Raw genomic sequence first — 72,089 nt, 5'->3', positions numbered from 1 at the left:
ATGGTCGAGTTTCATTCTTCTGCATATAGCTGTTCCATGCTCTTGGATCGGAAGAATAAACATTGTTAAAATGTCTATACTGCCTAGAGCAATCTATACTTTTAATGCCATTCTGATAAAAATTCCACCGGTATTTTTCAGAGCTGGAGCAAATAATCCTAAAATTTGTATGGAATCAGAAGAGACCCCGAATCACTAAGGAAATGTTGAAAAAGAAAAATAATACTGGGGGCATCACGTTACCTGATTTCAAGCTTTACTACAAAGCCGTGATCACCAAGACAGCATGGTACTGGCATAAAAACAGACACATAGACCAGTGGAACAGAGTAGAGAGTAGAGAGCCCAGATATGGACCCTCAACTCTATGGGCAAATAATCTTCGACAAAACAGGAAAAAATATCCAGTGGAAAAAAAAACAGTCTCTTCAATAAATGGTGCTGGGAAAACTGGACAGCTATATGCAGAAGAATGAAACTCGACCGTTCTCTTACACCGTACACAAAGATAAACACTTCTGCCCATTTCTTGACTGGATTATTTGTCCTTTGGGGTGTTTAGTTTGAGAAGTTCTTTATAGACTTTGCATACTAGCCCTTTATCTGATATGTCATTTGAAAATACGTTCTCCCACTCCATAGGTAGCCTTGTTGACTGCTTCTTTTGCTGTCCAGAAGCTTTTTATCTTGATGAAGTACCAATGGTTCATTTTTGCTTCCTCTGCCTTTGGAGATGTGTCTTGCAAGCAGGCACTGTGGCTGAGGCCAAAGAGGTTGCTTCGTGGGTTCTCCTCTAAGATTTTGATGGATTCCTGTCTCACATTCAGGTCTTTCATCCATTTTGAGTCTATTTTTGTGTGTGGTGTAAGGAAATGGTCCAGTTTTATTCCTCCGCATGAGGCTGCCCAATTTTCCCAGGACCATTTATCCAAGAGGCTGTTCTTTTCCATTGGATATTCTTTCTGCTTTGTCAAAGCTCAGTTGACCATAGAGTTGAGGGTCCATTTCTGGATTCTCTCTCTTTCTCTCTCTCTCTATGTGTCTGTTTTTGTGCCAGTACTATGCTGTCTTGATGTTCACAGTTTTGTAATGTAGCTTTAAGTCAGGAATGGTGATGCTGCCAACATTAGCTTTCTTTTTCCACATCCCTCTGACTATGTGGGGTCTTTTCTGGTTCCATATAACTTCTAGGATTGTTTGTTCATCTCTCTGAAAAATGTCGATGGTAATTTGATAGGGTTTACAATGAATGTGTAGATTGCTCTGGGTAGCATAGACATTTTTGAAATATTTATTCCTCCAATCCAAGGGCATGGGATATTTTTCCATCTCTTTGTATCTTCGTCAATTTCTTTCATAAGTGTTCTGTAGCTTTTAGAGTACAGATGTTTTACCTCTCTGGTTAGGTTTATTCCTAGGTAACTTGTGGCTCTTGGTACAATTGTAAATGACATTGATTCCTTACGTTCTCTTTCTTCAGTCACATCGTTAGTGTGTAGAAATGCAAATGATTCCTGTGCATTGATTTTGAATCCTGCCATGTTGCTGAATTGCTGTATAAGTTCTCGCAAATTTGGGGAGGAGTCTTTTGGGTTTTCCACATAAAGTACTGTATCATCTGCAAAGAGTGAGAGTTTGACTTCTTCTTTGCCAGTTTGAATGCCTTTTATTGACTTTTGTTGTCTGATTGCTGAGGCCAGGACTTCTAGTACTATGTTGAACAATCGTGGTGAGAGTGGGTATCTCTGTCATTTTCCTGACCTTAAGCAAAAAGCTCTCGGGTTTTTCACCATTGAGAATGATATTCACTGTAGGCTCTTTGTAAATGGCTTTTATGTTATTGAGGTATGTTCCCTCTATCCTATACTTTGAAGAGTTTTAATCAAGAAATAATGCTGAATTTTGTCAAATGCTTTTTCTGCATCAGTTGAGAAGATCATATGTTTCTTTTTCTTTTGTTGATTAATGAGATGTTTCACATGGATTGATTTCTGAATGTTGAACCACCCTTACATCTCAGGAATAAATCCCACCCGGTCTTGGTGAGTAATCTTTTTAATGTACTGTTGGAACCTATTGGCTAGTATCTTGGTGAGTGTTTTGGCATCCATATTCATCAGTGATGTTGGTCTGTAATTCCGCTTTGGATGGGGTCTTTGGTTTTGGGATCAAGATAATGCTGGCCTCATAGAACAAGTCTGGATGTTTTCCTTCTGTTTCTATTTTTTGAAACAGCTTCAGTAGAATAGGTATTATTTCTTCTTTAAATGTATGATAGAATTTCCTTGGGAAGCCATCCGGCCCTGGACTCCGCTTTTTGGGAGGTTTTTGATTACTGCTTCAATTTCCTTCTAGTTATTGGACTGTTCAGATTTCTGACCTCTTCTTCTTTCAGTTTTGGTAGTTTATAAGTTACCAGGAAGGCATCCATTTTGTCCAGATTGCCTAATTTGTTGGCATATAGTTACTTATAATACATTCTAATAATTGTATTTCCTTGATATTTGTCTTCATCTGTCCCCTTTCATTTATGATTTTATAAATTTGGCTTGTTTTTCTTTTCTTTTTGATAAGTCCGGGCTTATTGGTCTTATTAATTCCGGTTTACTGGTCTTATTAATTCTTTCAAAGATCCAGCTTCTAGTTTCCTTGATATGCTCTATTGTTATTCTGGTTTCTAATTTTTTTAAAGTTTATGCTCTAATCTTCTCTCTTCTCTTGGTTAGTTCAGGCTTTATTTGTTGTTCTTACTCTGCTCCTTTAGGTATATGGTTATCTTGTGTATTTGGGATTTTTCTAATTTTTTTTCATTTATTTAGATCTTTAATTTCTCTTTTTTAAAATTTCCTCTCAGCATAACAGTATTCGTTGTTTTTGTACCACACCCAGTGTTCCATGGAATACATGTCTTCCCTAATACCCACCACCTGGCTCCCCCAACCTTTCACCCCCCGCCCCTTCATGAAACTCAGATTGTTTTTCAGAGTCTGGAGTCTCTCATGGGCCACCTCCCCTTCCAATTTCCCTCAACTCCCTTCTCCTCTCCATCTCTCCATGTCCTCCATGCTATTGGTTATGCTCCACAAATAAGTGAAACCATATGATAATTGACTTTCTCTGCTTGACTTATTTCACTCAGCATAATCTCTTCCAGTCCCGTCCATGTTGCTACAAAAGTTGGGTATTCGTCCTTTCTGATGGAGACATGCTACTCCATAATGTATATGGACCACATCTTCCTTATCCATTCGTCCATTGAACAGCATCTTGGTTCCTTCCATAGTTTGGCGACCGTGGCCATTGCTGCTAAGCCTGGGTGGCTCAGTGGGTTAAGCCGCTGCCTTCAGCTCAGGTCATGATCTCAGGGTCCTGGGATTGAGTCCTGCATCGGGCTCTCTGCTCAGCAGGGAGCCTGCTTCCTCCTCTCTCTCTCTTGCTGCCTCTCTGCGTACTTGAGATCTCCCTCTGTCAAATAAATAAATAAAATCTTAAAAAAAAAAAAAAAGACTGCTTACAAAGCAGTTGCTGGATTAAAAAAAACATTGGTGTACAGATGGCCCGTCTTTTCACGACATCTGTATCTTTGGGGTAAATACCCAGGAGTGCCATTGCAGGGTCATAGGGAAGTTCTATTTTTAATTTCTTGAGGAATCTCCACACTGTTCTCCAAAGTGGCTGCACCAACTTGCATTCCCACCAACAGTGGACGAGGGTTCCCCTTTCTCCACATCCTTTAAAACACACATTGTTTCTTGTCTTGCAAATTTTTGCCATTCTAACAGGTGTAAGGTGGTATCTCAATGTGGTTTTAATTTGAATCTACCTGATGTCTACTGATGATGAGCACTTTTTCATGTGTCTGATAGCCATTTGTACGTCTTCATTGGAGAATTGTCTGTTCATGTCTTCTGCCCATTTGTTGATATGATTATCTGTTTTGTGTGTGTTGAGTTTGAGATGTTCTTTATAGATCCTGGATATCAACCTTTTGTCTGTACTGTCATTTGCAAATATCTTCTCCCATTCTGTGTGTTGCCTCTTTGTTTTTTTTTGTTGTTGTTGTTGTTTTGTTTTGTTTTGTTGTTTTGTTATTTTTTGACTATTTCCTTTGCTGTGCAGAAGCTTTTGATCTTGATGAAGTCCCGAAGGTTCATTTTTGCTTTTGTTTCCTTTGCCTTTGGAGACTTATCTTGAAAGAAGTTGCTGTGGCTGATATCGAAGAGGTTACTGCCTATGTTCTCCTCTAGGATCCTGATGGATTCCTGTCTCACGTTCAGGTATTTTATCCATTTCAAGCTTATCTTTGTGTATGGTGTAAGAGATTGTCGAGTTTCATTCTTCTACATATATCTGTCCATTTCTTGAAGAGAATGCCTTTTTTCCACTAGTTATTTTTTCCTGTTTTTTCAAAGATTATTTGCCCATAGAGTTGAGGGTCCATATCTCGGCTCTCTACTCTGTTCCACTGGTCTATGTGTCTGTTTTTATGTCAGTACCATGCTGTCTTAGTGATCACGGCTTTGTAGTAAAGCTGTAACGTGATGCCGCCAGTTTTGTTTTTGTTTTTCAACATTTCCTTAGCGATTTGGGGTCTCTTCTGATTCCATACAAATTTTTTGATTAATTGCTCCAGCTCTCTGAAAAATACCGGTGGAATTTTGATTGGAATGGTATTAAAAGTGTAGATTGCTCTAGGCAGTATAGACACTTTAACAATGTTTATTCTTCTGATGCAAGAGCATGGAATTGTCTTCCATCTTTTTGTGTCTTCTTCACTTTCTTTCATGAGTGTTCTGTAGTTCCTCAAGTACAGTTCCTTTGCCCTTTTAGTTAGGTGTATTCCCAGGTACCTTATGGTTCTTGGTGCTAGAGTAAATGGAATCAATTCACTAATTTCTCTTTCTGTCTTTTCATTGTTAGTGTATAAGAAAGCCACTGATTTCTGTACATTGACTTTGTATCCTGCCACGTTGCTGAATTGTTGTGTGAGTTTTAGAAGTTTGGGGGTGGAGTCTTTTGGGTTTTCCATAGAAAGAATCATGTCATCTGCAAAGAGAGAGAGTTTGAATTCTTCATTACCAATTTGGATACGTTTTATTTCTCTTTGTTTTCTTATTGCTGTTGCTAGGACTTCTAATACTATGTTGAACAAGAGTGGTGAGAGTGAGCATCCTTGTCGTGTTCCTGATCTCAATAGGAAGATTGCAAACGTTTTCCCATTGAGGATGATATTTGCTGTGGGTCTTTCATAGATAGATTTGATGAAGTTCAGGAATTTTCCCTCTATTTCTATACTTTGAAGCGTTTTAATCAGGAACGGATGCTGGATTTTGTCAAATGCTTTTTCTGCATCAATTGAGAGGACCACCTGGTTCTTCTCTCTTTTCTTATTAATTTGTTCTATCGCATTGATTGATTTGTGAATGTTGATCCATCCTTGTAGCCCAGGAGTGAATCCCACCTGGTTATGGTGGATAATCTTTTCAATGTGCTCTTGGATCCTGTTTGCTAGGTTCTTGGTGAGAATATTAGCAATCATATTCATCAGTGATATTGGTCTGAAATTCTCCTTTTTGGTTGGGTCTTTGCCTGGTTTGGAGATCAGGGTAATATTGGCTTCATAGAAAGAGTCTGGAAGTTTTCCTTCTGCTTCAATTTTTTGAAACAGCTTCACAAGAATAGGTATTATTTCTTCTTTGAAAGTTTGGTAGAATTCCCCAGGGAATCCATCAGGTCTTGGGCTCTTGTTTTTTGGAATGGGAGAAGATATTTGCAAGTGACAATACAGACAAAAGGTTGATATCCAGGATCTACAAAGAACTTCTCAAACTCAACACACAAATCAGACAATCATATAAAAAACTTGGCAGAAGATATGAACAGACACTTCTCCAATGAAGGCATACAGATGGCTATCAGACACATGAAAGAATGTTCATCATCACTAGACATCAATGAGATTCAAATTGAAACCACATTGAGGTACCACCTTACACCAGTTAGAATGGCCAAAATTAGCAAGACAGGAAACAACATGTGTTGGAGAGGATGTGGAGAAAGGGGAACCCTCTTCCACTGTTGGTGGGAATGCAAGTTGGTGTAGCCATTTTGGAGAACAGTGTGGAGATTCCTCAAGAAATTAAAAATAGAGCTTCCCTATGTCCCTTCCATTGCACTACTAGGTATTTATTCCAAAGATACAGATGTTGTGAAAAGAAGGGCCATCTGTACCCCAATATTTATAGCAGCAATGGCCAGGGTCACCAAACTGTGGAGAGAACCAGGATGCCCTTCAATGGATGAATGGATAAGGAAGATGTGGTCCATATACATTTTGGAGTAGTATTCCTCCATCAGAAAGGATGAATACCCAACTTTTGTAACAACATGGATGGGACTGGAAGAGATTATGCTGAGTGAAATAAGTCAAGCAGAGAGAGTCAATTATCATATGGTTTCACTTTTCTTTGGAGCATAACAAATAGCATGGAGGACATGGGGAGATGGAGAGGAGAAGGGAGTTGAGGGAAATTAGAAGGGGAGGTGAACCATGAGGGACTATGGACTCTGAAAAACTATCTGACGGTTTTGAAGGGGCGGGGGCTGGGAGGTTGCAGGAACCATGTGGTGCGTATTAGAGAGGCCATGTATTGCATGTAGCACTGGGTGTGGTATAAAAACAATGAATACTGTTATGCTGAAAAGAAAAAAAAAATTTAAAAAAAGGATGAAATCTGTAACTGTGAGACAGGAAAGCATCAAAATTCTAGAGAAAAACAGTCAGTAACCTCTTTGACATCAGCCTTAGCAACTGCTTATGAGATGTATCCTGAGGCAAAGGAAACAAAAGCAAAGGTAAACTATTGGGACTATATCAGAATAAAAAGCTTCTTCACGGTGAAGAAAACAATCAACAAAACCAAAAGGCAACCTACACAATGGAAGAATATATTTGCAAACATTGTATCTGATGCCCTTCAACAGAAGAATGGATAAGGAAGATGTGGTCCATATACACTGTGGAGTATTATGCCTCTATCAGAAAGGATGAATACCCAACTTTTGTAGCAACATTGATGGGACTGGAAGAGATTATTCTGAGTGAAATAAGTCAAGCAGAGAGAGTCAATTATCATATAGTTTCACTTATTTGTGGAGCAAATCAAATAACATGGAGGACATGGGGAGATGGAGAGGAGAAAGGAGTTGAGGGAAATTGGAAGGGGAGTTGAACCATGAAAGACTATGGACTCTGAAAAACTACCTGAGTCTCTTGAAGGGGCGGGGGATGGGAGTTTGGGGGAGCCAGGTGGTGGGTATTAGGGAGGGCACATATTCCATGGAGCACTGGGTGTGGTGCAAAAGCCATAAATACTGTTAAGCTGAAAAGCAATAAAAAATTAATTAATTAATTTAAAAAAGTATATGGCAAGAGGAAAAAAATATATATATAGGTATAAAAAGAAAGAACTTCGTCAAAACGAACCCCAATTATAAGATATATATACAACCAGGACAAACACAAATACACTGAAACACTGGTGGAAAAAAAAGATGGGAGAGTGGTTATAAATTCTCAGTGTGGGTGATGCAGGTTATTTTGTTTCTTCCTGGATGTATCTTGATATCTTTGTTAAAGGACTCAACTTTCCTGAGATAATGGGGGATTAAAAATTGGTTTACCTATAGGGGTAGCATTGATTGGGGAACGGGGGTTACTTTGAAGTTTAACTCTACATGAATATTAGAAAATAAAAATAAAAAAATAAACTAGACTAAACTAAACTAAAATTTCAAAAAATTAAAAAATCAGGAAAGCTAAAAATCCCACGGGTGTATGTATCAAAAAGTTCAGGTTAGAAGGTTATTATGGAATTTGATGTACTAGATATCTCACTGTGATGGTAAATAGGTTAAAAATTATCTATATAAAAAAATTAACCAGAATAGTGGGAAAAAGTTAAAAATAAAATTTATATCTATGAAGTAGTGGTGGTTCTCTTGTTGTCTTTTTTTTTTTTTTTTCTTTCCTGGTTTGTTTTCTGGCTGAGGGGCCTGCCACGTGGGTTTTCAGGCAATGATGTTCCCTGAGTTAGTCCTCCTGTCCCTCTCAAGGGGCGGGCTCTGAGGAAACCGGTTTTTCAAGCTTTTGTTCTCTGGAGGATTTTATGGGTTTTTGTTGTTGTTGTTGTTGTTGTTGTTTTTAATTCTCTTGCCTTGACAGCTTTTGATGGTTTTTGGAGGTTTAGAGGAAAGCAAACTGCACCCCGACCTCCCTCTCAGAGAGAAGCCTCAGTCTGCTCCCTTGTGGGTGCTGCAGGGCTGCCGGCAGAGCAGGTTCTGAGTGGTCCCTGGGGATGCCGGATCTCCTGCTTGTACCCAAAACCAAGGCAGCGGTGTCTGTCTGGGCAGCTCCAGACCGCCAGAGAGGTTCCAAGCATCGATCACACTCTGAGGTTTTCCTGCTGGCCCAGGCTGGGAATGCCTGGTATTTCCGGGTCTGAGAGCACCGGGCTGACACCTGCATGCAACTCTCTCAGGGGAGGGTGTGGGGCGAGTTTGTCTCAGGCTCTGATCGCAGGGCGGGGCATTCTGCCATCTGGCGAGGCTCCCAGCCCCTCACAGGAGCCGGACCCCATGCATTCTCAGGCGCGCTGGACACTCAGGGACCAAGACCTGGTTTCTCTGCCACACTCTCTCTGGCTCAGTGCCAGGGGAGGCTGTCCTGGATCTGGGGACTTAAGTCCCTGTTCCTATCCACCCCGGTTCCCACAATATCCCCCCCCCCCCGCGATTCTTTGCTCTTTTTGAGTGCTTTCAACCAGACTCCAAGTTAATGCTGGTACCCACATGCAGGGCACTCTCATATTGGGTTATTACTTTCCAATCTGTCGCCTCTGGTGGCTCCCTCCCCCTTTTGTTTATCTTCCGATATCAGTCCGACATTCCCACTCTGCTTTACCTGCCCACTGGCATCTTCTGCCCCTGTAGAGATCCAGATGTGTATAATTCTGATCTCAGGCTGATTTGATGGGTGATCGCGGAGTTCTTTGGTAGGTAATCAGCTCACTTTAAGGTACAGGTTGAAAGGGCGCCTCCTACTTCCCTGCCATCTTGTCTGATTTTTCTAATTTTTTGAGAGAGGCTTGAATGGCTATGTACTTCCTTCTTAGGGCCACCTTTGCTGTATCCCATAGGTTTTGGACCGATGTGTTTTCATTCTCACTAGTTTGCACGAATTGTTTAAGTTCTCCTTTGATTCCCTGGTTGACACATTCATTATTTTAGCAGAATGCTCTTTAACCTTCAAATGCTTGAGCTCCTTCTAAATTTCTTCTTGTCATTGAGTTCAAGTTTCAAAGCACTGTGGTCTGAAAATGTACAAGGAATAATCTCAAACTTTGCCATCAGTTGAGACCTGATTCATGACCCAATATGTGATCTATTCTGGACAAAGTTCCATGTGCACTTGAGAAGAATGAGTATTCTGTTGATTTAGGATGGAATGCTCTCTATATATCTGTGAAGTCCATCTGGTCCATTGTGTCATTCAAAGCCCTTGTTTTCTTTGCTGATCGTCTGTTTAGATGATCTGTCCATTGCTGTGAGTGGGGTGTTAAAGTCCCCTACTATTAATGTATTATTATCAAGATATTTATTTGCTTTGTTTCTTAATTCATTTTTGTAGCTGGCTGTTCCTGTTCGGGGGGCATAGATATTTGCAATTGTTAGATCTTCTTATTGGATAGACCCCTTAAGTATGGCATAGTGTCCCTCTACATCTCTTTCTACAGTCTTCTGTTTAAAATCGAATTTGTCTGATATGAAGATTGCTACACCAGCTTTCTTTTGAGGTTGATTAGTGTGGTAAATGGTTCTCCACCCCCTCACTTCCAATATGGAGGTGTCTTTAGGTCTAAAATGAGCCTTTTGTAGACAGCACATGGATGGTTCTTGCTTTTTTATCCAATCTGATACCCTGTGTATTTTGGTTGAGCATTTAGACCGTTTACATTTAGAGTAATATTGAAAGGTATGTCTGTGTTACTCTTGGGGTCATTCTTCACTTACAGAATCCCCCTTAATATTTCTTCCAGGGCTGGCTAGGTGGTCACATATTCTTTCCGTTTCTGTGTGTGCTGGAAGCTCTTTATCTCTCCTTCCATTGTGAAGGGGAGCCTTGCTGGATAAAGTATTCTGGACTGCATGTTCTTCTCATTTAGTAACCTGGGTATATCTTGCTAGCCCTTGCTGGCCTGCCCGGTTTCTGTGGGTAGGTCTGATGTTGTTCTGATGTTCTTCTTTCTGTACCTAAGGAACCTCTTCTCCCTAACTGTTGTCAGGACAGCTTCTTTGGCTCTAAGATTTGCAAGCTTCAGTATTATATGTCGGGGGTGTTGATCTATTTTTATTGATTTTTGGGAAGGGTCCTCTCTGCCTCGTGGACATGAATGCTTGTTTCCTTCCCCAGATTAGAGAAGTTCTCAGCCATGATTTCCTCAAATACACCTTCTAGCTTTCTATCCCCTCTGGGATCCCGATAATTCTGACATTGGTTTATTTCAAGGCATCATTAAATTCTCAAAACCTTTCTTCATGGGCTATTAGTTGTCTTTCTCTCTTTTCCTCAACCTCTTCCTTTCCATCAGCCTGTCCTCTAGATCACTTGTTCTCTCTTCTGCCTCACTGAACCTAGCTGTTAGAGCATCCAATTTAGACTGCATCCCACTCATAGCTTTTTTATGTTTGGCCTGACTCAATCTCGTTTCCATCCTTAGGGATTCTGTATTGTCACTTATGCTTTTCTCAAGCCTAGTTATTAACTTTATACTTGCTATCCTGAATTCCATCTCTGACATCTTACTTATATTCACATTGATTAGTTCTGTGGCAGAGAACATTGCCTCTGGTTCTTTCTTTGGTTGTGAATTCCTCCTTCTAGTCATTCTGCCCAGGGAAGGATGGGTGAGTAAATTATCAGAGTCTGAAATATCCATCATGACCCAAACAAAATGCACCCTAGAAAAAATCCAAAGCAGTCAGAAGCCACCATAGAAAAGCAGCAAAGCCAAAATGAAACAAAACAATAAAAAAGAGGTGGGGGGAAGAAACTATAATCTCAAAAGTTGGACAAAGCAGGGAAATCCACTTTTTCCTGATTGAGTTTTGTTTTCTGTGTTAGAAGGCATCTCAAAATTGTAAAGAAAGCAAAACTTTATAAACACACATGCATGCGGTGGAATAGAGTGAAAAAAGGATTAGAATGAGGCCTAATCTATTAAATGTAGATGTGAACAAATGAAAAGTTAAAAACTGACTTAAAAGCATGAATTGGTAAAATAAGAACCTAGTTAAAAATGGTTAAAAGGTTAAAAAAAAGAAGAAGAAAAAGAAGAAATGGTAAATTTTAGACAGAAGGATAAACGAGTCATGAGGCAACACCTGGGCTGAATATACTATGTTCCCCTGGCACTGGAGTTTTACAGTCTCATGGGATCCATAAGCTTGTCATTCACCTGTTCTTCCAGTCTGTCTTCTGGGGGAGGGCCCTGGCTGTTCTGCTTCTCAGGTGTGTCTTTGTGTGGGAAGAATTGCCCCAGCCTTTGTCAGGGGGGTTGGCTGAATGTGAGCTGGTCATTGGTGTGGCTTTTGTTCCCTGGTGTCTTTCTGCCCCTCTTCAGAAGGTCAGAGCAAAAATGGTCATGCCCAGCTCTCTGTCCCAGAGCCACAAGATTCCAGTCCCCCTCTTCACAAAACCCCTGGGTCAAACTGTGTCAAACTGGGTCAACTTCTGTGTGCACCAAACTGTGTCAAACTGGGTCAATTTCTGTGTGCACCAAACTACACAGACTCACGGGGTTCGTGCCCACTACAATCCTCCCAGGGTGACTCTGAGGGACTGGGAGTGCCATTGTGCTTTGTGTCTTTGCAACTGCGAGTGATTTTGGGCTTGAGTGCGCATCCTGCTCTGCTACTCCCAGGTCATGGCTGGGTGCCACCCTGCTGTCCTTTCCAGAGCCACCACTGCCCTGATAGCTGTTTTCTAGTCATGGTGCAGTTGTTTTGGCTCTCCCAGGAGATGGTAAATGGCCCATACATTCCAGTCCTTTTCAGGGTGCTTGGGTGAAGAGTGGTCTCCCTACTGGCCTTGGATACGGTTTATGGTGACCTGAGCTATGTGTCGTTCCTGGACTCCCTGACCATAACCAGTTTCCCCACTCCACTGCTTGGGCACTCTATTGATTTAGGCACCCCCATTCTTTCTGTGTCTCCTGGGATCCTGGGACCACAATGGCCCGCATAGAATTCTGCCCTTTTCATCCTCTAAGCACCTTTCAGAAAGGGATGTCTCTCACTGGAGCAGATTTCTAAGGATTCCAATTTTTGCCTTCCAGTGTCGTATCACTTTCTGGCAGCCAGGTTATGGCTCCAGCTCCCTCCTCCATCCATTATCTTCTGATATTTCCCCACAGAATCACAACTCCACACCTCCCACCTTGCAAAAAGCAGTCATTTCTCTGCTTCTGGAGTTCCAGACATATATTCCTACATCTCAGGCTGAATTTGTGGGTGTTCAGAATGGTTTGATAGATACCAGTTGCATTTGAGGGACCAGCTGAAACAAGGTCCCCTACTCATCCACCATCTTGCCTCCCTCCCCTTTGGGTCTTGGTTTTGTTGTTTTTTTGTTTGTTTTGTTTTTTAAACCGTTCTGACACCCTATGTCTTTTGATTGGAGCATTTAGTCCATTTATATTCAAAGTAATTATTGATAGATAGGTATTTAGTGCCATTTTTTACTTGTTTTGTCATTGTTTCTGGAGATTTTCTCTGATCCTTTCTTGTCTTTGTCACTTTTGGTCTCTCCCTTCCACTCAAAGAGTCCCCTTCAGTGTTTCTTGCAGGGCTGGTTTAGTGGTCAGGAACTCCTTCTGGGAAATGCTCTATCTCTCCTTCTATTCTGAATGATAGCTTTTCTGGGTTATGTATTCTTGGCTGCAGATTTTTCCCATTTAGCACTTCAACTATATCATGCCACTCTCTTCTGGTTTGAAAAATTTCTGTGGAGAAATCTCCAGCTAGCCTTATAGGTTTTTCCCTTGTAAGTTAAGGTTTTCTTTTGTCTTGCTGCCTTTAAGATTTTTTTCTTTATCACTGTGTTTTGCAAATTTAATTACAGTATGTCTTGGTCTTGGCTGAAGAGGGAAATCTTCCCATTCCACTGAATGTTTCCCAGTCCTTAAGATACTACCTTCTCACACATGGTTTCTGTCCCTGTGTACCCAACATCCTTCTTTCTCCTCAGCAGAAACAATGGTTCTATTGCCTTGATTCAGTCCCTAGAGACCCCTACAGTAACCCAATACTAATGGTGTACTTTAGGGAAGAAGGTTGGGGCTGTTTCAGAACTGCAGAAGGAGCAGTCTTCTAGAGATGTGGGTATCCAGCATTCCCAACACTTTCAAAGATGTATTCAGCTCTATTCTGACAGCCACCTACTTCCTATAGCCCCCAAGTTCCAAATGGGGTACCAGGCAGTAATAATAACAAATTGCCACTCACAGTGCTTTAAAAATGTCAATAACCCATTGTAATTTAAAAGCACTACAGGTCACCAAGTCACAGGAATAAAAGGCACAGCACAGGCAATATAGTCAATGGCGTTGTAAGAGTGTTGTATGGTGAGAGATGGTAGCTACATGTGTCGTGAACATAGCGTAAGGTATAGAGTTGTTGAATCACTACGGTCTTACACCTAAAACTAATGTAACATTATGTGTCAACTATACTCAAATTTAAAAGAAAAAAAAAAACAACACTACAGGTCACCATAAACAAACAAACAAACAAACAAACATTGGCTTGAAAAGTGTTAAATGTCAATGCCAAAATAAAGTTAAGGCAACTGGAGCCCTGGAGGCTTCAGGACACAGGGAAGAAATTGGAGCAACTCCAGGTTTCATGACTGAGCAGACATTCAAATAGCAGTTTCTCCAATTTCCTTAGCCTTTCTTGACTTCCTATACCCTGACCTAAAGTATGGATTGAATAATAGTTTGCCTGAATAAAAATTTGGTTGAAAGGAGATATAATTTGAGTACTGCTTGCTTACACTAGCTTCGACAATTTGATTTTCCCACCTTCCGGATCATCTTTCCTGGAGGAAATTCCTGTTCCTCTGACTCCTCCCTGTCTGTCTACTGCCTTAAGAAAACAGTCCATTTCCGTGGTTCTGATTCCCAGGTCTCTTGGCCCCAGGGGCAGAATTTCACTTGGACCACCATTATTGTCATCATCATCAATATCATTACCTCCAAGAGTGGTTGTTGAGTGAGCACCGATAGGGGAGTGTAAAATGACCAGTCGTAAATCCCTGGTAGCCCATCATCTACATATGAGACTGCTGGGTATATGAAATATTCCTCACCCTTCCTTCATTTCACCCCCTCTCTCCCCCACAGAGGGTTTTTAGACTTTTTCTTTTATCAATCTCTTTTTCCTTGGAACATGAAATTTTAGTTCCATAGCTGAAATGTTAAGTGTTTATGTACTGTGGTCCTTTGTACTGATATAAACCATTGTAATGAAGAGGTTACCAACTCTCAACCCTCAACACTAACAGAGCTAAAACTCTATTTTTAGCCCATTTGGAGGTAATGTCTATTAAGAATGCATTGAATATAGTGATGACCACAAAACTTGGAACCCGATTATGGTGTATGATATGTGGAACTCTTCCTTAAGCTCTGCTGGCTTGCGCTTGGTTATCTGTAAAAGGGGACCCACAACACCTTCTGTACAGAATTGTAAGGTGGGGCAAATGGGAAACCCAGTACAGAGTGCACAGCACATAGGGAGACTTCAAGAAATGTGAGTCCTGGCACATTTTATCTCTCCTTCCCACAGAGTGACCGCTGTTACCTAAAACCAAACAGCACAACTACCACAGAGAGCACCCAGAAATGTGGCAGTAAGAAAGTAGCCCCTATTCTCATAAAGAATGAAGCTTTGGAGCCATTTCTGTGTTGCAGGATGGCTTTGCTGAGGGATTTGGGGTGAGAAAAGAGGATCATCACACCGTGTCCTTTAATTCCTTGTCCTGTCCTGTTTCTTTGTTTATCTTCTAGATCGATATTGGAAAAGCAGTTTTCCATTGAGTTCCCAAGGGAAGAGAGAGTGCAGCTAAAGAAGAGGCAGGAATCACAGCCCCTTGACCCTGACACCAGACCTATTACCCCCTCCAGGATCATGCATGGGAATTTCATCTGTACCATCAGCTTCTTCAAGAAGAAGTGTTGGGGTGTTGTATACCCACGTGGGCACAACACTAGAAATGTGTGAAACTGCAAGTTTTCAAGTCCTAGAAGGTTGTCACCTATCAAGGAGAACTTTGTTTGCCCTTTGGGGAGTGTAAGAGGTACACTCCCATTCCTGTTCCTGCCTAGATGACTCTGGAAGATGGATTTTCCATGGTGATGAGTCAGAGTTTGTCTTCTGTCAAATGGGCATGAATATGCCATCCTCACAGAGACACTGTGAGAGAGAATACTGCACATGTATAATTCTGTGCATGTTTCAGCTATAAACATATTAAGTGGTGTTGTAGTATAAGGGCCCCTTGACAACCTCTTTTCTCTGAAAACGGTGTTTCTGAGATTTCTCTAGTAAGGAGACTTTGGGGCTGTTTTGGTGTGACCAGCCATGTGGCCATGGCCATTCTTACATGTGCTTCCTGGGGCACAGGTTCTGAAGTTCTCTGCAGGCCAGAAAATAGAGTGGGGCTGCTGATAGGACCCCACTTTCCTCTCTGATAGATGTTGCCTATTGTCTTTGCAAAGAGGTTGTATCAAATTAGTTCTTCTCCAGCAGTATATGGAGTTCTCATTGCTCCATCCCTACCAATTTCCATTTAAACAGGATGCTGCATGGGGCGCCTGGGTGGCTCAGTGGGTTAAGCCGCTGCCTTCGGCTCAGGTCATGATCTCAGGGTCCTGGGATTGAGTCCCGCATCGGGCTTTCTGCTCAGCAGGGAGCCTGCTTCCTCCTCTCTCTCTCTGCCTGCCTCTCTGCCTACTTGTGATCTTTCTCTGTCAAATAAATAATAAATAAAATCTTTAAAAAAAATAAACAGGATGCTGCATGAACGGAAACTCACTGCTCGGTTTTGATTTTCAAACTCTGGAATTACTGTAGGACATACTGTGAGGCATACAATGGAACCATTAGCTAAACATTTAGAAATGTGTGTGAAAAATATGTCATTAAGGAGAGAAGTGAGGTGAGGAAAAATGAAAAGCATCCTAACATTCTAACGAGGTGATATAGCATTAGGCATTAATATTAAAATGTTGTCAAATCCATTCTTTGCAGAGATCTGGAGAAAGAAGCGTAACCTCTTGGCCATGTGTGTCTGTGCTCAGGAGCCTATGCTTTGGAGTCACACACACCCACAAAGAGAGGATAGCCGTATCTCACTACCAGGGCTATCCTGAGATTCAGAGCAGCCACTGAATGAAAGACAGGATTTGGACACTTTGTAAGTGTTTTCCATCATAACGAGTAGCTGTCTTTCCTCCCTGGAACTGGGAACTCCTGTGGCAACTTGTCCTGCCCTCTCAGCCAGGGCCCCTTAACTTGAATGTTTCAGAATCACTGTGCTGATTCTTTTCCTAACCCTTGTCTGAAACTCCCTAAAAGGTGTAGATAGGACTTTTGCATGGAAGGCTATACAGGTTATAAGTCATAGCCAGATGGGCTCCAGAGAATAAATAAAACACCATTTGGCTCCAACAGCATATGGGAGCGTCCTTTTCTCTTCATTCCAGCAACACCTGGTACTACCAGCTTTTGCTTTATTGCCCATCCAATCTGCTCATATTCCCTGGATGTGCCTCATGGGAGAGTCCTCTGAGATGGTCTTTAAACTTACAGATTCACAGCTCTTGTCCCTCTGCAGCATCTCCAAGAGCTCAAAGAGAAAACCTGCTTCTTTGATGTTAACCAGCAGGTAAAATGAGAGGACACAAAATACCTTACTTAAGTGGAAATGGGGTGTTGATTTTCATCTGTGATCCTAAACTTCACAGATCAGAAACAATGGCAAATGACTGATGATGCCCTACTTGTATGGGCTCCAGGGGCAGCCTCTACTTCTCTCACTCCCTGAGTTATTTTGTATGGATGAGGATGTGTTCTGTGAGGATCTGAGGGCATGTGATTCTGCACAGTAGGGAGAGGGAGGTAAGGTAGGGAGGTGTTGGCTGGTAGGGAAGCCCTGAATATAGGGGATGCTGATGTACAAAATGAGTGAAAATCAGGGCCCTAAATCAGGTTGGCCAGCTATGAATGTGATGCCTAATAATAAAGGTGGCACATGCTCCCTTCTCAGAGGCATGGGAAATCCCCGTGTGGGGATGACACTTCTGTCTTTGTGTGACTTGAATCCTAATTCTGAAGGCAGTTCCTGGTATATCCTCGCATGGTACGGTAGAGGCATTGTTGGGAGGTGGACTCCTCTGAAGGACACAGATGGTCAGAGCTGTTTTTGAGACTCCATTGCCTGGGGACAGGATAGCCTCTTCCAGCTGAGAGAAGGATGGGAGAGAAAGGTAGGTGGGCGTAAGTCTCTCTCTCTCTCTCTCTTTTCCCTAAGGACAACTAATGTTTATTGCTCATCTCTTTCAAATTAGACTTGCATATTCATGTAGTAATACTCCTCAACACAGTAATCTAATCTGGGCATCTCCTATACACTAATAAAAATAAAAGAAAAATCTAACATATAATTGTAGTAAGAGACCAAAGTCACACAATTAATTTCAGAGACATGATAATGATGGGATAATCCCCTACTCCTATTCCTAGTGTAGAAAACAAAATATAGCTTAATAAAATACTGCTTTTTAGGAATATTTGTATTGTTTGGTAGGTGTCTCTTAAAGAAAGTTGCAACTACTGGTAAAATGAGAACCAGGATCATCAACTCTGTCTGAGTGAAGTCATGGCCTGAGAATTTTTGAGAACTTTTTACATGTTTCATAAACTTGAACTACAGCTCAGGTTTGCTGATTCCCAGCTCTGTGCTCTGTGCTCTCTTCATGAAGTACTGCAGAGCTGCCCTTCAAAGGACAGGCAAGATTTCCAAGATATCCTTCTTTTCTTAAGGCTGAAGAGTATTCCAGTGTGTGTGTGTGTGTGTGTGTGTGTGTGTGTGTGTGTACATGCATGCGTGCATGTGTTGTGTATGCACACACACATATATACACACATACAAATACACATATATGCTCAATTATATGTGGAAACTTTTTTTGAAAGGGTCAAACTCTTAGTAGCAGGGAATAAAATGGTGATTACCAGGGTCTGGAAATGGGAGGAAAGTGGAGATACTGATCAAAGGGTACAAACGTTCTGTTATAAGATGAATATGTTCTGGAGATTTAATGTACAACATGGCAACTATAATTAACAATAGTGTATTGTATATTTGAGATTGGCTAAGAGAGTACATCTCAGGTGTAATCATCAAACACACAGAAAAAGTGGTAAATATGGGAGTAGATGGATAGGTTAACTAGTTTTATTGTGGTAATCATTTCACAGTGCACACATGTACCAAAACGTCTGGTTTCACACCCTAAATACATATAGTTTTTAATGTGTCAAATATAAAGAAATTTTTAAAAAGATATAAAAGCCAGTCCTGGTTCTTACTGGTCTGAAGACACAGTTTCCTCACCAAAAAGTGTTGGGGGGGGGGGGGATTGTTACCACTCCCTTACCGGGTGGTTCTGAAGAGGTAATGCCATCTTGTGTGTGCATAAAACAAGGTCTGTGCAAATATAACCCCTTCCTGTTAATGATACGCTGGGGTGACTGCACTATAGAGGGATCAGCCAATGGTGCAGTTTGCCTCGGACACACAGGGCTTGGCACACAGAGCTAGAAATACAGGCTGGATCCACAGGATGTGGGGCCTTGGCAGGAAGAAAACCTGGGCTGCCTTTGAGGGTGTTTTGGAGGAATGATCGTCTTTATCCACTTCCCTAATAGCTCCAGCATTAAGAGGTACTGCTGTTCTTTCTAGGCGGTGTATTTGGCTCTCAGCCTTTGCTGCTGCTATGCAGCAGTCTGTCCCTGAGGGTACAGCTGTGTCCATAGCATCCTGGAGAGGAGAAAATGGGGAGGGGGTGGGAGTAAGTCTGGGAAACCTTTGCAGGGGTGGGATCCTGGGTTCTGGAGCAGCCTGCTCTCTCAGAGGGGCCCACGCCACAGTGTGAACACATCAGGTAACACCAGTGAGGGAAGACAGTGACTAAAAGGGATGGATCAATGAGCCAAATACAGATAGCGGGTCAATGCCAAATAAAGCTTGCGATCACCAAGACAGCATGGTACTGGCATAAAAACAGACACATAGACCAATGGAACAGAGTAGAGAGCCCAGATATGGACCCTCAACTCTATGGTCAATTAATCTTCAACAAAACAGGAAAAAACATACAGTGAAAAAAAGACAGTCTCTTCAAAACTGGTGCTGGGAAAACTGGACAGCTATATATAGAAGAATGAAACTAGACCATTCTCTTACACTGTACACAAAGATAAACTCAAAATAGATAAAAGACCTCAACATGAGACAGGAATCCATCAGACTCCTAGAGGAGAACATAGGTAGTAATCTCTTCGATATCAGCCACAGCAACTTCTTTCAAGATATGTCTCCAAAGGCAAAGGAAACAAAAGCGAAAATAAACTTTTGGGACTTCATCAAAATCAAAAGCTTCTTCACAGCAAAGGAAACAGTCAAGAAAACAAAGAGGCAACCCACGGAATGGGAGAAGATATTTGCCAATGACAGTACAGACAAAAGGTTGATATCCAGGATCTATAATGAACTCCTCAAACTCAACACACACGAAACAGGCACACATATCAAAAAATAGGCAGAAGATATGAACAGACACTTCTCCAATCAAGACATACAAATGGCTATCAGACACATGAAATAATGTTCATCATCACTAGCCCTCAGGGAGATTCAAATTAAAACCACATTGAGATATCACCTTACACCAGTTAGAATGGCCCAAATTAACAAAACAGGAAACAACATGTGTTGGAGAGGATGTGAAGAAAGGGGAACCCTCTTCCACTGTTGGTGGGAATGCAAGTTGGTGCAGCCTCTTTGGAGAACAGTGTGGAGATTCCTCAAGAAATTAAAAATAGAACTTCCCTATGACCCTGCCATTGCACTCCTGGGTATTTACCCCAAAGATACAGATGTCGTGAAAAGAAGGGCCATCTGTACCCCAATGTTTATAGCAGCAATGGCCATAGTCACCAAACTATGGAAAGAACCAAGATGCCCTTCAACAGACAAATGGATAAGGAAGATGTGGTCCATATACACTATGGAGTATTATGACTCCATCAGAAAGGATGAATACCCAACTTTTGTAGCAACATGGATGGGACTGAAAGAGATTATGCTGAGTAAAAGAAGTCAAGCAGAGAGAGTCAATTATCATATGGTTTCACTTATTTGTGGAGCATAACAAATATCATGGAGGACAGGGGTGTTAGAGAGGAGAAGGGAGTTGGCGTAAATTGGAAGGGGAAGTGAATCATGAGAGACTATGGACTCTGAAAAACAATCTGAGAGGTTTGAAGTGGCGGCGGGGTGGGAGGTTGGGGTACCAGGTGGTAGGTATTATAGAGGGCACAGATTGCATGAAGCACTGGGTGTGGTGAAAAAAATAATGAATACTGTTTTTCTGAAAATAAATAAATCAATTTAAGAAAAAAAATTTAAATATGTAAAAAAAAAATGCTTATGTTCAGTCTTTCCACATGCCTAGGACCTTTCCAAACGGAATTGGTGACACACCCTCCATGCTGTTTCATGAGTTATTCTAACAAATAACGCTTTTTTTTTTTCATTTCAAAAATCAGGAATTTTAATATTAAGAAAAACAGAAAGCACAATGGAGATAGATGCTCCTTTGCTGGTCACATGGAGAATTGCAGTTCTAAAAATCTTGGATGGGGCCACAGCCAGAGTGGTGGGAAGGGGGAATAAAATGACCTGGGCTTGAAGGGACCAGAAAGAGCCTTCTGGAAGTTTCTACCCACTGACAGAAGTCCCTTGGCATCCAGCCCTTTGGCATCTGTAAGTCCCAAGAGAGAAATCCCACCCCTGTCTGAGACAGAGAGAAAGCTGCACTTTGAGAGTGTGTAAGGAATGATAGCGCTTAAGACATAAAAACACAGACCTGCAGAATGTTGTGCTTCAGCCATAGAAACACACATGCATACACACACACACACACACACACACACACACACACACACCCCTACCCCTGCCATATCTAAGAAATTAGTTTTGAACTTTCTTCTCTCCCCACAAGCAGTCTATTTCATACATATTTCAAAAACAGTAAGTATATGTGTCTGTTTTTGTCAATCCGCTTACAAATTCCTTCTCTCCAAATTAAAATCTTCATGATTTTCTTGATGTAACATTTCAAACAATAAGCGAATGTATATTTATAAAATAATGTTACTTGGTTTCTGTCATTTTCTCATCCTCATTCTCTGAACAAAGGGGCCTCTATCAATAGATTGGTACATCTTCTCCAGATGTGGTTATCTATAGGTGGAGAATTAACTTGTATTTACAGATAAAGAAATACATATTCCCATTCACATGTTTTTCAAATTCACAATTACATTATACATACCCATCTTTAGCTTATTTTCCTATTTTGTGTTATTCATCTCAGTTATTATATGCATTTCACTGGTTGTTGTGGCTTTGGCGCTTATAAATGTTTTTTTGTGTGTGCATTTTTTCAGTGAGTTCTCTGTAGCGTCCTATATCCATCTCTTTGTTGGTTAAAACATATATGCTTCATATTGCAAGCTAGTCGCTGTCAGCTTTAATACATACTTACTAGGTGTTGTGATATTGCTCTCCAGGGTGGCTGTACACTTACCAGTGGCACCTATCACTTCCCCTTCCCCAAATCATGCATCTCAAGGGGGAGTTTGTGTTCCTGGTTCTAAACATGGGCCTTATAGTCAGACAAACAGGCCATGTGATACTGGCCCTATCTCTCAGTAGTTGTGTGAACTTAGAAACATACTTAACCTCCTTGAACCTCACCTTTGTGTTGTGTCAGTGGAAATCCTGACTCCTTCCTGAAGGGAACATTGTGAGGAGTTCAAGGGTAAACCACCCTAAGGATCCCAGCATGATATTTGGTGTATCACCCACAGTGCCAGTGTTTGCTCCCTTCCCATCCTAACTGCTCCAGTCTTTGACAGGGGTGAGGCTTCTTACCTCAATAGCATCAGCACATTTTAGTGAGTATTTGCCAATGCAGGAAGAAGGGAAACACGCATACTCATCTGTTTAACATAGGTATTTCAGTGCCATCTCTGTGATGTGTAGTGTAATGGAGCTGCACTGGGGCAAAGTCCTCATCCTTTCCATGCAACAATTCTGCTTTTCCTCTCCTCAGGTGGTACCCTCTATGTTTACATCAGGAGTGTGCATGACCTGGGCGTCTGAGAAGATCTTGGTGCCCAGAAGAGGTGACTGCTATCTACTGGGAGAGACACTGGAATGCAGGTCAGGAGGTCTTCCTGGGACTCAATGCCTGAGCCATCCCAGGTTAAGTTCCTTCCCCTGCATGTCCTACACTATCGCATGGGTATTCACTGAGCATCTGTCACTCTTCACACCTTTGGTGGCCCAGGGGCTGCAGAGGTCATGGTATGGTTTCACAGGGTCCAGGTCCATGTGGAACTTAAGGTAACCTCTGTAGAACCTCCTTAAAGAATAAAGAGGAGGAAGGGCTCACTGGAGTTGTTAGAGACTCCTCAAACATGAGCTTGGCCTGGCACTGTGGGCAGGGCTAATGGAGGCTGGATGGGAGGGAAGGGATGGGGAGACCAGCCTGGCTGGTGAAGAGTAGGGGCTCCCAGGGGAGCAGACATGGCTCAGAGGTAACTGATTGGACACTCCAGGGGGGCTGAGACCATCCTGGTTTAGGAGCAATTGCAGGATTATTACATATTTGCTTCCTTAAGATATTACAAAATCTTCTAGGAAGTCTGGGTGAGATCAAGGCCTTGCCCGACCTAGGAGATAATTGGTTAGAGGCCTGTCCTCCTACCACTACTCCACCACCACCTTTTCTGATAAAGGCTAGGGTATTACAAACAGCCAGGCATCACTTCTTCCCACTATATTTTATTTTGGAGGGGTGGGGACAGTGTCTAAACTTTTCTGCTCTTGGTCTGAGTTTCCTGCCTTTGGATATGGCCATTGAAGGGGTATAAGTGTTCACATCCAACCACTGGTTTTCTTCAGCACAAGCATTATAGGATGATGGTATGACAAGGGGCTGTGAATGGAGGGGGATACTGGCATCATGGAAAGCATGATGTCACTGGCAGCTTATGAGAAGCCATGTGGGATCAATGGAATCCATATTTAGGAAGATAAACAGCAGTTATTAACTGAGGTTGGGACTAGGGACCACAGGCAGGGATCCCAGGGCTAAGGGTATCTGGTCGGTCAGAGATAAGTTCTGAGACAAAGTATTGGGAGCAAAGCAGAGAGTAACACACAGGATCTAGAGGTATTCTGAGTGAAGGCACACAAGTTCGTTGGAGATGAGGGATGGAAAAGGGCATCATCAGGTCACTACCCCTGGAGTTCCCATAGCTGCTTCTTGGCCTCCTTCCTCACAGAGGCTCCTGAGCACTGATGGAGGCTAGGGAGGTGTCCACCTCCTGCCCCCAGAAGCAGCATTTGTGAGAAGGACACCTCGTTGGAGGTGGTCCAGGTACTTGATGCCTTTGTGCTTGATAGGCTGGAAGAGAAGCAGCATACAGGAAATAATGCCTCTTTTATTGTTTCCTGAGCTAAGCCCACATGGAATTCCACAACCCCAGCCTCTCTGCCACTGTATCCTCAGGCAGAGCAAGAGGGAGGGAAATGAACAGAGCAGCTGCTGCTGGAACCTTCCTATCCAGACTCCCATTTGCTACCCTATGTCCTAAAGAGTCTTCCCACCTCACACTCCATACCATATCACAGACAATCCTCCTGTTCCTTGGTACAGGCATCTACAGTGGACACTGTCCCTCACATATATTTGATCAGCATGGAGACCAGACACTGTGGAAATAAGGAGAGATATAGGGCATAGGAAAATCTGCATCCTAAACGTAAGTTTAAAAACACTTCTATCTTAAAAAAAAAAAATTGTTGCTGAGGGATGGTTTATACACTATGTAGTTTCCCTTTTAAATTCAGTTTTATTTTTAATTTCAGTATAGTTAACATACAGTGTTCTGTTAGTTTCAGGTATACAATATGGTGATTCAAAAATTCCATACATCAGAGGAGTCAAGATGGCAGAGGAGTAGCAGGCTGAGATGACATCAGGTAGCAGGAGATCAGCTAGATAGTTTATCAAACCATTCTGAACACCTACAAATCCAACAGGAGATTGAGGAGAAGAGCAGCAATTCTAGACATAGAAATTCGACTGAAAGGGAGGACCCGCGGAGAAGTGAATCCGAAGTAACGGGAAGATAGACCATGGGGGGTTGAGCAACAGAGCACAAAATCAGAACTTTTAAAAGTCTGCTCCCCTGAGGGACATCACTCCAGAGGCTAAGCAGGGGTGGAGCCCTCGTGGGGACAACGTGGTCTCAGGTCCCACGGGGTCACAGAAGGATTGGGGCTGTCTGAGTGTCACAGAGCTTGCAGGTATCAGAGCGGGGAAGCCAGCTACAGAGATGGAGCCGAGGAGTGAGCTCTCAACTCGGGGTTACCTTAAACTGTGACCCATGGCACAGTGAGACCACTATTCTTTGAGCAGGGACCCCACATGTGGCAGATCCAGGGAGACCACCCTGGAAGAGTGGCAGGGATCTGCTGGGTTTGGAGATCCCAGGCAGGACTGTATGCCAGAGCAGAGAATCTCAGTCACAGGCTGGTGAGCTCAGGGTGCCACCGGAGGCCAGGGAGATGGGAGTGATTGAGCACCTTTCTCCGAGGGCACACTGAGGAGTGGGGATCCTAGCACTTGGCTCCTCCGGGCCAGAGATTGGGAGGCTGCCATTTTCATTTCCATCTTCCAGAGCTCTATGGAAAGGGTTCAGGGAACAAAGGCTCCCAAGACCGAACCCAAGCAGATTACTTAGCCCTTAGCCCCTGGCAAGGGTGGACCAATTCTGCCTCGGGTACAGACACTTGAGAATCACTACAACAGGCCCTTACCCCCAGATGATCAGCAAGAACATCCAGCCAAGACCAAGCTCACTGATCAAAGAGAACATTGGAACTCCAGAGAAGGGGAAAGCAAAGCATGGAATTCATGGCTTTCTCCCCATGATTCTTTAGTCTTGCAAAGTTAATGAAATTTTTTTATTTTACTTTTTTCTTATTCTAATTTTTTTAACTTTTACTCTTTCCTCTTTTAACTTTTTTAACTAGTTTATCTTAACAATATCTTTCTGAAAAAAAATCTTTTTGAACCTTCATTATTATAGTAATATTTTACCCTTTATTGTATCTAACTTTAGTTTTTGTATACACATAAGATTTCTTCTAAAACATTTTGGGATACAACTTCCTCTAATAGATCAAAATTTACCCTACATGTAGCACAGGGATTTGTTCTAGTTTCCAACCTGAGCAAAATCTCTCCACTTTCTTTTTCTTTCCATTCCCAACCAACTAATTTTATCAAATCCTTTTTTTTAAAAAGATTTTATTTATTTATTTGACAGACAGAGATCACAAGCAGGCAGACAGGCAGGCAGAGAGAGGGAGAGGAGGAAGCAGGCTCCCTGCAGAGGAGAGAGACCAATGCGGGACTCGATCCCAGGACCCTGAGATCATGACCTGAGCCGAAGGCAGTGGCTTAATCCACTGAGCCACCCAGGCGCCCCATCAACTCCTTTTTTAGATTTTTTAAAATTTGCATCCTTACAGCCATATTACATCACTTCATCATGTTGACCCTTATTTTTGCATATACATATATGCATATATATATAAAGAATATAATATATATATATATATATATATATATATATATATATAATATATGTATATACTTTGTTTCTTTTAAACTTTGGGAAGTAGTTTCTTCTAAGATACCAAAATATTCCCCAAATTAAGTGGGTGGCTCTGTTCTAGTAAGAGAATAGAATCAATTTAATTTATATATTTTCCTTTTTTTAAAAATTTTTTGAAACTTCTTTTTCCCCCTTTCTTCTCCCCATGATTTGGGGTCTCTTCAGATTTAGTTAATGCACAGTTTCTGGGGGTCTTTGCCACTCTTTTAGTATTTTATTCTCTTGGTCATATATACTTATCTGGATAAAATGAGAAGGCGGGAAAACTAACTGCAAAACAAACAAACAAACAAACAAAAACCAAGAGGCAGTACCAAAGGCTAGGGACCTACTCAATATGGACATTGATAATTTGTCAGATCCAGAGTTCAGAATGATGATTCTCAAGGTGCTAGCTGGGCTTGAAAAAAGCATGGAAGATATTAGAGAAACCCTGTCTGGAGAAATAAAAGCCCTTTCTGGAGAAATAACATAACTAAAATCTAAGCAATTCAAAATTAAAAAAAAAATAAAAAAAGTTTTTAATGAGGTGCAACCAAAATGGAGGCTCTTACTGCTAGGATAAATGAGGCAGAAGAGATGTTTTGTGGTACAGAAGTCCAAATGGGGGACGATCAAGACGCTGAGCAAAAGAGAGACAAAGAACTACTGGACCATGAATAGAGAATTCAAGAGATAACTGATACCATAGGATGAAACAACATTAAAATAATTAGGATTCCATAAGAAGAAGAAAGAGAGATGGGGGCAGAAGGTCTGTTGCAGCGAATTATCATAGAGAATTTCCCTAATATGGCAAAGGGAACAAACATCAAAGTCCAGGAGGCACAGAGAACCCCCCTCAAAATCAATAAGAATATGTCCACAACCCATTATCTAATAGTAAAACTTACAGGTCTTAGTGACAAAGAGAAAATCCTGAAAGCAGCCTGGGACAAGAGGTCTGTAACATATAATGGAAAAACATTAGATAGGTAGCAGACTGATCCACAGAAACCTGGAAGGCCAGAAAGAACTGGCATGACATATTCAGAGCCCTCAATGAGAAAAACATGCAGCCAAGAATACTATATCCAGCTAGCTGTCTTTGAAAATAGGAGAGATAAAAAGCTTCCAGGACAAACAAAAATTAAATAATTTGTAAACACCACACCACCTTTGCAGGAAATATTGAAAAGGGTCCTCTAAGCAAAGAGAGAGCCTAAAAGCAGTAGACCAGAGAGGAACAGAGACAATATACAGTAGCAGTCGCCTTACAGGCAATACAATGACACTCAATTCATATCTTTCGATAGTTACCCTGAATGTAAATGGGCTAAATGCCCCAATCAAAAGACATAGGGTATCAGAATGGATAAAAAAAAAAAAAAGCCCATCAATATGCTTTCTTAAAGAAACTCACTTTAGGTCCAAAGATACCTCCAGATTTAAAGTGAGGGGTGAGAAACAATTTACCATGCTAATGGACATCAAAAGAAAGCTTGGGGTGGCAATCTTTATAACAGATAAATTTGATTTTAAGCCAAAGAGTATAATAAGAGATGAGGAAGGACACTATAGCATACTGAAAGGGTCTGCCCAACAAGAAGATCTAGCAATTTTAGATATCTATGTCCCTAACATGGGAACAGTCAACTGTATAACCCAATTAGTAGCAAAATCAAAGAAGCACATTGACAATAATACAATAATAGTAGGGGACTTTAACACCCCCCTCACTGAAATGGACAGATCATCCAAGCAAAAGATCCAAAAGGATCTAATGTGTTGTTTCACATTGATTGATTTCTGAATAGAGGCCTTAAATGGCACACTGGACCAGATGGACTGGTCATCACAGATATATTCAGAACATTCCATCCCAAAGCAACAGAACAAACATTCTTCTCTAGTGCACCTGGTACATTCTCCAGAATAGATTACATCCTGGGTGACAAATCAGGTCTCAACCAGTACCAAAAGATTGGGATCATTCCCTGCATATTTTCAGACCACAATACTCTGAAGCTAGAACTCAATCACAAGAGGATATTTGGAAAGAACCCAAATACATGGAGGCCAAAGAGCATCCTTCTAAATAATGAATGGGTCAACCAGGAAATTAAAGAAGAATTGAAAAAAAATTAATGGAAACAAATGACAATGAAAACATAACTGTCCAAAATCTGTGGGACACAGCAAAGGCAGTCCTGAGAGGAAAATATATAGTGATACAAGTCTGTCTCAAGAAACAAGAAGGTCTCAGGTACACAACCTAGCCCTTCACCTAAAAGAGCCGAAGAAAGAGCAGCAAAGAAAGCCTAAAACTGGCAGGAGAAGAGAAAAAAGATCAGAGCAGAAATCAATGAAACAGAAACCAAAACCAAAACCAAAACCAAAACCAAAACCAAAACGAACAAACACAACAAATCAACGAAATTAGGAGCTGGTTCCTTAAAAGGATTAATAAGATTGACAAACCCCCAGCCAGCCTTATTGAAAAGAAAAGAGAAGGGACCCAAATAAATAAAATCATGAATGAAAGAGGAGAGATCACAACCAACACCAAAGAAATACAATTATAAGAACATATTATGAGCAACTATATGCCAGCAAATTTGACAATCTGGAAGAAATGAATGCATTCCTAGAGACATATAAACTACCGACAACTGAACCAGGAAGAAATAGAAAACCTGAACAGACCCATAACCAGTAAGGAGACTGAAGCATTCATCAATAGTCTCCCAACAAACAAGAGCCCAGGGCCAGATGGCTTCCCAGGGGAATTCTACCAAGCATTTAAAGAAGAATTAATTCCTATTCTCCTGAAACTGTTCCAAAAAATAGAAATGGAAGGAAAACTTCCAAACTCATTTTATGAGGCCAGCATCACCTTGATCCCCAAACAGGACAAGGATCTCATCAAAAAAGAGAACGACAGACCAATATCCTTGATGAACACAGATGCAAACATTCTCACCAAAATACTAGCCATTAGGATCCAACAGTACATTAAAAGGATTATTCACCACAACAAGTGGGATTTATTCCAGGGCTGCAGGGTTGGTTCAACATCTGCAAATCAATCAATGTGAAACAACACATTAATAAAAGAAAGAACGAGAACCATATGACACTCTCAACAGATGCTGAAAAAGCACTTGACAAAGTAGAGCATCCTTTCTTGATCAAAACTCTTCAAAGTGTAGAGATAGAAGATACATACCTCAATATCATCAAAGCCATCTATGAAAAACTCACAGCAAATATCATTCTCAATGGAGAAAAACTGAGATCTTTTCCACTAAGGTCAGGAACACGGCAGGGATGTCCATTATCACCACTGCTATTCAACATAGTACTAGAAGTCCTAGCCTCAGCAATCAGACAACAAAAAGATATTAAAGGCATCCAAATCGGCAAAGAAGAAGTCAAACTATCACGCTTTGCAGATGATATGATACTTTATGTGGAAGACCCCAAAGCCTCCACTCCAAAACTGCTAGAACTTGTACAGGAATTCAGCAAAGTGTCAGGATATAAAATCAATGCACAGAAATCAGCTGCGTTTCTTTACACCAACAACAAGACAAAAAAAAGAGAAATTAAGGAGTCAATCCCATTTACAATTGCACCCGAAACCATAAGATGCCTAGGAGCAAACCTAACCAGAGGCAGAGACTCTCTACTCAGAAAACTATAAAGTACTCATGAAAGAAACTGAGGATGACACAAAGAAATGGAAAAATGTTCCATGCTCATGGATTGGAAGAACAAATATTGTGAAAATGTCTATGCTACCTAAAGCAATCTACAGATTAACTGCAATCCCTATCAAATTCCATCCTTTTTTTTTTTTCAAAGAAATGGAACAAATAATCCTAAAATTTTTAGGGAACCAGAAAAGACCTCAAATAGCCAGAAGAATATTGAAAAAGAAAGCCAAAGTTGGTGGCATCACAATTCCAGACTTCAAGCTCTATCACAAAGCTGTCATCATCAGGACAGCATGGTACTGGCACAAAAACAGACACATAGATTAATGAAACAGAATAGAAAGTCCAGAAATAGACCCTCAACTCTATGGTCAACTAATCTTCGACAAAGCCGGGAAGAATGTCCAATGGAAAAAAGACAGCCTCTTCAACAAATGGTGTTGGGAAAATTGGATAGCCACATGCAGAAAAATGAAATTGGACCATATCCTTACACCACACACGACAATAGACTCAAAATGGATGAAGGACTTCAATGTGAGAAAGGAATGCATCAAAATTCTTGAGGAGAACACAGGCAGCAACCTCTTCAACCTCAGCCGCAGCAACTTCTTCCTAGCAACATCGCCAAAGGCAAGGGAAGCAAGGGCAAAAATGAACTATTGGGACTTCATCAAGATCAAAAGCTTTTGCACATCAAAGGAAACAGTTCACAAAACCAAATGACAAATGAGAGAATGGGAGAAGACATTTGCAAACAACATATCAGATAAAGGGCTAGTATCCAAAATCTATAAAGAACTTCCCAAACTCAGCACCCAAAGAACAAATAATCCAATCAAGAAATGGGCAGAGGACATGAACAGACATTTCTGCAAAGAAGACATCCAGATGGCCAACAGACACATGAAAAAGTGCTCCACATCACTCAGCATCAGGGAAATACAAATCAAAACCACTATGAGAGGCCACCTCACACCAGTCAGAATGGCTAAAATTCACAAGTCAGGAAATGACAGATACTGGCGAGGACGCGGAGAAAGGGGAACATTCCTATGCTCTTGGTGGGAATGCAAGCTGGAGCAACCACTCTGGAAAACAATACGGAGCTTCCTCAAAAGTTAAAAAATAGAGCTACTCTACAACCCAGCAATAGTACTACTAGGTATTTACCCTAAAGATACAAATGTGGTGATATGTAGGGGCACGTGCACCTCAATGTTTATAGCAGCAATGTCCACAATAGCCAAACTATGGAAAGAATCTAGACGTCCATCAACAGATGAATGGATAGAGAAGAAGCAGTATATATATAAATTTGAATGCTATGCAGCCATCAAAAAAAATGAAATCTTTCCATTTGCAATGACATGGATGGAACTAGAGGGTATTATGCTGAGCAAAATAAGTGAAACAGAGAATGACAATTATCATATGATCTCCCTGATATGAGGAGGTTGAGAGGCAATGTGGGGGGTTTGGGGGGTAGGAAAGGAATAAATGAATCAAGATGGGATCGGGAGGGAGATAAACCATTAAGAGACTCTTAATCACACAAAACAAACTGAGGGTTGCAGGGCGTAGAGGGGGTAGGGAGACGGTGGTTGGGTTATGGACATTGGGGAAGGTATGTGCTATGGTGAATGCTGTGAAGTGTGTAAACCTGGTGATTCACAGACCTGTACCCCTGGGGCTAATAATACATTATATGTTAATTAAAAATTAATTTTTTTAAAAAAAATTCCATACATCACTCAGTGTTCATCACGACAAGGGCACTTTTTGATCCCCTTAACCTCTTTCACCCATCCCCTCCCCCTCTGGTAACCATCTACTTGTTCTCCACAGTTAAGAGTCTGATTCTTGGTTTCTCTCTCTCTCTTCCTTTGCTCATTTGTTTTGTTTCTTAAATTTCACATATGAGTGAGATGATATAGTATTTGTCATTTTTTAAAAATTTATTTTTTATTTATTTTCAGCATAACAGTATTCATTATTTTTGTACCACACCCAGTGCTCCATGCAATCCATGCCCTCTATAATACCCACCACCTGGTACCCCGACCTCCCACCCCCCGCCCCTTCAAAACTCTCAGATTGTTTTTCAGAATCCATAGTCTCTCATGGTTCACCTCCCCTTCCAATATTTGTCATTTTTTGACAGACTTATTTTGCTTAGAACTATATTCTCTAGCTTCATCCATGTCATTGAAAATAAGATTTCATTCTTTTTTGTGGCAGAGTTATATCGCATCACACACACACACACACACACACACACACACACACACACTTATGTATGTATATATAACACTTCTTTATCCATTCATTTACCGATGAACACTCCAGCAGCTTCCATACCCTGGCTATTGTAAGTAGTGTCGCTATAAACATAGGGGTTCACATATCCCTTTGAATTCATGTTTTTGTATTTTTTTGTGTAGATAGCCTGTATTGTGATTACTGGATGATAGAGTCGTTGTATTTTTGACTTTTTGAGGAACCTCTATACTGTTTTCAGAGTGGCTGGGTCAGTTTACATTCCCATCAGCAGTGCAAGAGGGTTCCCTTTTCTGCACATCCTCACCAACACTTGTTGTTTCTTATGTTTTTGATTTTAGCCATGATGACAGGTGTGAATTAATAACTCATTGTGGTTTGGATTTGCAGTTCCATGATGGTTAATGATGTTGAGCACCTTTTCTTTTCTTTCTTTCTTTTTTTAAAATTTATTTATTTGACAGAGAGAGCGAGAGTGAAAATGCATGCCTGAGAGAGAGAGAGAGAGTGCTCACACAAGCAAGGGGAGTGGCAGAGGGAGAGGGAGAATAAGGTTCCTTGCTGAGCAGGGAGACTGACATAAGGTTCAGTCCTAAGACCTGAGCGGAAGGGATCATGACCTGAGCCGAAGGCAGACGCTTAACTGACTGAGCCACCCAGGCACTCTGAGCACCTTTTCATATACTTGTTGTACATTTGTATATCACCTCTGGAATAATGTCTATTCAGGTATTTTGACCATTTTTTGATCAGATTTTTTTTATGTTATTGAGTTGTATGTGTTCCTTATATATTTTGGACATCAGCCCCTTCTCAGATATATGCTTTACAAATATTTTCTCCAACTCCATAGGTTGCTTTTTAATTTTGTTGGTTATTCCTTTTGCTGTGCAAAAGCTTTTTACTTTCCTGTGGCCCCACTTACTGATTTTTGCTTTCATTGCTTTCGTGTCTTTGTGTCCTATGCAAGAACATTGCCAAGGAGCTTTCTTTCCTTTTTTTTTTTTTTTTTTTTTAAGATTTTATTCATTTACTTGACAGAGAGAGACAGAGAGCACAAACAGGCAGAGAAGAAGATGGAGAGGAAGAAGCAGGATTCCTACTGAGCAGGGAGCCCAATTCAGGGCTCAATCCCATGGAATCATGACCTGAGCCAAAGGCAGTCGCTTAACCAACTGAGCTACCCAGGCGCCCCCAAGGAGATTTCCCCTTATGTTTTCTTCTAGGAGTTTTATGGTTCCAGGACCTACATTTAAAGCTTTGATCCATTTTGAGTAAAGTTTTGTGAGTGGTGTAAGGTAGGGGTCCAATTTCATTCTTTTTCTTCTGAATGTCCGGGTTTCCCAGCACCCACCCTTTCTTTCTTGCTTGCTTGCTTGCTTGCTTTTTTTTTTTTTTTTTAATTATTGTTGTGTTATGTTAGTCACATAAAATACATCATTAGTTTTTGATGTATTGTTCCATGACTCATTGTTTTGCATGTAACACTCAGTGCCCCATGCAATCCATGCCCTCTTTAATACCCATCACTGGGTTCACCGATCCCCCAACCCTCTCCCTTCTAAAACCCTCAGTTTGTTTCCTGGAGTCCATAGACTCTCATGGTTCATCTCCCACTCCAATTTCCCCCCACTTCATTTTTTTTCCTTCTCTCTCCTAATGTCCTCCATGTTATTCCTTATGTTCCACAAATAAGTGAAACCATATAATGATTGTCTTTCTCTCTTTGAATTATTTAACTCAACATAGTCTCCTCCAGTCCCATCCAAGTTGATGCAAAAGTTGGGTATTCATCCTTTCTGATGGCTGAGTAATATTCCATTGTGTATATGGACCATTCTTCTTTATTCGTTTGTTGAAGGGCCTTTCGGCTCTTTCCACAGTTTGGCTATTTTGGACTTTGCTGCTATGAACATTGGGGTGCACATGGCCCTTCTTTTCACTACATCTGTATCGTTGAGGTAAATACCCAGTCGTGCAATTGCTGGGTTATAGGGTAGCTCTATTTTTAATTTTTTGAGGAACCTCCACACTGTTTTCCAAAATGGCCGCACCAATTTACATTTCCACCAACATTGTAACAGGGTCACCTTCTCCACAACTTCTGCAACATTTGTTGTTTCTTGCCTTGTCTGCTTTTGCAATTCTAACTGGTGTAAAGTGGCATCGCAGTGTGGTTTTGATTTGAATTTCCCTGATGGTTAATGGTGATGAACACTTTTTCATATGTCCGTTAGCCATTTGTATGTCTTCTTTGGAGAAGTGCCTGTTCACGTTTTCTGACCAATTTTTGACGTGATTATCTGTTTGTTGGGTGTTGAGTTTGAGAAGTTCTTTATAGAGCTTGGACACCAGCCCTTTGCAGTGTAATTTGCAAATATCTTCTTCCATTCTGCGGGTTGCCTGTTTGTTTTGTTGACTGTTTTCTTTGCTGTGCAGAAGGTTTTTAACTTGATGAAGTCCCAGAAATTCATTTTTGCTTCTATTTCCCTTATCTTCGGAGAGGTGTCTTAAAAGAAGTTGCTGTGGCCGATGTCAAAGAGGCTCCTGCCTATGTTCTCCTCTAGGATTTTGATGGATTCCTGTCTTACACTGAGGTCAGTCATCCATTTAGAATTATCTTTGTGTATGGTGTAAGTGAATGATCCAGTTTCATTCGTCTGTATATAGCTGTCCAATTTTCCCAGCACCACTTATGGAAGAGACTGTCTTTTTTCCATTGGATATTTTTTTTGTGCTTTGTCAAAGATTGTTTGACCATAGAGTTGAGGGGTCCATATCTGGGCTCTCCATTCTGTTCCATTGGTCTATGTGTCTGTTTTTGTGCCAGTACCATGCTGTCTTGGTGATCACAGCTACGTAATATAGCCTGAAATCAGACAACGTGTTACCCCCAGCTTTGTTTTTCTTTTTCAACGTTTCCTTAGCATTTGGGGTCTTTTCTGTTTCCATACAAATTTTAGGATTGTTCATCCCAACATTCTGAAAAATGCTGTTGGTATTTTGCCAGCACCAGTTTTTTGAACCAACTGTCCTTTCCTCGTTGAATATTCTTAGCTCTCCTATTAAATATTAGTTGACCGGTTATGTGTGGGTTGATTTCTGGGCTCTCTGTTCTGTTCCACCAGCCCATGTGTAGGTTTTTATGCCAGCACCATACTGTTTGATTATGATGGCTTTGTAATATAGTTGAAAATCAGGAGGTGTGATGCCTCCAGCTTTGTTCTTCTTTCTCAAATTGCTTTGGCTATTCTGGGTCTTTTGTAGTTCCATATGAATTTAAGTGTTTCTTTTTGGTTCTGTTTCTGCAAAAATGGCACTAACATTTTGATAGGGCTCACACTGAATCTATAGATTATATGGGGATAGTGTGGATATTTTAACAATATTAAATCTTTCCATCCACGAACATGGAGTATCATTCCATTTATTTGTGTTTTCTTCTCATCAATTCAGCATATAGATATGTCACCTTCTTGGTTAAATTGATTCATAAGTACTTTATTGTTTTTGATGCTAGAGTAAACGTGATTATTTTATTCGTATCTTATTTTCAGTGGTTTACTGTTAGTATACAGACGTGTAACTAATTTCTGTATGTTGAATGTGCATTCTGCAACTTTACTGTATTGGCTGTGCTCTTGTTGGTTCTTTTTTAAAATCTCACTTTATTATTATCATGGTCACAGGGTGACTTAGTCTGACGTTAGTGTTCAGTGTGATGGCTGATGATCAACAGGAGAGCAATATGACCCAGCTGCGAGTGTCAAGTGATTTCGTGATTGAGAATGGTTGGGTAGACAGCAAGAAAAATTTGAGAGACTGTGCACATTCTCAAGGAGAGAGACAGAGTTTGCTCATGTAGACAAAACCAGGTGTAGATGGAACCACTGTAGACAACCAGACCAGTTATACAGAGGTAAAGGTCTCTACATTAATATTTTTTTTCTCTCACCTAAGTGCATGGTGAGCAAACCTGGGTACCACTGTGCTAGAAGGTAATGGAAACAGGGCTCAAATCCAAATCTGCTTCCCTCCTGTTCACAGGTCTACAACCAGTGAGATTTGGCACTATCCTGTCTTAAAGATGAAGCCAGCATGGTGGGTGGAGACCAAACAAACTGAATTTGTCCTGGGGTCCATTTTTCACATAAGGTGAAGCAACAGGCAGATCCTAGGCTGTGGCAGCCAGTTAAGGGTGAGGACCAGGTTGAAATAAGTGAGGTGTGGCTGTTTATGCTCTCACAAGGCACGATCACATCTCCCTGGGATTTCTACTGGGGAAAGCTTGTCAAGTTTGAGGCTTTCAACCATTTTCTTCCCATGTTTTCACTTTAGTGCTGAATCTACTGTGTAATGTGTACATCGCACTTTCATGAGTAGAAAGTCAGTTTTCCTTCCATTGTGGACATTCACCTCTGCACTTTAAGCAAACACCCTGCTCATGCCTTCTGCCAAATAAAATCTTTTCCCAGCTCCTGAAAATGGGTCGTTTTGATGGGAGGTCAAGGGTTGATTTGTATCCAGCCATATTTGTTTTGAGAAAGTAACAAATGGTCCTTCAACTGGGTTTTGGTGCACTGCCAAATTAGTCAGGTTCAAGGGTTTTGTTCAAAGTGCCCATGAATATGTGTGAGGCATCTTCATCTTAACCTCAAATTCTGTAGTTTGTGTTACCTATCAGCAAACATGTTGTAATGCAGATTTTAATTGTAATGCTTAAAAATTAAACTCTTTAATTTTGAGAAGAAAAATCCTTTTTGAGCAACACATATTCCCCCAGTCCTTGCCAATGACATTCTTACAATTGTTCATTCGCTTTCATGGAGAAAGGATACATAACTTTCCTTCTCTGTTAAAAGCGATATCTGTGTAACAGATGTCAGAGTGATAGATAGTAGAAATAGAAACAAAAACTTGTCTCCAATAGTCACAATAAATTGAAGCTAGAATTTTAAATAGTTTTCAGGTGTCAGGAAGGGAACCCCAAAAGTTTACTATGTTTGTGAGTGTCCTGTGGCTTTGCTAGTTATTTGCATTTCTCCCCACATTCTTGAGTGTATTTTCCAAACTGTCTAAACCGAGTGTGAATTCCCATTATGTTCATAAACAAAGCGTACAAAAGTATATCCAAAAATGGCTTCAGAAGATGTGGTTTCCCTTCTGGGCTCAGCCAATGAATAGGAGCATGATATGTGACAGTGTGGGACATTAAGGCCCCAAGCACCAACTTCCCTGTTGAGGGAGTGAGGATTCTCTTTTTCATGGGGTCCTTGCCAGAACTTATTGAAATCAAAAGGCAGCGCAGGTCACACAGGTGCTTTAGCCGCAGCCATGCCTGGAATCTGAGGCTCAGTTTCCTCATCTGTAAAGAAGGAATGACCATGTGGACTTTGTGGTTATATCAAAGGGATTAATCGTTATTATGTAGATTAAAATAGAAGCCAGTGTCATATTACATACATAATTAGTGAGAATATAAGGAAAGATGAGATCTCCTTGGGGGCTAATGGAAATTTTTGTTTCCTTCTTTAGTGTTTTTTTAAATGATTTTTGAAATTTATTTAAATATTCTGAAATATATTTAAGAACATTTCACAAAGCAAATTATTTAAAAACTTCCAAACTTGTTGACAAGGATGTGGAGAAAAAGGTGCACTGTTGGTGGGAATGCAAATTGGTATAGACACTGTGGAAAACTGTATGGAGCTTCCTCAGAAAATTAAAAATAGAATTACCATGTGATACAGTAATTCCACTACTGAGTATATAGCCAAAGGAAATGAAGACACTGATTTGAAAAGCTATATGCACTCCTATGTTTGTTGCAGCATTTTTTACAGTAGCCAAGATATGGAAGTAACCCAAATATCCATCCATAGGTGAATGTGATGAAGTTTTAGAATATAAGAGAGGTCCAGAGCTGATGACTAATAAAGAATTCTTAAGACATCTCTGGTGGAAAAAGGTGATTTAAATAAAGAATGGGAACAGGACCTGTGGGCAGAAAGAGCTGCTGCTCTGTGATCCCGAGGAGTGACTGATTATATACTCAGGAGTTGGGGAGGTGAGGACAAAGCGGGTGTTCAGAAGGGCTGTCCTATGGTAAAGAAGACTCTCGGGATAATGGAGGCCTGGTTATTGCCAAGACAAGCTGCTTTGTTTTTGTTTTTGTTTTCTCTAATGAGGTACCAACATGAAGACAGTTGGGAGTTTTTTGGTGGAATGCCCCACTCTTCCTTTCACACGTCCCTGTCCACAAACTTTCGGTTTAGAGGAAATTCAACTTTATTTATATTTCCTTCCACCTTAGCCTCCCTCCATTTTATGGAGGGGAGGATGATGTTAGGGTTTCAGGAACTGAATTATGGGCCTCTGGAAGTTAGGTTATGATAAGAAAGCTTCTTCCTTGTAAATCACTAGGACATTTGTAAATTAAGTGAGACTCAGGTCTTGCAGTATTGCCATCTCTACAAGATAGCTATTTGTTTTTCCCTTAGGGCAGCCAGGAGCACCTAAGGAAAGTCGCATATATCCCATGGGAGGTGGTTTGTGGGATGTAACCTTCTGCTTTGCCCTCAGCTTGCTTTCTGTTCCCTCATTTCGATAAAGGAGATGTGATCTATCTATCTATCTATCGATCGATCGATCTATATCTAGATAGATAGATATCTAGGTAGATAGGTAGATATCTATCTATCTATCTATCTAGATACAGATCGATCGATAGATATTATATATACACGCACACATACATATGGTGTACATCTATCTATCTATCTATAGTCGAGAATATATGGTATATATACCATGGTGTGTGTGTGTGTGTGTGTGTGTGTGTGTGTGATGGAATATCACTCAGCCATAAAAAAGAATGAGATTTTGCCATTCGCAACAACATGGGTGGACCTGGAGTTTACAATGCAAAGTGAAATAAATCAGTCAGAAAAATACAAATAATATATTATTTCACTATAGTTGGAATTTAGGAAACAAAACACATGACTAGAGGGAAAAAAGACAAGAGAAGAAGAAGGAAAGAAAGAAAGAAAGAAAGAAAGAAAGAAAGAAAGAAAGAAAGAAAGAAAGAAAGAAAGAAAGAAAAAAAAAGAAAGAAAGAAAGAAAGAAAGAAAGAAAGAAAAGGAAGAAAACAAAACAAAACAGACTCTTAAAGAGAACAAATTGGTGGTTACCAGAGAGGAGGTGGGTGGAGTGATGGGTGAAATTGATAAAGGGCATTAAGAGTTCACTTACTCTGAGGAGTACTGAGTAGTGTACAAAATTATTGAATCACTAATTTGTACACATGAATCTAATATAATGCTGTATGTTAATTATGCTTCAGAGTGAAGAAAATATCACCACCTCCACGAACAACTTTCTAACTCACAATTCTACCTCTGGAAGTTTCACTTGTTCCCTACCATGCAAAACCACATCTCCTAAAACTCACAGACTGTCATTACAGTACTTTCATTGGATCTTTTTAGAGAACAAAGCATCAGTCTGCAGCCTCGACAGCTTCTCTGAGGTACATGCCCTCATTGTTGTCTGTGGAACAACCGTTCAATTTCTGAACGGACCTGTGTCCTGAACATCCTCCTCTATGCTGAGTGAAATAGATCAGGAGAGAGAGTCAATTATCATATGGTTTCACTTATTTGTGGAGCATAACAAATAGCATGGAGGACATGGGGAATTAGAGAGGAGAGGGGAGTTGGGGGAAATTGGAGGGGGGGTGAACCATGAGAGACTATGGACTCTGAAAAACAAACTGGGGGGTTTGAAATGGTGGGGGGTGGGAGGTTGGGGTAACAGGTGGTGGGTATTATAGAGGGCACGGATTGCATGGAGCACTGGGTGTGGTGCAAAAATAATGAATACTGTTATGCTGAAAAAAAAAAACCAGACGCTTAAACGACTGAGTCACCACCCCCCCCCCAAAAAAAAAGTAGGAGAGACAAATCCGTGGCAAATCTTCAGGTAAAAAATATTTGAAAAGCTTCAGAATCTTTAGCCCACCCTGTGGAGCCACAGCCCACGAGAACACTTTGAGCTCACAGTCTTTTGTCCCATTTCACATGAAATGTGTACCTGGAGATGGTAAAGGTGATGGAGTGACTAGATGCCTAAAGGTAATTAAACCAGTAGGGTGTGTCTGAGACTTCTCACAGGAAGTGAATGTTTAAACTGAGACTGGAGGCTAAGGAGGCATTAGCCAGCAGAATAGGAGATGGTGGGGACTAACCAGATACAACAGACAGGAAATACCTTATAACCTGCCTCATCCCTTGGAAAAACCAATGTGGAAATTCCTTACACAGCAGTTTGGCATGCTGAGAAAAACTTTCTAACAATTAACAAGACAATTGTAGAAATTTCCTGAATGCTTTCTGCCCTCTCTGCTCCCACCTCAGGTTTATAATCTCCACGAGCCCTCTAAAAGTTGTGTGATGTTATTACTATGATTTCTCTCTGTGAAACCACAAAGAAGAAGAAAATCATTAGGTAAAGAATTTTGAGCATGATTTTTTTTTAAAGATTTTTATTTATTTATTTGACAGAGAGAAATTACAAGTACACTGAGAGGCAGGCAGAGAGAGAGAGAGAAGGAAGCAGGCTCCCTGCTGAGCAGAGAGCCCGATGTGGGACTCGATCCCAGGACCCTGAGATCATGACCTGAGCCGAAGGCAGCGGCCTAACCCACTGAGCCACCCAGGCGCCCCGAGCATGATTTTGATTCATATGGCCTTTCATTGCTCACAGTGCAAAATGTAGCTTTTAATTGATTCTTCTCTCCATTTCCCAAATAATATTTTTCACTGGAGAAAATTCAGGAATTGGAGGTCCGTGTCATCTGATGAACATATCTAGAACGGCAGCTTAGCCATCATTTACCAGGGAACCTTGGAAGGAGGAAGGAGGAATGGAGCAAGGTCCCAATCAGAGGGAAGCTTCTGGAGATTTTGTGTCAAAGGAAGCATTAAGGGTGAGTCAGAGCCCATGCACATTAAATTCAGTAGCAAGAACTTTTCTTCAGCCCTTCCCTCCCAACTATAACAGGAACCGATATATATACATATATGTACGTATGTAACAACTGTAACAGGAGACCTATAGGCGTATGATTGAGAGACAGAAATAATGTGAAAAAACTATATGGATTTGGATACATACAATTAAGCCAAACACACATATACAATTTTTGTAGTGAAATTTCCAACCGGGTATATACTACCATGCTATAAAATCTTATGTCGGGTTTTTTTTTTTTGGATTTCAGATTAATGTGCTTATTTCAAAATCAAATGCAATGTAGGAATGTGTATTTATTGAAAAATATTTTTGTATGAATTTCTTATCTTCATCGCAAGATGTATTTCCTTGATAATTTCATTTATATTCCCCAGCTATACTTCCCTGTGCACAGTAATATATAGGTACATTTACATGAACATAAGTATTCTTCAAAATTTTGCCCACAATCTGTATATGCAATTCTCCATGTTATATACACACACACATATGGAAATATATGCACACACAAACATACATACAAGCATGTGTAATTGTTTTGTACATGTTTAATCTTATAAATTTGTAATGTATAGCTCTTATTTGAATTATTTCAGTGGACTTCAAATGATAATCTTTCCTTAATCAGATTTATATATATAATAGGATATTAAACATTTGCCTCTAAAACTCATTCCATGCATTTTCCCAAAATTTGCATTCTTTATATGTGACATTTCTGTTTGGGATAGAGAAGGATTTTTTTTTCCACTTTAGCTTCCTTTTTATTTGTCCAATTAAGTTTGTAACAGAGTTAAAAGTTTTTCTTGGGTCACGTATCTGGTTTTGAATGCCCCAGGTGTTCATGTCATGCTGACAGGGTACTCAAACAACCTTTTCCCCAGTGCCTTTGTCTTAAAGATGATTCTGGAGATGAAATCCCATTCCCCAGGCCTGGAGGCCTGGATAGGGGGCCACAAGGATACTACTGTCCTGGGGGTGGTGTGTGTGTCTCAACCAGAAGCAGAGGAAAAGCGACCTCCATGGAGGGAAGGAAATGGTCATTTACAGGACTATTTTAAGCCAGAGGCACTTTACATGGTATCTCCAATAACCTTATTCAATTATTTTCCCCATTTATTTACACACATAAAATTAGGTGTGAAGTTTTTTTCCATTGTGCCCTGAAGCCTTCGATGCTTTGAATGATAAATTCTCATTGGGCTAGTATTTGATGCAACCCTAAGTGTTTCTTGTTTTGTTTTCTGTTGTAGCTGTATTGTTTTTAAATGAAGAAAACCCATGAAAATTAAAGCAATTTCTGTACTATCAAAAGAAAAAAAAAGTTTGAAAAGATGGGAGTACATTTTTGCAAACAATATTACAGAATCCGTGCTACTGGGCTAGAAAATGGAGGACTTTTGTTTATCAGTGGAGAAAGGGACGAACAATAACAAATAATTTACATAAAAAGCAAAATGCTTCTCCAGTACACATCTGGAAAGATGCCATACTGCATTAACTGAAGAAATGGCAACCTGGAGATGTTGTAATAAGTAAGTGAAAAAACCAATTTGTAGAAAATTACTTATGTGATTGCAAATTTTTAAAAGTGTGTATCTATAACCACATAACTACACAAATATTTTAAGGTAGGAGTACATGTTACATGAAGGGAAACGCCTCTGGAAAACGTGTACCAATCTATTTACATTGGATGTCTTGTATATTTGTGAGTTGGGGTGAGCGGATCATACAGATGGAAGGTGCAGAATGATTTCATTTTCTAAGTATACATTTTAATGTTTAGCATTTTGCAATTAGGCAAATTTGTTGAGAGAAACACACGAAAACATCTAATAGCCAATTCACAAGAAAAGTTCACATATACTTACCATGTTATGAAAATGTTCACATGATGCTGTTTAATTAGCAAATATAAACTTCAGCTTTAGATTTAACCGTTTGTGTGTGTGTGTGTGTGTGTGTGTGTGTGTTTCTGTCTTACACTTCCTTTGCCCCCAAATGTCAGAGTTTTCTTCACCTCTCTAAGGGACTAAATTTTCTCTCTCAGGGCATGGAGATCCAGGAAGGGATTTGTGGGTAAAGAGTAGAAAATTCCAAAGAGTAGTGGAAAATTCCAGAGTGTTCTCATTAATGCACTGGAACCCAGGTGCCTCCCTCCTTCTTTACGCTTTGCAAAGCCTTCTGGTCTGAGACTTTCAGAACTATAGTTGTCTCTGACTGATGAGGGAGCAGGAGGCTGGCTGAGGACAGAGCAAAAGCTGGCGCCTTGCACCCCCTCTTCACCCGCTCCCCTCCGTAATATGTGTAGCATTCCTCAGACACCCCTGACTGCCATAAAAAGATAAATAGTTAACTTGCAGGGATCGCAGTCCTGCAGAACAGGAATCTCCCTTGCTCTACAGATGTCCTAGAGACCTAAACAGGGAGGTTACCTTATCAATAGCACAAATTTCCAGAGGCAAATAACTCTCAGTTCCTGAAGCCCTAATGTCTCCCTCCCCACCATAAACTGGAGGAGGCTGAGGTAGAAGGGAATGTAAATGATAGCAGGATCATAACACCCCACCAAGAATCTCCCAACTATCTTGATGTTAGTGCCTGACCTAAAGACGGCATTGATCAAGCCATAAGGGCAAGGCCTCCCCACGGCACCTTGTAGGCCCTCCTTAACATTTGAAAACTCTGTTGAAACCTCCCATCCCTTCCCCTCACCTTCCCCCAACTGCAAGGTATATAACATGCCTACCCTCACAACCCGGGGCAGCAGCTCTTCCTGCCCACGGGTCCTGTCCCCGTGCTTTAATAAACCACCATTTTGCACCAAAGATGTCTCAAGAATTCTTTCTTGGTCATCGGCTCCGGACCTCAGCCCACCGAACCTCATCTAGGTTCTAGAACTTCATCATGACCACAAGGGGCATCTACCTATACTGACTATATTTTTTGGTAAAGGAAAAGGCATGATTTGTTTCATTCTACTCTCATTACGGTGACTCACCAAACTCTGCTATTTCCTTTTTAGTTTCCAGGTCTGGTGTGTGTGTGTGTGTGTGTGTGTGTGTGTGTGTGTTGTTTTTGGTTTTCTTTTTGTCTTTTTGGTGGGGGAGGGTAAGCTTCTTTGTTTGTTATTATGTCTCTGGAATGAGCTGGAGATTGTTATGCCCCACCCCCCCAAAATGCGTCCGTGATTAAAGGAGCGAGACTGATATAAAGCGAAGGTCAAGCAAAGCTTGACTTACTTCTGTAAATTCTTACTTACCTTCCACGCCAAGCATCAAGAATCAAACTGACCTGCCAGGGCCGCGCCTCTTACAGAGGGCGACCTTTCTCTGTTTCACAGACTAGTTTTTAAGGTCAAAGGCCATGCATCCGGGCCTGGCCACGCACAGGTGGCCAATGAGATTGTAATACACACGGGAAACTCCACAGTCATGTTAGGTCACACGTAAGTGACCAATTGAATTACAATTTACCCTATAGTAGACATTTGATCTAGCCTATCACCCTCATTAGAATTGGCACCCAAAAGGCTCCCAAAGGGTGGGCCCATACCCCTTGGTAGCTAGGGAGACAATAAGCAACCCCCCACTGATCAGCTGTCTCCACCTGGCCTGACCCACCCTTGTATCTGGGCTTTGTTACCTGGGGCTGGTTTCCGACTTGTTTTTAAGTCAGTCCCCTGGGGGGGAAGGGGAGCAGGGACAGTTTAAGGGTTAAACAACAAGATTGCTGTTTAACCTTAATGGAAGCCTCTGGTTAAATGGGTCCTTACAGAGATAATGCCAGTCATGTGATTATTTTCAGGACATTCTGTTATTTTGCTCTAACTTAAAAAAAAAAAAAAAAAGTCCCACATATTGCAGTAAGAATTTAGCTAGGCTTCATATGCATGGGCATGTCACTGCCATTCCATGGAGCTCAGCTGTAGTCTCTGTTTCTCCAGGTAACATCTGAATAACTCCAAACCAGCTCTGGCACCTCATTAAGCCACAGCAAACTTGCAAAGCTGATATCAGAGTCCCTTCGTGAGAAATCCATGACAGAGCAGATGCAATGTAGCAAATCCAGAGCCTGCCCTATAGCTGGCACTCAGAGTTCTCTGGGTTGGCTGAATGAGGGAACAAGATGTGTTGCAGTGGATACAGAGCCTGGCATATAGAGTTCCCTGTTTGTAGCTGCAGATACCTGGGTCCCACCCCTCTTGATTCTAGTTGGCCTTTTCTGCAGGGCTGATTCAGTTGGAAACAGTTCCCTGGTAGGCTGGTAACAAATTTAGGGGACAGTAATTATATGAAGTAAAGCCTCCTCTGGCAGCCAATGCTCTCTTCTCCATGCCTCTAAGGAAGGGACTTCCTGTAAGGACTCCTTCTTGTTTGTGTGAAGCTGACCAAGTGGTTTGTGGCCTGCTCTCACCTTCCTCAGCAGCCGTCACTGATCATCTCCAAACATCCAGCTCCAGACCCCACGGATTCTCTTCACAAGCAACCTGGGAGGATATTGGTGACGGGCCACTGCCTTCAGTCCACACCATGGGTGAGTTGGTCAGCATGAGGCCTTGGTCTCAGGTTTCCAGAGGGTATGAGGGGTTCTGGGTCCCTTTCTCCACCCACCGGACACCCAGCCAACCCCCATTAAAAGGAAGTGTGGAGAGGGGCCAGGCTACTTGTTCTCCACTCTCGAGGAAATGGGCTGTTGGGTCCTGACATTCCCATCCTGGTTCCACATGGAAAACCTCCTCTTCTGTGGAAGTGGTCATGGCTGATGTGAATTCCGCCCCACCCCCCCGACACACACTGGTTGAGGGGATAGACCTGACTTATATGATCCTCACGGGTCCAGAGTTTGGAGAGTGGGGAGGGTCTTCTAGGTTGGCTGAGTGGGAGGCAAAGGGGACGGGGGGGTGGCGGTGGTGGTGGTGAAAACTAACATTCTTTGGATACATACTAGAGGTTGGGGAGGGGCATAGAACCCACCATTACCCCTGACTCTTACATCAACTATTCAGGGTAGATTATACTACCTCCATAGACATTTCTTGAGGTTTGCCTTATAGCCCAGCATATAACCAATTCTGGAATGTTCCATGTTGTAGTGGTTATGTGCACTGTTCCATGCCAATTAAGCAAATTTATTAATTTACTTAACTCTCATTTTAAAATCTCCACCTAGTAGAATTTATATCTGCCATTTTATGTCACTCAAGGAGGTGTTTTCCCCCTGTAATCGTGAATTTATCCATTTCTCCTTTTACGGTCATGTTTGCTTTGCATGTTTTGGCTCTGTGTTAAGACACACACACAAGTTTAGAATTCTGTATTAGTGGCTTCTTTTTGCATTGAAGCTTTCATCACAACAAAAGCTCCCTCTTTTCTCTAGTAATGTTTTTTTTTTTTCCTTGAAAGAGTACCTTTCCCTTTAGTAATATGGGTATACGAGCTTTCAGTAGGTTAGTGGGTAAATGGTATACATTTTGCCAAGTTTTATTTTTATTTTCAAATTTTCTAAATCCTTAAATTTTGCATGTGTCTCCTTATGGAGAGTGTGATGGAATTTTTTCTTTCTAATCTTTCTAATCTTCTAATACCTATCTTTCTATTTGGAATATCCAGTCTGAAACTTTTAATGTAAATATAGATATAAATTGGTTTCTGTATACCATATTAACTGCACATTTATTTCTGCCTGTGGTAAGGCCCGTTTCCTCTCCTGTCCTTAAAATGATTTAATATTTTCTTTTAGAAGGAGATAGGGGTGGGGAGGGGCAGGGGGAGAGGGAGAGAGAGAATGGCTTGATCTCACAACCCTGAGATCATGACCCGAGCTGAAATGAAGAGTCAAACCCTTGGGACACCTGAATGGCAAATCTTGGATTCATCTCAGGTCATGATCTTTAGGTCATGACCTCAGGATTGTGTGACGAAGCTCTGAGTTGGGCTTCTTGCTCAGCGTGGAGTCTGCTTCAGATTATCTCCCTCTCTCTTCCACTCTGCCCCCCCATCTCTTTCTCTCTCTCTCAAATAAATGGATAAATAAAATCTTTTAAAAATTGGACCCCTTAACTGATGAAGCCACCCAGGCCCTCATATATATATAAATTGTTACCTCTTTTGGCTGGGCAGTTAAACATTCTTTAGCCATTCTTGTAGCATTTACCCTTAAGAGTATAATGTATTTTTGGAATACTATGCAGCCATCAAAAGAAATGAAATCTTGCCATTTATGAAAACATGGATGGAAGTAAAGGGTATCATGTTTAGTGAAATAAGTCAACTGGAGAAAGACAACTATTATATTATCTCCCTGATATGAGAAAGTGGAGATGCTCCATGGGGAGTTTGGGGGGGTAGGAAAGGAATAAATGAAACAAGATGGGATTGGGGGGGAGACAAAACATAAGTGACTCTTAATCTCACAAAACAAACTGAGGGTTGCTGGGGGGAGGGGGTTTGGGAGAAGGGGGTGGGGTTATGGACATTGGGGAGGGTATGTGCTATGGTGAGTGTTGTGAAGTGTGTAAACCTGGCGATTCACAGACCTGTACCCCTGGGGATAAAAATACATTATATGTTTATAAAAGAATTTTAAAAATGGAGAAAAAAAATTTAAAAAAAAAGCCAATGGGACTTGAAGCCATCGAATGGCTTCAAAAGTTAAGACTTCAAAATCATCTTGTCTGGTGATTTTCAACTTTTTTTTTAATTAAATTAATTTATTTGCTTTCAGAAAAACAGTATTCATTATTTTTTCACCACACACAGTGCTCCATGCAATCCATGCTCTCTCTAATACCCACCACTTGGTACCCCAACCTCCCACCCCCCTGCCACTTCAAACCCCTCAGTTGTTTTTCAGAGTCCATAGTCTCTCATGATTCACCTCCCCTTCCAATTTACCCCTACTCCCTTCTCCTCTCTAACACCCCTTGTCCTCCATGATATTTGTTATGCTCCACAAATAAGTGAAACCATATGATAGTTGACTCTCTCTGCTTGACTTATTTCACTCAGCATAATCTTTTCCAGTCCCATCCATGTTGCTACAAAAGTTGGGTATTCATCCTTTCTGATGGAGGCATAATACTCCATAGTGTATATGGACCACATCTTCCTTATCCATTCGTCCGTTGAAGGGCATCTTGGTTCTTTCCACAGTTTGGCAACTGTGGCCATTGCTGCTATAAACATTGGGGTACAGATGGCCCTTCTTTTCACGACATCTGTATCTTTGGGGTAAATACCCGGGAGTGCAATTGCAGGGTCATAGGGGAGTTCTATTTTTAATTTCTTGAGGAATCTCCACGCTGTTATCCAAAGAGGCTGCACCAACTTGCATTCCCACCAACAGTGGAAGAGGGTTCCCCTTTCTCCACATCCTCTCCAACACATGTTGTTTCCTGTTTTGTTAATTTTGGCCATTCTAAATGGTGTAAGGTGATATCTCAATGTGGTTTTAATTTGAATCTCCCTGAGGGCTAGTGATGATGAACATTTTTTCATGTGTCGGATTGCCGTTTGTACGTCTTCACTGGAGAAGTGTCTGTTCATATCTTCTGCCCATTTTTTGATATGTTTGCCTGTTTCGTGTGTGTTGAGTTTGAGGAGTTCATTATAGATCCTGGATATCAACTTTGATTATGCATTATAACAAGCTTTGGAGTTAAAACACGTACACCTGTGTCTCAAGTATTAAAAAAGAAATAATAAAAAAAATAAAAAAATAAAAAATAAAAAATAAAAAAATAAAATAAAAAACTATAATTATTTTTTTTTTTCCTTTTAACGGTCTTATGTAAATTACTTCTTTAAAGCTCTTCAGACAGTGAAGGAACCTTGGAACACTTTGATTCCACTCACGCCCTCCCAGTTTTTTGCCATGAATTTGCCATGAATTGGTGTGTATATTTAAACCCCTAGAAGAAATTAGTGTCCTGGTGCTACATAGTCAATACTCATTTAGACTGGCCTACATATTCACAAATGTTACTAGTCTTTCTTTCCTGCATCTTGGTGCCTCAATCTGGGATCGTATTTCTTCTACCTGAAGAAGAACCTTTAATACTTCTTTTAGTTTGAGACTTCTGGTCACAAATTTCCCGAGTTGTGCTACATTAATGCCACTGTGAAATGCACATCTTTTCCTTAGGAATGTTTTCCCTTAAAGCATCCTTTGTCTCATATTAGTGCTGTTATACTGACTTGATCATCCTGCTACTTTGTGAAAGTTCTCAAGCAAGATTGCTTCAAATGCCACTTCTCCACGTTGCCCTCTCCTTCATTCCAGGACTCAAATGAAGCATGTGTTAGATATGCTCTCTACATCTCCCTTAATTCTCTCCTTCTCTCTTTTGGTATTCTCCTGGCTTTTCTGGATACTGTCATCGGATCTAACTTTCGCTTCTCTAATTCTTTCTTCAGGCAGGAACTCACCTTTGACCCTTGAACCATAACACCAAACTTTCAGGGTGGATTTTGTTATCCCCCTAGGGCAGAGGAGGGAACTGTGAGTTAGAGATGACAGGCAACTTGTCCCAGGTCACCCAGCCTGAAAATGGCAGAGCAAGGGCTAATGTCACAGATTAAACCCTAGGCCCAAACCATTTCTTCTGTGCTTGTGTTCTTCTTGGCTGCAAGTGCTCCCCACCTCTCATCTTCCACAAAATGGAACCACAGAGAAGTTTGTCAACCTCTTTGGCACTGTGCTCTATTTGATTTTAGATGATAAAATCAGTGATGTTTCTTCACAACCCATGATATTTCCCCAGAACCGTTTGTGGTATGGGGACCACTGATGTGTTGTTCTCAATTTCAGGACATAATGATGTGGGTAACCCCTTAAAAAGAAGAACAAGATGCTGGGGTATTTACCGAAGGAGATACAACAACTGGTCTGAACAAATAAGTTCTGGCATTCATCCTTCATCCCACCAGCAACAAGATGGAGATCCAGCAACAAATGGCGCTCACATGAGCACCCGAGTGAGATAGTAAGTGACCAGTCAGCATAGCTGAAATGGACCAGCCAGTGGAGTGCATAGGCCTGAGGTAGAATATGTCATTCTTTTCTCCAACCTAGAAGAGTGAAGAATGATAGAATCAGGTTAATGGTTGAGCAAACTTTATTGTACCCTGGTATCAGTGGGCAAATGTGTAATGGAAGACTTTTTGAGCACGTGTGGACTACTTCCTTCTCTCCCCTTCCCCACAGCGCTCCCTATGCTGTTCCACCATGTCATCGGAGAGGCAATTCTCAGAAACAAGACCAAACCCAGACTAACATGGAGGGAGAGCAAAAGCCTCCAGAGAGAAGAATGGAGCAGGAGAAGCAGGATGAGACCACAGGGAAATGGTTCAAGATCATTGTGAGTATCCTGGCAAAGTGGACTGAATACATAGAAGAAGGTGAACAGAGGAAACTGTGTTGGACTCATGCAGAGATGCTAGGTACTTTTCTGGGGGCAGAGGAGTGGGTAATCGGCATTTTTTACTACTAGCATTGTCACATTTTCGACATCACATATGTTAATATCCTAGTTAATACCCTAGATCAAGTAAGGGCAGACTCAGAAAAGCAGTATAAAGTGAACAGACTGACTACAGGGAGAATCAGGTAAGTTGACTAAGAGCAGAGGAAACTACAGCCAAGGAGATGGAGCAACTCCACACTGGAAGGCTCTGTTTAGCTCTAGCTGAGTGTGGGAGGAGGTTGAGTCTCTGGGGTCCCTGCTGAAGAAGTAGGAGTCTCTGGGGTCCCTGTTGGAGAAGCAGGCTGAGGCATCTTGCCTTGAGCTAGGATCACTTGGGACTTTATAAAAGGAAGTATATGTTAAACATCTTAAGTTGATTATTTGAAGAAAGGTGTTTGAATGGAAAGAAAGGTTATTTAGGAAATGCATGTCTGGTACAAAAGTTTGCAATGATGGATAACATCTTATTATAAGAAATTATTCCATAGCCTCCCCCGCCCCCGCCCGAAAAAGGTATGAAAGCAGGACATGGTCGGGTCTTATCATAACCTTGGATTCCATTGTGTCAATCAATCTCTTCTCCCAACTTTTCTCCCATCTCTGGATCCTAGATTCCATTCGGCATCAAATATGATGAGAAGTGGCTGCTGGATCTGATTCAGGGACAATGCAGTGTCCCCTTCACCCCAGTTGAGGTAAGAGAAAACAGTGAAGCAGATGAGAAGAAACAGGGCAGATGAGTAGTGGCTGGGGTCTCATTTTTTTTTTTTTCTCTTGCCATTATCCCTATAGTTTCACTATGAGAGAATGCAGGCCCAGTTTTTTGTTGAGGATGCCAGCGTTGCGTTTGCACTGAAGAATGTCAATGGCAAGATCTGGGATGAGGCTAATGAAAGGGTGAGTGTCAAGGGCGTGACTGGGGCTAGTTAGGGGCAAGAGGGCGGGAGAGGGGCAAGGTCTTGTGTCAGATTTCCTGGTACTTACCCAGCCCCTCTTCGGTTCCCTACAGATCTCTATCTTTATCTACCCCTCTGACACACCCCACTCTGTGCAGAAGGAGCTGAAGTCAGTAAAGGTGGAGCAGACAAAGGTAATGCTGACTCAAGACTAGTTGTACACCCACATCCAGGCCCACATCTTCTTCAAATACCTATTGCACCCCATCTCCACCTCAAACACTCAGAGCCACTGAGCCCATCTCTAACTCTGCAGCTGACCATGAACAAATGATATGGAGGTTCCCAGCAATCTCTTAACATCCAGAGAGTCTGCTTTGCCCCTGGTATGTCTACATCAGTGATTCCAGGGCAAGCGAGGGCAGAGGAGCCTGTCTGGAAAGGAGACTTAGCGATGGTAACGTGGGGAGGGGCTGGTGCTGGAGCTGTACCAGCTGGGCCTTTCTCAGCCCTCTGATTCCCTTCTCTTGGCTTCTCGGAGACTTGATCACCCATGATATTGAAATGGTACCAAAGCCTAGACACAGCATGGCTGCCTCCCTGAAGACCCATGAGAAGAACATGCCTGAGATGAGGACTCAGAGCCAGTGCTGAGACTGGTGGTCAAAGTGGGAGAGATTAGGTAGAAGAGGCAGACTGGTCTCAGATATCCGCTGTGGGGGTCCTCACTCTAACTTTTTCCTTACCATAGCTTTTGCCCTCGAACCTGAGAAACAAGACACCCTGCCAGCTGGATGGCCTGTCTGACACTGTGCAGAATGCCACTGACATTAAGAACTTGAACCTCTCCAACAGTGAGGTGAGGTGTGGTACCCAGATCCTTCTCTGAAAGGAGGGTGGGAGTGCTCATGGGATGGTGACAAGAGTCAGGGAAGTGGATTTGTTGGAAAAGGGAAGGGCTGGGTGTGCAGGGTCATCCTGGCCATCTTTCTCTGCTCCATGTGCTTCCTCCCCATAATTATAGGTGATGTCTTTAGAGGAGCTGGACGAGGGCAAAAGTCTGCAGCCAGAAGAGATGACTGCCGACAAAAGCACCCTGTGCACCGCCTTCCCTGATAAATCAACCAACATAAGGTCAGTTGTACACTGTGTCACCCCGTGGGACTCTGAACTATGCCTGACGGTTCCTGTTTGGAGGAGGCAGCAGCTCTGTTCCTTTGTGTATGTGTGGGGTGGGGGACCAGAGTCCTATGCTCTCCTCTTTGTGTCCCTCACCTGTGCTTGGACATCTCCTTCCTTTCGTCTGACCTGCTCACCAGTTTGTCTGGTCTGAGGTCCCTTTGCACGTTGTCTGAACCCAGCCTTCCCTAGAATGCCCTCCCCAAAGCGTGATCCACGAAGCAGGGCTCCCCTTCCTCACTAGGACGAGGGTGACCACCTTGAACCACATGCTGTGACCTGGACTGACAAGGGTCCTCCCACCCAGGGCCTCATGCTGAGACAGGACTTCCTGTCTCCCTGCCAAGACAGGGCTTCCCTCCCTTGTTCTGAGAGGGACTCTCCTTTTTCTGAACCAAATGTGTCCCCCCTCCAATTCCAGGCTGGCTTGGTGGCTTTCCTGCCCCATGCTGAGGGCCGAGGTTCTGGGGGTCTGCCATCATGACATCCATTCTTCTGACTCAGGGCCAGGAGCTTGGCCCTCTGTAAGAGAAACCAGGGTTCCCTGAGTCTGAGGGCCAGAAGTAGGTGACTGCCAGTGAAGAGAGGGCTTCCTGAGGCAGGAATGGAAGGCAGAGGGCAGAGGTGCTTGAGAGGGCAGAAGACAGGCCTCTCAGAGGCACTGCCCCCTCCCCTCCCTCCACAAGGCACATCATCCTGACTGGTCCTTCAGAGGAGCCCTGGGTAGCCCGATATGGTTATGATCCTTCAGGCAAAGAACCAACTGGGACAGGCACAGGTGCACTGGGGCCAACGGGAGGGAAGGCAGTAATCATAAGAGGGAACCACAGACCCTCAGCTCCTTGCTGACCTGGGGCTTGACCCTCTACTCCTTCTGGGGTAGTTCTCCTGCCCCCATGGCTGCCTCGTTCCCCATGTCCAGCTCAGACTGAGCTCACGCAGGTGACAAAGTTTGAAAGTTTCATCCAGCATGCAGTGGGTCCCCCAGGCCAACACCTACCTGTTTTCCATTCTTACCTTGGGTGCCAGGGCCAGCCAGGGCAGATGAGGGAAAGGACTGTAGTCAGGGAGCCATTTCCTCCTTCTCCTCTCTTCCTCCCTGACCCCCCCCCCCACCATGTTAGAGCTGCTTTTTTTTTTTCCCCTTCCCTTTTCTTTGTTTTCTCTCCCTCCTTTATCTCTACTCCCCTATGTCTCTCTCATCTCTCCTTTCCTACCTTCACTCCCTCTTCTGTCTTCATCCCCCTCCCTCTCCTTCCTTGCCTCCTGGGTTTTGCCCCAGTCACCTCCCCGCCCCAGCATCCTGGGCCACCCCTGGGGGGTGTCATGGCCTTACAGAATGCTGGACCCCTAGTGAGGTAGCAGAGTCCTCGTCTCCCACCCCATTGCCTCTTCTCTCTGGAGCCTTTGGTGGGGACCGGAAGGAAGGAAGGGAGCAAGAAAGTGGAAGGCAGCCCTGAAGCCTGGGCTTCAACTGTTGCTTCTGGTGGCACTGGAGATGGGATTCAGGACAGTCTAGGTGGGATCCACCCAGTGGGAGGGGGAGGAAGGGGTGGAACAGAGGAATGGAATCAGAGAGAGAGGGAAAAGAGAGTATGTGCTTTCCCACTAGGTCCATCTGCAAGGGAGGAGCCAAAGGCGCTGGAAGGCTGGGACACTGCAGTGTAGGTGGGACATACTGGGCTGTGTGTCAGGTGTAACTGTGCTTGCTCCCATGATGAGGGACTCCTGCAAAGTTTCACCGACTATTCTGTTTTGTCTGGATTTCTGCAGCTCCATCCTGGAATTGTTTCCCAAGTTATTACGCCTGGTAGGTGTATTTCTTGATTATTGACTTCTCTACTGGCACTGATGCTGCCCCAAACCAGCCCTGAAGCCATTTAGGTCTTGCAGAAGTTACAATCTTCATGACCCTTAAACATCATGGAGGTCCAGATCCACGTGGGAACCCAACAAGGGCTCTATATCTTCTTCAACCACGTTGTCCAGGGGCATCAGGAACCCCAAGACTGTGATCCCAAATGTAGTCTTGCCCATGTAATTTCCAGGGCCCTTTTGCAACTGTCCTCTGACCCTCACCCTTCCCGAGGCCCATGCTTTCCCTGACTGTCCAGCACTAGCTCCTGGTCTGCACTGCCCACTCCCTCTTCCTTTCCCCAGGATAGCCAGGAGTCACCTTCACCAACCAGCGTTGGTATTGCAGCCCACAAGTGGTTACCAACCTGCAGGGTAAGGAGGGCAGATCAAGCAGGGTTTTGGGTAGTGCACAACTGTGGTCCTGAGGACTGTTGTGATTTCAGGGAAGCTTCTTTGGATCTGATGCATTGAAGCGTCTAGTCCTGCAATTCCTGCAGCAGTGAGTACTCCTGGGAATCTGGGGAAGGGGATGGCTAGGACGGGATGGGGGGCACCCAAGCTCAGGACTGCTGACTCAGTCTTGATATCTCATCTGGGGTCCAGACCTCAGAGATAGACTGCTGTCATTACTCTCCCACAGTTACTACTTGATCTACGACTCCAGAGACCGTCAGGGTCTCCTCGGTGCCTACCACGAAGAGGCCTGCTTCTCCCTGGCCATTCCCTTCAGCCCCGAGGACCCAGGCCTGTGAGTAGCAAAGCTCAGTCTCTGTTCCTGGGCCCTGTGGCTCCCCAGCAGACACAGGGCAGCTCCTGGAATCACCCACACTGGCCACACCACCACCTCCTTTTCCTCTTTCTCTGCTAGAAGCAGCTTGTGCGAGTACTTCAAGGAAAGCAGGAATATGAAGAAGCTCAAGGACCCCTGTGCGTGTGTGATGGGGAAGACTGGGCAGGGAAAGGGGGTGTGCAGGGGTAATTACAGGGCCCAGGGTGTGGCAACCCCTGACCTTTGCTTGTTTCTCCTCCCCCCATAGCCCTGCGTGTTCAGCTGCTGAAGCATACAAAATGTGATGTCATGCGCTCCCTCTGTGTGCTGCCCAAAACTCAGCATGACCTCAGCTCCTTCGTGGTGGACATGTGGTTCCAGACGGTGAGCACCTCCTTCGTCCCAAGGGCAGACCCAGAAAGCCATGGGTGGGTAAGAAGTTTAGGTGACTTAGCACCTGGGCTCTTCCCTTTCAGGAGAGGATGCTCTGCTTCTCTGTCAACGGGGTGTTCAAGGAAGGTGCGTGTGTGCATAAACTCCTCCCCAGATGCTCCTCTGCTCTCTCCCCGCTGGCTGGGCTCCCTCTCAAAACTCTCCTAGCTTACCTGGTGCCTTCCTTTCTCTTCCTATTCCCGCTGTGTTCTCCCATCTCCACTCTGCCCTCAGATCATCCTGGTCTGAATTAGGTCTATGCCTGCCTGCCCTACACCACTGGGGCATTAGAGACACAGTCTGTGGAGTTGGACAGTTCTGACCCTAGATCCTTACTCTGTGACCTTGGGCTCCTAACCTGTAAGTTTACTCAAATGTTAATGGAACTAATGATGTCCATCTCTTGAGCAGCTGTGAGAAATGCATCAAATGCACTTTTGAAGTGGTTTTCACTGGTCCCAGCACATGGTAGGGTCCCTGTCACTCGGAATAGATTGCCTTCCCCATTCAGAACACCCTGAGCTCCCCAGAGAACAACTGTCCCCTTCAGCATGAATGTCAAGTCAGACCGTGACTGGGGAGTGCTATGTGAGTATGTAAAGCATGTTGGAATGCTAAGGGGGTATTGTTTGTTGCTCGTTGTTAAAGTGGAAGGCATGTCTCAGGATTCTGTTCGTGCCTTCACTCGGACCTTCATTGCTACTCCTATCAGCAATTACAGGTGAGTGCTTTGTTGTGGGTGGAACACCCAGTTCAGTATGAGTTCTGGGGTATGTGAATGGGGAGGTACAGTCTTTGGGGTGTTGCACAATTGTGAAAAGCCAACAGGTATAACCAAGGAATCGTGTCTCCTAGTGATTAAGAACACCGGCTCTGGAATCAGATTATGGGTTCTTTCCCTGATCCCAACACTCACTAGCTTTGTGACTTTTGTCAAGTCACATGATCTCTTTGTGACACAGTGACTTCCTCTGAAAAACGGATATTAGACTGTCCACTCTTTGGCAGTGTAAATATGGGTGTAAATTTGCCTGTGGTTTGGGGATAAACCTATAAATGTAGTGAAATTGGTTAGACAGTCTCTCCAAAGGTTGGCTCTGTGAAGTGTGAAGGAAAAGTAGAGGTATCAGCCAAGGAACCTGGGTGGCAGGCACAGTAGGGGTATGGAAAGAACTTGCTTGCTGAGTGGCAGTGGGAGCAGGATCATTGTTGGGGCGTAGGGTTGACAATCTGTCCAATTTCTAAGGTCCCATATTTTTACCCTTCAGTCTATGCATCGTGAATGATGATCTGTTTGTGAGGGACGCCAGCCCCAAGGAGAACCAGAGCACATCCTCTGTCCCAGTGCCCACACCCTCCTGCAGCTCCTGGCCCACCCTTTGCCAGAAGCAGCAGGAAATGGGGCAGACTTTCTCCACCCAGTCTGGGATGAATCTCCAGTGGTCTCAGAAGTAAGTGCTGGGGGTGCATGGGGATAGGAGGGAGCTGGGAGGAACCAAGATTGAATCATGTCAACTTGCAGGTAATTTGTTCACTCACTACTTATAAGATAAGCAGGTTTTTTTAAAATTATTTGTACATTTACTTACTTAATTAGTTTTAGCTAGCCCACTTTTTTTTTTTTTTTTTAACAGTTGTTCATTACTTTCCTAAAAATCCATGGACCTGTACCTTTATTGGCAGACATTTTGGTTTCAGGAGTTTTTCCCAGTACGCACTGTGCCACAGGGCTCATTCCATTGCCTAAGTTGTGATAAATGTGGTGGTGTGCTCCTTTTGCATAGACTGGGACATGGTACTGTGCAGTCAGATTGTCTCTGGCTTTAGTTTTAATGGATGTCACCTGTGCTTTCTCCACACTAGGTAACTTCATGACAGCCACTGGGACTACATTGGTTCTCACACAGCGCAAGGTGAGGTTCAGGAATTCAGGCCAAATGAACCAAAACTGGGTGGCCTGGGGAGGAGACTCAGGGTTCCTGGCTCTGCTGATCTCCCAACTCCCTCTCCTCACTTTCTCCAGGCCAAGCACATGATCCCAGAGGAGACCCTCACCCAGACTCCTCCAGGATCCTGAGAACACATCCCTGACAAGAAACTGTTTTTGTAGTCATCTTCATCTTCATCATCTTTGTTATCTTTTTTCTCTAGCCTGAGTTAATCTCTGACTGAGCGGGAGGTTTGCTGGGAGCTGGGAAGCCAACGTTTAACTGACGCTAATCTGCTCAAAGACCAACTGTGTAGTTTCCCACTCAGGATCCCTGATTCTCTTCTTAATAAATAGTGGCATTGCATGTTATGTTGAATCTCTGAAAAATCCATCCAACGCCTGTATTTTGATCACTGGTCTATAGAGAAAGAAAAGGAGACGCAAAGAGGGTCAGTGACTCTTGGAGAATAGTAGGGTAGAGACTCAAATGCTTAGACTTCTCTTTAAAGCCCAGGCTGTGTGTGTGTGCCCCATGGCTGTGTGGCTACCAGGGTGGGGGATGTTCTCTTATTCTATTACAAATGGGGATAGTGTTCTGTGCCCCTAGTGCATTAGTCAAATGTTTTTAGGCAGAGAACAATAGAACTGTTTTTTTCAGAACTGTTTTTTTTTCTGAAAATAAATAAATTGAAAAAATTAAAAAGAAAAAGAATAGTGTTACATTCTTTTTTTAATTTATTTTTTATTTTCAGCATAACAGTATTCATTATTTTTGCACCACACCCAGTGCTCCATGCAATCCGTGCCCTCTATAATACCCACCACCTGGTACCCCGTCCTCCCACCCCCTGCCTCTTCAAAACCCTCAGATTGTTTTTCAGTGTCCATAGTCTCTCATAGTGTTACATTCTTAGCCATATATATCTATTGAAAAGAAACCTATTTGAAGAAAGGCAGCATTAAAAAGCACATGAAAATCTTAGGATAAAAAATTATCCTCATGTATAACTGATATAAATATCCTTGGTATATAAAAGCAAAATCAGTAGAGTGATCACATAACTGAGATCAACCTGAAATTCTTATTAAATGAAGTAGTAATGCCCAGAAAGTCTATGAAAGTCTATTTAAACATAATAATAATAACGACACATTTACAAACACTGCGATAAGATACTAAATGAGAAAAGAAAGCTAAAGACTTTAGTTTCCAGGAAAATACATTGTGTGTGTATGTGTGTGCACATGCACGTGTGCACGTGTGTGTGTGTGTATGTGTGTCTGTATTGCTATACTGTATATGATATGTAGAAAACTCATTAATTATAAAAGTACATTGTGTCAGGTAAAAAATATTTGGAAAAGACATAACCTCTTAGAGAGAAGATTTTTTTTTTTCTTTAGGTCAGAGATCTCCCCTTTGGTGTGTAAGGTATCTGTTGGGGCCTGGAGGAAATGGGGAATTATTGATATGAGGAAGGTCCCTGAGAGTCAGTTCTGGGAGGTGTTCACAAGTAGACCCTCCCTTGAGGCCTAGGAGTATAGTGGAAGGAAGGGGTTCAAATGGAGGCACAGACCTTGTGTGCCTTCATGAGCAGATAAGTAAACAGCCCTTCAGACCTGCACCTCCTGGGTAGCCTCTAGGTTGCTGCTGTCGATTGTTGAGAACTAGAAATGCTCCTCTAACTACTTCCATGTCTATTTCAATTCTTATTCTCCATCCTGTTTATAAAACACATGACTACTCAGTCAAAATCGGACAGGTCTGAGGCCACAGGAAACTAACAGGTCCCCAGCCTCGTGTCTGCTGGGACACCTGCCAGCTGCTTAGGACACCTGCTGGATGGGAACCTGCCATCTTAGCTCTGATGTTTTTTTGCCTTACAAGGGTCCTGCTCAGATGTTTATCTTCTAGGCACCCAATGAAGCTTTGGGTTAAGGATCAAGATCATAACCCATTTCCTTTTGTTCCATGTGCTCTTGTGACCCCAGTTTTTAAAACTATTTTTGTCATCCATTCTCTCTATGTCAGCAGAAAGACTGCCTTCCCACGTCATCACTGGGTGTTCTGTAAGCCAAAGCTTAATTTTATATGTAATGGGGACCTAATGAAGATTTGTGAATGGGTATAGAGACAAAAATCTTCCTTTTGAATGCCAGTGACACATAGATGTTAACAATATAAGCATTATAAATGTGCATATGTATTCATATATATTTCCATACTTAATCTTACCAAGTTAATAACTATCCTTTTATACAAATTACTAAAATAGAAATTACTGTAGTAATTTTAACAATGCGGGTGCTATGCTCAAATTGTTTTGAAAACACACTTGATTTGGAAAATGCACATCTGTCCCAATTCTATTGAGTTTATCTGAGAGAAACACTAGACAAAAGAGGATAATTAGACCCAACTGAACCAAGCCACAAACCTCAAATATCTACCAGCTCCCTCAGTTCGCAGGAAGTGTTATCAGCCACACTCATGCACATTTGATGTTAGAATTTTCGGTCTGATATCCGTTAGCTTTCTTCCTACCACTTGATATCTTTACTATGTATGTTCCGATCAATGGACATGGTATGTCTCATCATGTATTTAGGTCTCATCATTATTTTGTTGTTTTTAGCACACAAGTCCTATAAAGGTTTTAAGAAATGCAAATGATGTTGTGCTTTTAGGTTCAAATTAGAATGTCTATGTGTTCATTGTTACTTTATAGTAACTTTATATTCCACTTGTCTTGTATCCTATTACCTTCTTGAACTCACTAGTTTTAGGAGGGGTGTGTGCGTGTGTGTGTGTGTGTGTGTGTGTTTTCCTTGGATTTTCTATATAGACAACTAAATCATCTGCAAACAAAGAGATATTTTTTCTTCCTCTCAAATCTGTTTGCCTTTTATTTCCTTCCTTCCTTCCTTCCTTCCTTCCTTCCTTCCTTCCTTCCTTTCTCTTTTGCCCATTGCCCCTGCTGGAACTTCCATACTATGTTCAATAAAAGTAGTGAGAGTGTACATTTTTCCTTTTTACCCAGCTATTATTAGGTAAGAAACCATTCAGTCTAGCATCATTAAATATAATTTTGTTGTAGGTTTTTTTTATAGATGCTATTTGTTAAGTTGAAGAAGTTTGTCTTTATTTCACAAAGAGAAACTCTCTTAGAGCTAATAAGTGAATTTAGCAATGTTTCAGGATACAGTATCAAAATACAAAAAAAAAATGAATTTCTAAACATCGCCACAGAACAGTCTGAAAATGAAACTAGGAAGACAATTTCAACTACAGTATCATCAAAGAGAATAAAACACATAAATAAATTTAATGGGGAAAACGCAAAACATATATTCTGAAAACCACAAAGCATCATTGAAAGAAATCAATCAAGACTTACTCAAGTGGAAAGATGGAGGAGGAGACAAGATGGCGGAAGAATAGGGGACCTTGTTTCATCTGGTCCCTTGAATTTAGCTAGATAACTATCAAATCATTCTGACCACCCATGAATTGAACCTGAGGTGTAAGAAAAAAACGATCTGGAGCTCTACAAGTAGAAAAGCAACCACTTTCTGCAAGAAAGGGGGTGCAGAGAAGTGAATCTGAGGGGATATATTGGAGGATAGGGAGCCTCAGTAAGCTGGCTACCAGAAAGTGATATAGCCCAAGATGGCAAAATCAGAACCCTTAGAAATCTGCTCCAGTGAGAAACATTCCTGACTGAGAGGAGCTGGGGTGGTGAAAGGGGGCAAATTTCTAAAGGCAAATTTCCCTGGAGTCACAGAAACAACCAGGGAGCCTGAGCCAGTAGAGTTCCCAAGCATTGGAGCAGGGAAACTGGTTAGGGTCAGCGAGCCTGGAAGGGGACTCTCAGCTGGGTTTGTCATAAAGTGTGAGCTGAGCCTTGATCGGGTGACTGCTCTCTGTGTGGGGACCATGCAAATGACAGGAACTCGGGGCCCCTCCACCTTCCCTTGGGATGGGCAGAGTGTGTGCATGCAGACCCTGGGGACAGCTCTCAGTGCCTGAACCCTACAATAAGCAGGAACGCAGCGGCCCTCCACCTCCCTACACCGGGGCTGAGCAGGTGCGTGTGTGGTGGGGCAACAGCTCTCAGGGTGGGAACCCTGTAGAGGACAGTAGTGGGTAACCCTCTGCTTACCCCCTGGAACCTTCTGCCTTCCCCCTCAGGAGGATCAGTGTGGATGCACACTGTAGAAGTCTGCAGAATTTGGCACACACAAAAGTGAAGACCATTTATCCCTGAGGGTTTACTGAAGAGAGGGGATCATGAACTTTGGACTCTGGGGCTGGAGATCAGGTGGCACCATTTTTATTTTGATCCTCTAAAGAAGCCTGGAGAGCCTTCCGGAACAAAAGCCACACAGGGGACCAGCTTACACTGAGCCCGCCCTCCTGCCAAGGGGCAGAGCAACTCTGCCCAAGCCAAGACACCTGAGAAACAGCATGGCAGGCCTCTCCCCCAGAAGACCAACTGGAAGAATCAGTACACAACAAATTTATGGACCACACAAGACTGTAAAACTCCAGTGTTAGGGGAAAATGGTATATATAATTCAAGGTTTTTCCCTCCTGATTCATTTATCTTTCAGTTTAAAATTCTCCACTTTTTTCTTCTTTCCCTTTTCAACTAGTTCCGTACTTTATCAGTCCTTCTTTTAAAGTCTCTTTTCTTAACTTTTGTTTTTTCATTTAAATTTTATAGATATATTTTTCAGTTTTGGCTTCCTTTCACTCTACTCAATTTTATTTTTGTATATATGTAAGTTTTGTTTTCTTTACAATTTTGGTATTTAGTGTCTTCTAACACAGAGACCAAGATACACCCAGGACCAGCTAGATCACCAGGTTTTGTACATCTTGTGAGATTATATCCCCCACCCCACCTCCTTTTCTTCATCATCCTTTGCTTTTGTTTTTTTTTTTTGTTTTGTTTTTGTTTTTTGTTGTTGTTGTTTTCTGGTGTCTGACCTCTTTGAATTTGTCTAGTGTGTATTTTGCTTGGATTGTGGTTGATATTTTTGATCCTGCTCATTCATTCATCCATTCTTCTCTGGGGAAAATGACTAGAAGGAGGAATTCACAACAAAAGAAAGAACCAGAGGTAATACTCTCTGATACATATCTAATCAATATGGATATAAGTAAAATGCCAGAGCTGGAATTCAGGATAACAATTATTATATAATTGGACTTGAAAAAAAGCATAAAAGACACTAGAGAATCTCTTAGGGCAGAAATGAGATCTAATCAGGCCAAAATTACAAGTGCTCTAAATGAGATGCCATCCAAATTGGATGCTCTAATAGTTGGTGTAAATGAGGCAGAAGAGAGACAGTGTCATAGAAGTCATGTTGATGGAAAGGAAGGAAGCTGAGGTGGAGAGAAAAACAACTACTAGGACATGAGGGGAGGCCTCAAGAAGCTAGTGATGTTATAAAATGTACCAACATCAGAATTATTGGGGTGTCTGAGGATGAAGAGAGAGTGAGAGAGGGGGCCATAAGGTGTATTTGAGCAAATCATTGCTGAGAACTTCCTTAATCTGGGGTATAAATCAAGCATTCATATCCAAGAGGTAGAGAGGACATCTTCCAAAATCAATGAAAATAGATCAACACCCTGACATATAATAGTGGAGCTTGCAAATTTCAGAGACAAAAAGAAAATCCTGAAAGTAGTTCAAGACAAGAGGTTCCTAACCTACAGGGGTAGGAACATTAGACTTACATAAGACCTATCCACAGAGACCTGGCAGACCGGAAAGGGCTGGCATGATATATCCAGGGATCTAGACAAGAAATCCACACAGCCAAGAATACTTTATCCAGCAAGACTGTCATTGGGAATGAAAGGAGAGATAAAGAGTTTCCAGGACAAACAGGAACGGGAAGAATATGTGTCCACCAGGCCAGCCCTGCAAGAATTATTAAGGGGAATCCTGTAAGCAAAGAGAGAGAGCCCAAGAGTAACATAAGCCAGAAAGAAACAGAGACAATCTACAGAAAAAGGGGCATTACAGGCAATACAATGGCACTAAATTCATACCTTTCAATAGTTACTCTGAATGTAGATGGTCTAATTGCTCCAATCAAAGGACACATGGCATCGGATGGGGGAAAAAAAAAAAAAAGAAAGAAAGTCCCATCCATATACTGTCTACAGGAGACTCAGACACCTCCACACTGAAAATGAGGGGGTGGGGAATGATTTATCATGCTAACAGACCTCAAAATAAAGCTGGGGTAGCAATCCTTATATCAGACTAATTCAATTTTAAAACAAAGACTGTCGTAAGGGATGAAGAGGGACACCATATCATACTTAAACGGTCTATTCAAAAAGAAGATCTAACAATTATAAATATTTATGCCGGTAACTAGGGAGCAGCCAATTATATCAACCAATTAATAGCAAAATTAAAGAAGCACATAGATAATAACACCTTAATCGTACGGGACTTTAACACTGCCCTCAAAGCAATGAACACATCATCTAAGCAGAAAAATCAGCAAGGAAACTAGAGCTTTGAATAACACATTGGACCAGATGGACTTCAGAGATATACAGAGAGCATTCCATCCTAAAGCAAAAGAATAAACATTCTTCCAGAGTGCACATGGAACTTTCTCCAGAACAGATCAAGTACTGGGTCACAAATAAGGTCTCAACTGATATCACAAGATTGGGATTATTGCCTGGATATTTTCAGACCACAATGCTTTGAAACTTGAACTCAATCACAAGAGGAAATTTGGAAGGAGCTCAGACATTTGGAGGTTAAAGTGCATCCTGCTAAGAAATGAATGGGTCAACCAGGAAATTAAAGAAGAACTAAAAAAAAAAAAAAAAATCATGCAAACTAGTGAGAATGAAAACACATTGTTCCAAAACCTTTGGGATACTCCAAAGGTGGTCCAAAGAGTGATGTACGTAGCCATCCAGGCCTCTCTCAAAAAATTAGAAAAATCCCAGATACACAAGATAACTATACACCTAAAGGAGTTAGAGAAAGAACAGCAAATAAAGCCTAAACCGAGCAGGAGAAGAGGGATAATAAAGATTAGAGCAGAAATCAATGAAATAGAAACCAGAAGAACAATAGAACAGGTCAAGGAAACTAGAAGCTGATTTTTTGAAAGAATTAATAAGATTGACAAACCCCTAGTCACACTTATTGAAAAGAAAAGAGAAAGGATCCAAATTAATAAAACCATGAATGAAAGGGGAGAGATCGTGACCAACACCAAGGAAATACAAAGAATTTCAAGAACATGGTATGAGCAACTATATGCCGAGAGATTAGGCAATCTGAAAGAAATGGATGCATGCCCAGAGATGGACAAACCACCAAAGTGGAAACAGGAAGAAACAGAAGACCTGAACAGACCATAACTAGCAAGTAAATTGAAGCATTAATCAAAAACCTCCCCCAAAACCAGAGTCCAGGGCCAGATGGCTTCCCAGGGAAATTCTACCAAACATTTAAGGGAGAAATAATACCTATTCTACTGAAGCTGTTTCAAAAAATAGAAATGGAAAGGAAAACTTCCAAACTCGCTCTAGGAGGCCAGCCTTATCTTGTTCCCACAACCAGACAAAGGCCTATATCCCAGATGAACATGGATGCCAAAACACTCACCAAGATACTAGCTAATAGTATCCAACAAGTACATTAAAAGGACAATTCACCAGGACCAAGTGGGATTTATTCCTAGACTGCAAGGGTAGTCCAGCATTCACAAATCAATCAACGTGATACATCCCATTAATAAAAGGAAGGACAAGAATCATATGATCCCCTCACTTGATGCAGAAAAAGGATTTGACAAAATACAACATCCTTTCTTGATCAAAACTCTTCACACTGTAGGGATAGAGGGAACACAACTCAGTACTGTAAAAGCCATCTACCAAAAGCCCACAGTGAACATCACTCTCAAAGGGGAAAAAACTGAGAGCTTTTCCCCCTAAGGTCCAGAACATGATAGGGATGCCAACTCTCACCACTGTTGTTCAACATAGTACTAGAAGTCCTAGCCTCAGCAATCAGACAACAAAAAGAAATAAAAGGCATTCAAATTGGCAAAGAAGAAGTCAAACTCTCACTCTTCATAGATGTCATGGTACTTTATGTGGAAAACCCAAAAGACTACTCCCCCAAATTGCTAGAACTCATACAACAATTCAGCAACATGGCAGGATACAAAATCCATGCACTGGAATCTGTTGTATTTCTAAACACTAACAATGAGACTGAAGAGAGAGAAATTAAGGAATCAATGCCATTTACAATTGCAGCAAAAGCTGTAAGATACATAGGAGTAAACCTAACCAGCAGAGAGATGAAAGATCAGTACTCTAAAAACTACAGAACACTTATGAAAGAAAATAAGGAAGATACAGAGAGATGGAAAAACATCCCATGCTCTTGGATTGGAAGACAAAATATTTTAAAAATGTCTGTGCTACCCAGAGCAATCTACACATTCAAGGCAATTCCTATCAAATTACCATCGACATTTTTCACAGGGCTCGAACAAACAATCCAAAAATTTGTATGGAGCCAGAAAAGATGCCACATAGTCAGAGGGACATTGAGAAAGAAAGCCAATGCTGGCAGCATCACCATTCCTGACTTTAAACTATATTACAAAACTGTGATCATCAAGATGGCATGGTACTGGTACAAAAAACAGAGACATGGATCAATGCAACAACAACAACAAAAAAGAGAATCCATAAATGGACCCTCAACTCTATGGTCAACTGAGCTTTGACAAAGCAAGAAAGAATATCCAATGGAAAAGAACAGTCTCTTGGATAAATGGTCCTGGAAAAATTGGACAGCCACATGTGGAGGAATGAAACTGGACCATTCTCTTACACCATACACAAAGATAAACAAAATGGTTGAAAGACCTCAATGTGAGACAGGAATCCATCAAAATCTTGGAGGAGAACCCAGGCAGCAACCTCTTCGGCCTCAGCCACAGTGCCTGCTCGCAAGACATGTCTCCAAAGGCAGAGGAAGCAAAGGCAAAAAAGAACTATTGAGACTTCATCAAGATAAAAAGCTTCTGGACAGCAAAGGAAGCAGTCAACAAGACTAAAAGGCAACCTATGGAGTGGGAGAATGTATTTTTAAATGACATATCAGATAAAGAGCTAGTATGCAAAGTCTATAAAGAACTTATCAAACTCAATGTCCCAAAGAACAAATAATCCAGTCAAGAAATGGGCAGAAGACACGAACACACATTTGTCCAAAGAACACATACAAATGGCTAAGACACCTGGAAAAAAATGTTCAACATTACTTGGCATCAAGGAAGTACAAATCAAAACCACAGTGAGATACCATTTTATATCAGTCAGAATGGCTAAAATTACCAAGACAGGAGAAACAAATGTCAGTGAGAATGTGGAGAAAGGGGAACCCTATTACACTGTTGGTGGGAATGCAAGCTGGCCCAGCCATTCTGGAAAACAGTATGGAGGTTCCTCCAAAAATTAAAAATAGAGCTACCCTATGACCCAGCAATTGCCCTACTAGGTATATACTCCAACAATTCAGCTGTAGAGAAATGAAGGCGTATCTGCACCCCAATGTTCATAGCAGCAATGTCCACAATAGCCAAACTCTGGAAGGAGCCAAGATGTCCTTCAATGGATGAATGGATAAGGGAGATGTTATTTTACACACACACACACACACACACACACACACACACACACAGACACACACACACACACACAGGAACATTATTCAGCCATCAGAAAAGATGAATACTTACCATTTACATTGACATGGATGGAACTGGAGGGTATTATGCTAAGTGAAATAAGTCAATCAGAGAAAGACAACTATTATGTGGTTTCACGCATATGTGGAATATAAGAAACAGTGCAGAGGACTTATAAGGGAAGGGAAGGAAAACTGAATGGGAAGAAATAAAAGAGGGAGACAAACTAGGAGAGATTCTTAACTATGGGAAACAAACTGAGGGTTGCTGAGGGGGAGGTTGGTGTGGGATGGGGTAACTGGGTGATGGGCATTAAGGAGGGCGCGTGATGTGATGAGCACTGGATGTTATATGCAACTGATGAATTCTTGAACACTGCATCTGAAAATATTGATGTCCTTTGTGTTGGCTAATTGAATATAAATAAGAAAAATTAAATGGGAAGACATCTGTGTTCATGGAGTACTTAATATTGTTAACATAGCAATACTATTCAAATGTATACACAGATAGTATCAGCATTATTATAACCATGATACCAGCAGCAACCCCATTAAAATCCAAGCTACCTTTTTGCATAAACGAAAAGGTGATTTAAAAAAAATTCATTTGGAAATGCAAGGGGCCCAGAATAGCCAAATCAATCTAGAGAAAGCAAAACAAAATTGAATGACTCACATTTTCCAATTTCAAAAATTACTACAAAGCTAAGGGTATTGGCATAATGCCAGATATATAGGCCAATTGAATATAATTCAACTCCAGAGATAAACTGCATATTTTTTATATTATCTTACTTTCATATACTTACATTTATATACTTTTATATTATCTTACTTTTGCACGTTTTTTGTTTATTTATTTTTAATTTTCATTCCAGCATGGTTAACATACAGTGTTGTTTTCAATTTAGGCATATATCAACAATTCCATACATTTGTGCTCACCAAGATAAGGGTACTTTTAATTCCAATCACCTATTTCACCAATTCCCCCACCCACCTTCCTTCTGATAACCAAATGTTTGTTCTCTATAGTTAAGAGTTCCTTTTTGCATTTGTCTCTTTTTCCCCCCTTTGTTCCTTTGTTTTCTCTCTTTAATTCTGCATGTGAGTTAAGTCATCTGGTATCTGTCTTACTCTGACAGATTTATTTCACTAAGTATTACACCTTCAAGCTCCATCCATGTTGTTGCAAATGATAAGATTTTGTTCTTTTTAATGGTTGGGTTTATATATTTTATATATATAAAAATGTATATATATTTTTCATATGTATATGATATATATATATTATATATATATATTATGGAAGTAGCCCCAGAGTCCATGGATAAATAAATGGATTAAAAAGATTAAAAAGATATAGATAACTATATATCGATAGGTCTATAGATATAGATATCTATCTATAGATCTATATCTATATAGATTTATATATCTATATCTTGATATAGATATAGATATAGATATATCTTAAAAAGATTAAAAAGATATAGATAACTATATATCGATAGGTCTATAGATATAGATATCTATCTATAGATCTATATCTATATAGATCTATATATCTATATCTTTTTAATCTTTTTAATCCATTCATTTATCCATGGACTCTGGGGCTATTTCCGTAATTTGGCCACTATAAATAATGCTGCAATAAAAATAGGGGTGCATGTATCCCTTTGAATTAGTGTTTTTTTTTTTTTATTTTTTATTTTCAGCATAACAGTATTCATTATTTTTGCACCACACCCAGTGCTCCATGCAAAAACGAAAAGGTGCATAAACGAAAAGGTGATTTAAAAAAATATAATACCCACCACCTGGTACCCCGACCTCCCACCCCCCACCCCTTCAAAATCCTCAGATTGTTTTTCAGAGTCCATAGTCTCTCATGGTTCACCTCCCCTTCCAATTTCCCTCAACTCCCTTCTCCTCTCTATCTCCCCATGTCCTCCATGCTATTTGTTATGCTCCACAAATAAGTGAAACCATATGATAATTGACTCTCGCTGCTTGACTTATTTCACTCAGCATAATCTCTTCCAGTCCCGTCCATGTTGCTACAAAAGTTGGGTATTCGTCCTTTCTGATGGAGGCATAATACTCCATAGTGTATAGGGACCACATCTTCCTTATCCATTCGTCCGTTGAAGGGGCATCTTGGTTCTTTCCACAGTTTGGCGACTGTGGCCATTGCTGCTATAAACATTGGGGTACAGATGGCCCTTCTTTTCACTACGTCTGTATCTTTGGGGTAAATACCCAGGAGTGCAATGGCAGGGTCATAGGGAAGTTCTATTTTTAATTTCTTGAGGAATCTCCACACTGTTCTCCAAAGAGGCTGCACCAACTTGCATTCCCACCAACAGTGTAAGAGGGTTCCCCTTTCTCCACATCCCCTCCAACACATGTTGTTTCCTGTCTTGCTAATTTTGGCCATTCTAACTGGTGTAAGGTGATATCTCAATGTAGTTTTAATTTGAATCAGCTAGGACAAAGAAGATCCTTACATACAGAGGAAAGCCCATCAGAATAACATCAGATCTGTCCACAGAGACCTGGCAAGCCAGAAAGGGCTGGCAAGATATATTCAGGGCACTGAATGAGAAGAACATGCAGCCAAGAATACTTTATCCAGCAAGACTGACATTCAAAATGGATGGAGAGATAAAGAGTTTCCAAGACCGGCAAGGCTTAAAAGACTATGCAACCACCAAGCCGATACTGCAGGAAATATTAACGGGGCTTCTTTAAAGGAGGAAAAAGCCCAAGAATAGCATTGAGCAGAAATATAGAGACAATCTACAGAAAGAAAGACTTCAAAGGTAACACAATGTCAATAAAAATGTATCTATCAATAATCACCCTCAATGTGAATGGCCTAAATGTGCCCGTAAAATGGCACAGGGTTGCAGACTGGATAAAACGACAGGACCCACCCATATGTTGTCTATAAGAGACCCATTTTGAACCCATACTGAAAGTGAAGGGATGGAGAAGCATCTTTCATGCCAATGGGCCTCAAAAGAAGGCCGGGGAAGCGATTCTCATATCAGACAAATTAGATTTTAAACTAAAGACTGTGGTCAGAGATACAGAAGGACACTACATCATTCTTAAAGGGACTAGCCACCAAGATGATCTAACAATTGTAAATATCTATGCCCCCAATATGGGAGCAGCCAATTACCTAAGAAAACTGTTAATCAAGATAAAGAGTCATATTGATATGAATACACTAATCGTTGGAGATCTTATTAACACGCCTCTCTCAGAAATAGACAGATCAAGAATAAATGAAACAAGATGGGATTGGGAGGGAGACAAACCATAAGTGACTCTTAATCTCACAAAACAAACTGAGGGTTGATGGGGGGAGGGGGTTTGGGAGAAGAGGGTGGGATTATGGACATTGGGGAGGGTATGTGCTTTGGTGAGTGCTGTGAAGTGTGTAAACCTGGTGATTCACAGACCTGTACCCCTGGGGATAAAAATATATGTTTATAAAAAATAAAAAAATAAAAAAAAGAAATAGACAGATCATTGAAGCAGAAAATCAATAAAGGAACAAGAGCATTGAATGACACATTGGACCAGATGGACCTCATAGATATATACAGAACATTCCACCCTAAAACAACAGAATACTCATTCTTCTCCAGTACACATGGAACCTTCTCCAGAAGAGACCACATACTGGGTCACAAATCAGGACTCAACCGATACCAAAAGACTGAGATTATTCCCTGCACATTCTCAGATCACAAGGCTTTGAAACTGGAGCTCAATCACAAGGAAAAGTTCCGAAGGAACTCAAACACCTGGAAGCTAAAGACCACCTTGCTTAAGAATGTTTGGATCAACCAGGAGATTAAAGAACTGAAACAATTCATGGAAACCAATGACAATGAAGACACTTTGATCCAAAACCTATGGGATACAGCAAAGGTGGTACTAAGGGGGGAAATACATAGCCATCCAAGCCTCCCTCAAAAAAAAAAATTGAAAAATCCAGAACACAGCAGCTGTCTCTACACCTTAAAGAACTGGAGAATCAACAACAAATCAAACCAACTCCTCACATAAGAAGGGAAATAATCAAGATTAGAGCTGAGATCGATTAGGTAGAAACCAGAGATACAGTAGAACGTATCAATGAAACTAGAAGCTGGTTTTTTGAATTAGTGTTTCTGTATTCTTTGTGTTAATACCCAGTAGTGCGGTTGCTGAATTGTAGGGTAGTTCTAATTCTAACTTTTTGAGGAAACTCCGTATTGTTTTTTAAGAGTGGCTTCTCCAGTTTGCATCCCCACCAGCTGTGCAAGAGGATTCCCTTTCCTCCACATCCTCACCAACATTTGTCATTTCTTGTGTGTGTGTGTGTGTTTTTTTTTTTAATTTTAATCATTCTGACAGGTTTCAGATGATATCTCATTGTGGTTTTGATTTGCATTTCCCTGATGATATGTGATGATGAGCATCTCTTCATGTGTCTGTTAGCCATTTCTATATCTTCCTTGGAGAAGTGTCTGCTCATGTCTCTGCCCATTTTTAACTAAACTATTTGGGACTTTTTGGTGTTGAGTTGTATAAGTTCTTTATA

At 41.6% G+C, this 72,089-nt stretch overlaps 1 protein-coding gene across 1 annotated transcript; it reads left to right on the top strand.

Moving 5' to 3' along the window:
* Positions 1-45,343: 45,343 nt before the first annotated feature.
* LOC309856826 (nuclear RNA export factor 3-like) lies at positions 45,344-57,238 on the top strand (the record flags this gene model as incomplete). Its single annotated transcript, XM_082718453.1, has 17 exons — positions 45,344-45,720; positions 49,996-50,170; positions 50,392-50,545; positions 51,262-51,345; positions 51,443-51,547; positions 51,660-51,740; positions 52,298-52,405; positions 52,571-52,680; positions 54,499-54,535; positions 54,886-54,954; positions 55,026-55,081; positions 55,223-55,330; positions 55,451-55,509; positions 55,620-55,735; positions 55,828-55,870; positions 56,432-56,504; positions 57,052-57,238. Exons 1-17 carry the CDS (start codon positions 45,519-45,521, stop codon positions 57,236-57,238), a joined length of 1,767 nt encoding a protein of 588 aa, XP_082574579.1. The 5' UTR covers positions 45,344-45,518.
* Between the last annotated feature and the right edge of the window lie 14,851 nt (positions 57,239-72,089).

Source organism: Mustela nivalis, assembly GCF_964662115.1.
Source record: "Mustela nivalis genome assembly, chromosome: X".
NCBI classification, from domain to species: domain Eukaryota; kingdom Metazoa; phylum Chordata; class Mammalia; order Carnivora; family Mustelidae; genus Mustela; species Mustela nivalis.
This window is presented reverse-complemented; position numbering and strand designations above follow the sequence as displayed.